This window comes from Hibiscus syriacus, unplaced genomic scaffold, assembly GCF_006381635.1.
Source record: "Hibiscus syriacus cultivar Baekdansim isolate YM2019G1 unplaced genomic scaffold, ASM638163v2 tig00013386_pilon, whole genome shotgun sequence".
Lineage (NCBI taxonomy): Eukaryota > Viridiplantae > Streptophyta > Magnoliopsida > Malvales > Malvaceae > Hibiscus > Hibiscus syriacus.
The window spans coordinates 313,196-385,284 of NW_024062302.1; the positions used below are offsets into that span (position 1 = coordinate 313,196).

The following is a 72,089-nucleotide window of genomic DNA, read 5'->3' on the forward strand; positions in this document are numbered from 1 at the left end:
TTTGCGAGGCATGCAGAAAACACTCTTCTCCTCGGTTGCAATCCTCGATGTACATCATTGCGTATGATGGGAGTTGGTGGTAGCAATAAAAGCTGTTTGGCCATTTTTTCACCTTCATAGACTGCAATCATCAAAGTTTTAGAATATCTATGAAACAGATTGAATGGTACTTTCTTTTATTACTACAATTAATATCCTTCTCATATAAAACAAGGAATTATGTATCCCTAGTCGGCCCTTCTAACCTGCTTGACTTCACACACATTTTCATGCCTAGCATTCAAGATGTGACCAATGGGAGATAGGGTTCCGTTCGTTGCAGACTTTCCACAATACTATTACCATCGATCGACGTCATAATATAATTTCATCTGCCTTAGTTGGGCAAATAATCCAAACAAAACAGTTTTGGAGAAATATAAGTATTAAAAATTTAATTTGAGATATATATTATTTATTATAATATTTTTAGAATTCATAGTGTAAAAAAATGAATTTTATAACATATAATAAATATTTTTTTAAAAACAATATATAATAAATAATTGAAGTTTGTCATACTTATATAATGAGTTTTACGTATATTGTAACAGATGAATTATATCTTATAATAAATCTTTAACACCTGTATTTTATAAATTTTGTTTTTCGCTCATGATATTTCTAAATTTTATTGATTTCGACTTTTATGTTGTATTATTTGAAAGTAAGATGAGTGTATAATTTTATGTTATAGATGAAATTTTAAAATTTTAAGAGGATATGAACTTATAAAAATTTAGAATAAGTAAATAAAAAATCAAGAATTTTTTTTAAAACTTAAAATATATAATAATTAAAAATTTTAAGGAACGAATATCCCCCACCCCCTTCAAAATCCATTCATATTTGAAAGCGTGCCGCGTGATATAATTTCTGTCATAAAAAATAACAAAAATATAGAATATCGTCAACTTCAAGGATTAAATTAAGAAATGTTTCTAAGTTGAGGGACTAAATCTTGCTTTTATCTTATTTAAAAATTCTTGACAATTCCACCAACCGCCAACCAGCAACCGGCAGTGAAGAAAGAGGTCGACACTTCAAATATTAAAAGCTGAAAACGAAAAAAAAAGTACCTATTTTTTATTCACTATATTAAATATTCTAGAAGATCGGAGATATGGCTTGGATAACGCAATTCCTAAAGGCGGTGGCTTTCTTAGCTGTCGGGGTAATATTGTCGCCGGAGACTTTCGGATCAAAGTCGGACGGTTCAAATTCTCTCGGTCTCGCCCCTTTCATTAAGCTGGCTCATCTCCTCAGCTTCTCTACCGCCTTTGGCGCCGCCCTTTGGGTCACTTTCATTGGTGGTATCATCATGTTCAAGTACGCTCTTCCATTATCACCTTAATCGCCAAATTAAAAACATTTTCTTCAAGTAATCACGATTTTCTTTTATTAAATGCTTAGGAATCTGCCGAGGCATCTATTTGGTAATCTTCAAAGCAAGATGTTCCCGGCTTATTTCTCGATGGTCGGGGTTTGTTGTTCCATATTGGTGGCGGCGTTTGGTTATTTGCACCCGTGGAAGTCAGCGACGCCGCCGGAGAAGTACCAGCTTGGGTTTTTAGTCTCTGCGTTTGCTTTCAATCTCTCTAATTTGTTCGTTTTTACTCCCATGACCATTGAGGTAATTTTGTTTTTATCTATTGCTTGTCGATCATAGAAATTTGGATTCCGATAATAAAAATTGTCTAAAGTTTCAATTTCATTTCTAGGGTTCAGCTGGTTGGCAAAAGAAAGGGTACAATAAAATCTGAATTTTCTTGTCTAAAATGTTTAAAGTCTTTTACTTTTATGAGAACTTAGAATTATCTTACTGCTTTTGAGAACGTTTGTATAAGATTTTGTTGAGTGGATGTTTGTGTTGAATGCTTAAAAGTTGATGGCGTTGGTTTTCTCTGCGTTCTATTAGGAACCTCGAATACATAACTCGGTTCATTTTAAGGTCATTTAATTGCTGCATTCACGAACATAGCTTTTTCTTTTCCATCTTGGTTTACTTGTTGACTTGCTGAATTGCAGTTGCATATGCGCAAAGCCTTTGTGATATGAATATGTATGATAATGCAGATGATGAAGCAAAGACACAAAGTGGAGAGAGAAGCCAACGTTGGTGATGAAATTGGATGGTCGAAGAATCAGGAAGCCGCGAAGACTAACCCAAAGCTTGCAGCAATGAACAAGAAATTTGGAATGATCCATGGGTTATCTTCCCTTGCCAATATAATTTCCTTTGGCAGCCTTGCTATGCACTCATGGTACTTAGCCGGTAAGCTCAATCTGTAGTTTACAGGTTATTTAGACATAGAACTGCGTTCTGGCTATAGATTGAAGTGATGACTTGTACTTCATGTGTCCTCTGGGATAGACTGTTCCAGTTATTCCTGCTAGATTGTGTACAATTGAACCATAAGTTAATAAAGTGAATTTTGTCTTATTTGTTCACTTTGAAATAAATTAACAAAGTGGGATGGTGAAATTAGACTTTTGTGACTGAATTTGAGTACATGACTTTAAAATTCCTTATTTGTATAGTTTGCATGGCAGCTGAACATTAAAAATTGCTTGATATATTTTTTTCTTTCAAGTTGATTGTTAGTTTTTCGAGTCAGATATCAAGTATCTCACTTCGACTCGTTAAGAACTCGAGTCAAGTCTTTTCAAATAGATTTTTTATCTATCTTTGACCAAGTCAAACTCGAGTAACTTGCAATCTGTCTCGTCTCATTTACAATGAACCAACCTATTCCGACTATATCCCATCTAATAGGTTTGGTTGGGATGGGACTAGCAGATTATGGGGAATTGGCATGGGTTGGCCCAAAAGAAAGTAGTACGGCTAATAGTGCTAAATCCGTTTCAGAGGAATAAAAAGAGAACCAACTCACCTGCCTGCACCGTGTTGACCCTGATTGTGGGTTTCAACTTTCAAGAAAATCCATTGTCCTCTACTAAATGGGTTTAGAGTCGGGTAATAATGTTAGACCAATCCTAACCCCACTGAGTCTCCCTATCCCTTAAGGCAAGGCAACAGGCCGGTCCCTACCTGTCTCTCTCCCTGGGATATAGCACTAGATTTGAATATAATTTTTCTAAGGAAGAAATTGAATCAAGTGGTTTAGTTAATTACGTGAGTTTTTTCTTATAATGGATATCCTAATTGCTTTATCGTGTACGCTATTTTCAACCGTAGTACTTGTCAAATGCCCATGTGTCCCTTCAACCTACCTTGCCAATCTTCGGTGACATTCATAATTTTGTCGGCTCTTGCCAAAATGGTCCACGTCACCATTTATTTGATTGGGGAAAACCCATATAAATTGGTTGTAGAAAATTCGTAACCCGAAGCAAAGCAACTACCAGATACCGATGGAAGTCTACACGTAAAAGCGGGTGCAACGCGCAGTGCAGTGTTGTGGTGGGAGATTCAGGCGAAGCCTGGGAGTGCTGATCCATCCATATTAAGCAGCCCGACCTTACCTTGTTGGATGGATAGGCTCAAGGAGCACATCCATTTTGGAACTCCTATTTTGTTTGTAGATGGAACCACGTTTTTCCATGCAGCGACATGTTTTTGGTCGTGGGCTTTGTCGATTTCTTAGGATCTGGGTGGGAAAGGTTGAATATGTCTTTGCTAGATATGCATTTCACTTCCATTTTATCTAAAATTATTCATTTCTTCAGATTAAGCCAACGGAATCCATTGATTTGATTGATTACAGCAAATTGCGCATCTTTCGAGAGAGATTGACCGTATGTTTGCTATGAGTCAACCACTGAAATTATAACAGACATTCATCGATGCTTTATTTAAATATGTTCCACTGAAAAATCCACTGTTTAAACATCATTGGCCATGATGTTCTGTAGGTCTAGACCGGTATCTTAATTTCGGCGATATGTCAAGCAATGGCGGCACAAAAGCCATCACCTGACCACCATTTTCGTGACACCAGTCGTGTAAAAATCGTTGGCTTTTGGCAAATATTATAGTGGAAAAATCAAGGTTAAGTTTTCTAAGATGATGCCACCGTACTATTAACTGAAAGTGTATAAAAATATATCTTATTTTCATTTCCTACCATTAATAAACAAATGTTCTATCTCAATAAACCTATTCGACACCCCCTCGTGATTCAAAGAAGAAAGAAAAAGAATGAATGTTTTCCTTTCCTAAATCAATGAATAAAGAATCTGCATGCCATATGCCTCCCACCTGTATAAACTTCCTAGGAGGTAACAATAGATGACCTACCAAATATGGATCAGCGAAGACTGATCAGACAGTATGCACCAACGAGAAACAACTTAGCAGGAAATAAAAGAACCACAAGCAAGTGCATGTGCTGTGATGCAACAAACCTAGTAAACCGTTTCAAGGATTCTCTCCCCGTATGTAAAACACCGGCAAAGTTGAATAGTTTTTGCCATACGTTGATTGTGGCTCTAGACCTGCCAAGAATGATACCGACACCATTTATTTCACGGGGCAATACGAGTGGCCACCAGACCTTGCGCCGCTGCTCCCTCCTCATCTTCCTCGTGCGTTTTAGCTCTTGACGGATCACGCCTCGAACACATTTCAAGTAAGAATTCATGTCATGGTCCCTTTGGATTGTTCCTTCAGAACCATATGCAGAACGGTCACTTAAGATCTCAAGTGGATGTGGAGAGTTAAAGAAGACCCTCTGTGCAGCCCATAGTAGCTTTTCTTCACCATCAGTATCTGACAACTGGCAGCTCAGGCAATATAGACCAATTCCTGAAGGAAGGAGATGATGATGTGGAGAGAATTTCTCAGCCGGTTGTAATATCATAATTTGCCCCATTGGTGCATACAATAGCTTCTGTAGTTCCATGAAAGAAAAAGAGTTAGCTCCATGTTCTATTGTAGTTGCATACAGATTTTTAATAATTCAGAAACATTACATGATTTTCAAGACAAGGAAGGTGGCGAAATTTTCCATTGATAGCCTTTAAAAGATCCGCAACGTGATTAGGATAATTGCAAGAGAAAGCTCGGGGGACAATGTCTCTGTGCATTGTGATTGCCTGAACGTGACTCTGTGGCAACCCGAGTTTGTGAAGAAGACCATCACCACCACACATGATGCTTGGAGATCCAAATGTCACCACAGGAAGTAAGGAAGAAGCCGGTACTTCACCTCTTATAAGCAACATGAGATTTATTAATAGCGACAAGCTGCCACCAAGGGAGTGCCCAGTGAAGCGGAAAGCTGCACGCTTGCCATGTGATTTTAGGAGGGAACGCACTTGAGGCAACATTTGTTCATACATGCCTTTAGCAACCTCATATATACCTCTATGCACAAGAACATCGAATCCCTAAACCAAGAAAAAATTACTGCAATCATCAGTAAGAAGGAAATAAAGTACATTTTACTCATTCCTCAGTTCTTCACTTGCATACCCAAAGCAGAGGTTGAAAATTCCTGTTTCTATTATCATAAAAGATTTGAGGATATTGAAATATGATGCAATTTCTACAAGCATCTTACAGAATTAAGAATCAAAACAAAGATTCCCAAGCAGCATATCAACATATTTGTCAAGAAATTACCTCAAACTGAACAGGCTCAAAAAGCAGATTTGCCTGCCAAGATGCCAGTGACTCAGATCCCTATAGATACACAACATAGTTTGAGTGTAACCAAATCCAAAAGATGAAGGGCAATAAAAATAAGTTGGATCTTGTAGTTAAAAAATAGTTATGTTACCAACCTGAATTACAAAGAACCTTGTAGCACTCTGATCATCATCGCATATAAACCACTCGCAAGGTGATGAATGTGTTGAGTTCAAATCATCAGCAACAGCTTGCTTCACTTCTTCTTTAGCAGCAACCACGGCAGTCACAGAGTCTGTGGTTGCCATTAAAGAAGCCACGTCAGAGTTTATCACATCAGAACTGCCGTCACTTCCGCTTCCATCTTTAGATGAACCCTCGCTGTTTTCAGGATTTGAGGATTTGATAGGCAGTATGGTCATCGTATGGGAATGCAAATAAGCAGCAGCAGAGGCAGCTATCTGATATGCAGCAGAGGAACTGATCCGGGGGCCAAGATTTTTCTTCTCTTGGCCTTCTGCATTATCCTTTTCATTACTTTTTGACTCTTGATCTTCAGAAGACAAACCAATTTTCTCATTATTTTTCTTGGCTTTCATTCCCAGTTCTCTCTTCTCTATCGATGAAGTAACCATTCGTAAACCACGGAATTTTAGAAGATTTTGAGGCTGAATTTTATCCAAATAGGTAAATTGAGAAAACAAAAACATGTTATTTCTTCATAGAGATAGTAGGACTATATGCGTGTGTTTGTGAGCCAGGTTAAAATTTACAGAGAAATAATTATTTCGCCAATAAAGGATATCAAGCAGACGCCCATTAAAGATAAAAAGCCATTATCTTCGAAGAAATAAATTTTGGACAGCTTGATCGACAAAAAAACACAAACCCAAGGTGCAACCATTGATCTAAAACCCTACTACAAACATACTGCTAAATGAACCATCACAAATTCACAATTAAATTGGAACCTAAACAATCAAGGCTCCATTTTGCACACTTTCGATTTCTATCTCAAGAAACCAAATTGGCTGACAATGTACAGAGGAAGGCTTCATCTAGATCGAAAGTTTCAAAACAAAAACAAATTCACAGCACCTGAGCTCGGCCTTAATAGAAAGTTAATAGAACTTTCACAAAGCTATAGATGATTAAATATTTCCAGTTTGGGTACAACTTATTATAGACTCGGGTCTTAGAAACCCAGAAACCGATCTTTAACTCTGCCCATTGGCAGAAACAATGAAATAAAACATCTCCATCATTTATAAATGAACATATAAGATATGAAGGAAAATTAAGAAGAAAAAAAACAACTAACATGGATTGTTACCTTAATATTTTGAATGTCGTAAGCCAAGTTTCCAAGGTACGACAATTGAGCGTACAACTTAGCCTCAGCCAAAGACACCCTTAGTAGCATCTTGGAAAAGGAATCTTTATCAATTTCAATCTCCTTGTTTCCATTTTCATCATCGTCGGCAACAACTCTACAGAATTCACACATTTCTTCATCCCCATTGACGACATCGTTTCCATTGTTTTCTTCTTCGGTCTCCTCCTCTTCTTCTTCCTCGCTTTCTTTCCACAAAGACTTGACGTGCAAAATCTTCAAAACCCAATTCTCATTCCGCCCGTCCACTGTCGCCACACCATCCACGTCCTCCTCCGGTACTTTCCTAGCCTCCCCGTGATTATTCTCCACCAAAACGGCATCGTCAACTGCCATCCCGTTGTACCTCTTGCTATTCCCATCTCCACCACCAGGCCACAAAGATATCAACGGGTACCGAAACGAGAACCTGGAAAAAGCCGTCTTCTGCGAAGGAACCGAAGAGGACGTCGATGCCGATCTATGATCCACCGAAGACAGAACCCCTGCACTCACTTGAGTCGTGTGAGCCCTACATTCCAGTGGCCCAGTCACGGAGATCGCCGGCGCCATTCCATGAATCCCCGGTTTCGAACAAAGCCCATCCATCCTCGTTCCCGGGTTGCAAACTTACAGAGCAATAACACCGAGCTGGAAACTCAGGAAACAAGCAAGGTGACTTAAAAAAAACTTTTGAATTAACTACAATTTTTTTCGCCTCTCTTTCGTTGTTTGTTCTACCAGTTTTATCAATAATAATAGAAAACAGAAGGGGCAAGAAAGGTCGAGGAAAAATCACAAGTTGTATTCGTATCCAACTCCAAATGCCTAATTGCTTGGTTTTCCTTTGAAAATCTCTGTTTTATAATCATTTAAGCAGGAGGTTGAAACGACGGCGTTTGATTGTAGTTTCGTGCCGTGTTTGTTGTCCGACTGGAACTGGGAGGTTCCGAGACCAAGAGTGTCTGTGTGTGGGAATAATATCTGTCACGTCAGAGGGATGAAGTATAAACTTGAAAAACTAACACGATGACGTGTCCGTAAAGTTAGATCTGTACGACTCTACAGAATAACACGTTTCCAGCGTACGACACCTGTCTCTCTATTAGTATTTCATTTTATTTGAGGAAGGCTTTCACTTGTTGATTGAAAAAGGAAAATCTGAGTTTTCATTTTCTTTAAATGCTTAAATATAAAACAAGGATTCAAACTAGTGCGTTTTTATGAATAAATGTTTAAATTACTTAGTAATCTTATTATCTAATGTTACAAACGTTATTATTTTAGATATTTCGACATCAACTGCGTTAGTTGTTTTATTCTAGGGGTTAGATAATTGGGGATTGTCTCAGGAAAGGCGGGTTAATATACGGTTAATATACGGCGTTACCGGATACATTAAAAGATATTTAATAAATTTGGTTTAGCGCTACCGAAAATGTTGACTAATAATAATGTAGTAGGTCTAAGTCATGAAGAAATATTAAAAAATTGTGCAACCGGCAAACTTAACTTGTCAGTTCGTGTCGATCCAAAACGATATAATAGGTAAAACTATAACAAAACCGGTATTGAAATGATAAAACCGGTAAAGCGCTACATGATACATTTAAAGTGTCGGTACTTTAATATAAGGATCGACACTTCGTGAATTTAAAAGAGAAGCAGTTTTAAATCCTATAAAATGTCGATACTTTTAAAAAATGTATCGATCCAAAACGATATACCAGGTAAAAATATGATAAAACCGGTAACAAAATGATAAAATCGGTAAAACGTTACCGGATATATTGAAAGTGTCGATACTTTATATAAGGATCGACACTTTGTGAATTTAAAAGAGAATCAGTTTTAGCGCCTATAATGTGTCGATACTTTAAAAAAATATATCGATCCATAACGATATAACAGGTAAAAATATGATAAAACCGGTATCAAAATGATAAAACCGGTAAAATGATACCGGATATATTGAAAGTGACGATACTTTCGTAAGTACGTGTAATAAATTATCGACACTTTCAAAGAAATAGGTAATTATCCTTTCGAAAGTATCGACACCTGACATAAAAGTATCGACACTTTTGTATTTGTATCGATTAAATATAAATAACATATCCGATGAAAATATAAAGGCCATATCTAAATATCCTCTGAAAATCGATAGAACGGACGAGTTTTTGAAATCGAAGCGTAATTGTTGTTGCATTTCAGAAGGCGTTTCTAAAGCGAAGTCTGTTTGTTGTTGATGCAGTCGAATCGAAAAGTATGTTGTCGAAACCCTAGTTTTTTATTATTACAGTAATCGCGAATAGGGTTTTTATGTATTGTTTGGGGTTTTAGAGTAAAGAAGCATTTGGGACCGATTGCAAGTAGAAAGTGATATTGAAGGTAAAATATAAATGTCGATACTTTTATTAAATATTATAGGTAGAAAATGATATTATAGGTTGTATAAATGTGCCGACACATTTTGGTGTGGCCATTCAAATTCTTTTGAAGAAAACCGTTTTACCACAAGAGTAGTTATCTATATTTGTATATTGAATAAAGTGTATGTAACAAAATAATTTGATTTGCGTAAACTGATATATGAAGGAAAAATGGAGTCAATGGGTTGGAAAATTGTTGGTGGCGCAGATGACTTTGAAATTGAAGCCGAGATTCGAAAGCAACCAAAGGGTGGATATATGTACTTCTAGTAAGTATCAATGTCTTTTTGTTATTATTGTTGAAATGGTAATTGGATTAAAGTATCGATAAAACTTTAAATTGATTACAAATTTTAAATGTTGACAGTATGGCCGAATGCAAAAGGATGAAGGAAGATGGCACACAAAGCGGTTCGATATGTAAAATGAAATTGGCATTGAGTAGTATTTAGTGTTAATGTATTGATTAAGAAACGTTTATATTTAATTTTAGGTGACAAAAGATGTGAGGTCCAAATGGAATTCAATGAGTGATGTTGAAAAGGAACCTTACATCACACAGTCAATGAATGATAGTAAAGAATACAAAGAACGGAGGAAAGCACATGAAAATAAGGTATTCATTAAACTTGTAAATACGTTGATACAAAATATATAAGAACTATAACATTATATATTGTTAAAAAATGTAGGAAGTGTCGACAAGATGCAACATTAAAAGGGTGAATTCATTAATTAAACACCTTAAGGAGAAGGGTCAGTTGAATGTGCTGGGGGAGAAATAGGTTTTGGATCGTTGGTAGGAGTAAGGGATCGACCTATTCGGAGGGAATTGTGTCGATCCTTGATGGCGCAATTTGATGTCAGACAATGTATTGCTAAGTATGGTGATTTTTCATTTCCTCTCGGGATCCCATGTGCTGCAGCCGTATTGGGGGTAGAAAATGAAGGCAAAAGTGTTGTAGAAGTCTGTAAGAGTAAGGACTGGAAAGCACTTGCCTCCAAATATGGTTTGAAGCAGAAGGTGACATATGCTGAAATTGAAGAGGAAATAAAAAGTGGATCTTACGTTGGGGATGAGCTGAAGGCCAGAGTTCTATTATACCTTGTCGGTATCTTTCTTTGTCCAACGGGTTATACGTCAACGAACAAGGAACATATGAAGCTCATTTACGATGAAGGCTTAAAAGGTGAATTCAATTGGGCTGAATATATCCATTCGAGATTGATTGAATCAATAATCACCTTTAAAAAGGGCAGCCAGAGATACCTCAAAGGGTGCATAGCAATCTTAGAGGTAAATGAGTTGAAGAACTTTTTTGTGTTTTTATATAAAAATATAAATTTTATTATAAATGCAGGTTGCACTGTTCGATTTTTGGTCGGGCTGTGAGGTAGTGCCGGCTTATGAAAGAACTGGAGTGGCACGCATCCGTGCATGGGGGAAGGAAGAGGTGGTTAGAGTGATGGTGAAGTTGAAGTTGGATAGAGCGAAGAAGCAAGAAAAGGTAATAAATGTAATTAAATAATATTAATAATATAATCAATGTCTTAATATTGTAATTTAATTTTGAAGGTTATTGGCAAGGATGTAGAGGAGGCAGAGGAGAAGAAAGGAGAGATGGTTTTATTGGGGGATGACGGTGAGTAGGACGACGGTGAGGGAAAACATAGTAACTTCGACATTTTGATGTCTGAATTGGCTGATATCAAAAAAATCCAATTTGATATCATGCAAAGACAATCAAGAGTCGAAGAGAAACTTGATAGAGTCGAAGAGAAACTTGAGAGAGTCGAAGATACACTTGAGAGGCATAAGGGGGTAGTGGAAGGAAAAATAGATGGAGTGGTGAAAGAAGTAGAGGTGTTCAGGGGTGAAGTGGTGAAAGAAGTTGAGGTGTTAAGGGGTGATATTAAGATGGTGACGGGTGAAAAATTTGTGGGAGTGGTGAAGGAGGTTGTGGAATTGAGGAGTGAACTTACGGGGGTGAAGGGGGTGGTTGATAAATACTTGGATGAAGGAGATCAATTGAAGGGTGAAATAAAAGAGATGAGCTATGTAGAAAAAAATACGATGAACTGAAAAAATATGAAGAAGAAAAGAGGGAGGAGGAAGAAGAAGAGATGAAAGAAATGAGGAGGAAAGAAGTCAATGTCATTTATACACCGAAGAGTGTTATAGCAGCAGATTTGGATTCGGAATGTCCTGCACCCCAGAAGAAGAAGCAGAAGGTAAGTTGAATAAAAGAAAACTTAATTTGATTTTTATTATGTTGTTGTGACAAAAATTTGTATGCAAAATTGTAGGTTGAAAAAACGAATATTCCAAGCGGAATTGATGACATCGAAGCTGCAATTTGTGATTATTTATGGAATAGTGAGTTAGAATCGGAGTAAGTGAAATATATTGCTTTGTGAGTTATATTTAAATATTTCATGACAACATATTAATCCTAATGATTCATACAGATATTCTGTAATCTCAATGGGAAATCAATTCGCTAGTGTATACGACGTTGCAACGTTGAAGCATACGGAATGAGTTGGCGGTGTGGTAAGTAGAAAGTAGAAAATGTTAAAACTTATTGAATATGTTCTGATTGTGTAATTAAGGTGTGAAATTTGTTGCAGATCATGATCACAATAAACTACCATAATTCACATTGGTATCTGTTGGTGTTGGATATGGTAGATCGTGTTGCAACAATATATGATAGTATGTTTACAACTGAAGCAGCTAAACAGAGAGTGAAGGATGCTAGAGATTGGTATGTATATGTATGAAAGGACATTATGTAAATTTAATGCATAATTTTTTGGATCATAACTTCTTCTATTTTAATGCAGATTAAAATATTAGATTTTATAATAAGAAACACATTTGGGTTGAATCCTGTGGATCTCTAGGAAAGTATCCTTGAAAAATTTCAAATTTGTGGAGCATAAGAAGAATAAGCAATTGAATGGGTATGAGATGTTATCACAAATAGAAAGCTTAATTTATGCAGTATTATCATAATTGACATGTGTGGTTATGTAAATTATAATGCATAATTTTTTTGGATCATAACTTCTTCTATTTTAATGCAGATTAAAATATTAGATTTTTATAATAAGAAACACATTTGGGTTGAATCCTGTGGATCTCTAGGAAAGTATCCCTTGAAAAATTTCAAATTTGTGGAGCATAAGAAGAATAAGCAATTGAATGGGTATGAGATGTTATCACAAATAGAAAGCTTAATTTATGCAGTATTCATCATAATTGACATGTGTGGTTTTCAAATTTTGTAGCAGACATGATTGCGGCATGTATGTGATGATGTGGATGGAATCGATCGGTTCTACAGGGGCAACTGGTAATTTTGTAAGTGGAAAGAAAAATTTATTTGTGGTAAAATTGTTAAAAGTCGTAGATTGAATGTTGTAGTTTACAATACTTAACGTTCTGACAATTTGAATATAGGTTGTTGGAGAGTGGGATCAATCGCGAATATTAAACGATCTCGTAAGCCACAATCAAAATCAACGAAGACAGGAGATAACAAAAGCTGTCATGATACATAAGAATAACAAAAGGATGCAATGATGTAAATGTAGGGTTAATTTTGTATAAGATTTATAATTTTGTATACGATTTATAATTTTGTATGTGAATATAATTATGAATGAGATGAGAAAAGTTAGCAGTATGTTGTTGTACATGTTTCTTATACACATTAAGGGTCATGTTGATACTTTAAAGTAAAAGGCAAATTTACAATATGGCAAACAGGGTGCAACCATAAAGTGTCGATCCATATATAAAAAGTGTCGATCCCATAAACATCGAAACCCAAAAGTATAATGTAATAGGTAATTTTTCAATCTAATCGGTACAGGTATACCGGTTTTATGAGAGAATAGGTCTAAATAATGTATCGACACTTTTGTAGTTTGTGTCAATATTTTTGATACAGAATGAATGGCAAACAGGGTGCAACCATAAAGTGTCGATCCATATATAAAAAGTGTCGATCCCAAAAACATTGAAACCTAAAAGTATAATGTAATATGTAATTTTTCAATCTAACCGGTACAAGTATACCGGTTTTATGAGAGAATAGGTCTAAATAATGTATCGACACTTTTGTAGTTTGTGTCGATATTTTTGGTCCAGAATGAATGACAAACATGGTGCAACCATAAAGTGTCGATCCATATATAAAAAGTGTCGATCCCATAAACATCGAAACCCAAAAGTATAATGTAATATGTAATTTTTCAATCTAACCGGTACAAGTATACCGGTTTTATGAGAGAATAGATCTAAATAATGTATCGACACTTTTGTAGTTTGTGTCGATATTTTTGGTCCAGAATGAATGGCAAACAGGGTGCAACCATAAAGTGTCGATCCATATATAAAAAGTGTCGATCCCATAAACATCGAAACCCAAAAGTATAATGTAATATGTAATTTTTCAATCTAACCGGTACAAGTATACCGGTTTTATGAGAGAATAGGTCTAAATAATGTGTCGACACTTTTGTAGTTTGTGTCGATATTTTTGGTCCAGAATGAATGGCAAACAGGGCAACCATAAAGTGTCGATCCATATATAAAAGTGTCGATCCCATAAACATCGAAATCCAAAAGTATAATGTAATATGTAATTTTTCAATCTAACCGGTACAAGTATACCGGTTTTATGAGAGAATAGGTCTAAATAATGTGTCGACACTTTTGTAGTTTGTGTCGATATTTTTGGTACAGAATGAATGGCAAACATGGTGCAGCAATAAAGTGTCGATCCATATATAAAAAGTGTCGATCCCATAAACATCGAAACCCATAAGTATAATGTAATAGGTAATTTTTCAATCTAACCGGTACAAGTATACCGGTTTTATGAGATAATAGGTCTAAATAATGTGTCGACGCTTTTTTTAGTTTGTGTCGATATTTTTGGTCCAGAATGAATGGCAAACAGGATGCAACAATAAAGTGTCGATCCATATATAAAAAGTGTCGATCCCATAAACATCGAAACCCATAAGTATAATGTAATAGATAATTTTTCAATCTAACTGGTACAAGTATACCAGTTTTATGAGAGAATTGGTATATAATATGTATCAACACTATTTAATGTTTTGTCGATACTAATTTAAATATCAAGTATTTTTCTACTGTTCACTATATATAGTACTCTAAATCGAAAAACCCTAAACATAAAGGCAAGCAGGCAGAAGATAACTCTTCCTCTCCGAAGAATACTAGCGTTATCATAACAGTGACGATCAGATATTCAGGTAAATTTATCGATATTTTATGGGTTTGATTGATTTCTATATTGGAGTTTTTTTCCTGAATGTGTTTGTGTTCCATTGTAATAGCATCCAACCAAAATGGCTCCAAAACGTCAGCGTCAGAAGCGCGGTCTTTCTCAAAGCTCTTCTCAACCCAGTTCTTCTTAACCACAACCTCCTTCTGAAACAAACGATTCTTCTGAGGAAATCAGGTCCTTCGAATCTCTGAACTTTAGATCCGATATGGAGAAACAAAGATGGCAGACGAGTTTTAAAGTAAGGAAGATTCGTCCCGAACGTGTCATTGACCTGGGTTTCTTGTTTGATGATAAATATGCATTTAGTTTTAAATCCACATTTACATCTTGGGGTTGGCTTGAATTCCTTGGTGTAGAACCAAGATATTATCCCAACCTAGTTAGAGTCTTCTACAATAATGCTTCCTTACAGCATGAGCCTAGTAAGACTAATATAATAGGAATTAATACACATGTCATAGGGAAGGATATATATATATATCTCCGGAAACTATTGCGGAGGGTTTAGGTGTAGTGAATAAAGGGGATTCAGATGAAAATGGTGTAGATTGGTCTACAATTAAACGGGTTGCTAGAAATAGCCCAATTCACCTCGATGTAGAGTCGAGAGTGTTTCACAAAATGCTCACATGGTATATCCGGCCTAGTGGGGGAAAACATTCAACGCTTCGAGATAGCGATTATTGGTGGATAGCAAAGTATAAATCCAAATCCAAAACGGCTCCAAACATTGCAAAACTCATATTTAATACAATTGTATATATGGTCACAAAGGGAGCAACAATTTCAACTACACTACCATATGGATGTGTCATCACCCATCTGTTGAAGAAGAAGGAAGTTGATTTTTCGCATGACGCCCCTGTTTGATTAACCCGCAAGATTGACATGGTATTTATTAAAAAAGTGAGATATGATTTTGTTGAAAAACTTGGTTGGAAGTGTGTCAAGGAGGTCGGATTAGATCAAGAGAGGGAGGAAATGGACCCCGTTGGCCATGAAGAAGAGCAACCAAGTGGAGACGCAATGATGGAAGAAGCTCCAGTTGCAGAGGATGTCACAATTAAGACCGTGATGGAATACATGGTCAATTTTCGGGAGCATATTGATTCCCTTGTGAGTGGAATGCGATCCAATATTTCATCATTCCAACATGAAATCTCCATGTTGCGTGACGAATTACGTCAACAACATCAAACGAGTTAGGTAATTCATTATTTATGTTTCTAAACATTTACACATTCTGAACTGTTTTTTATTTTCTTTTAACAGATGTGGACAACCAAGCGGTCAATGAAGATGAAGCTGACGATGAAGCTGACGATGAAGATGACGACGATGATGATGATCCAAACAAGTATATCGTGTCTGCAACGCCGCCTTCAAGAAAACTTTTAATTTTTGATCTCAATGGTGTCCTTGCCTACATCCCAATACTGCCTGCAGGTTTTAATTCTATTCTTTTGTATCCATTATTTTAACATATAAGCGTAGAACTTTAATCTCATTTTCTTCATGTTGTAGATGTTGTCCTCAGAATATGATTAATTGAGTTTATGCAATTTTGTGTCGACAATTTTGTTGTTTCCCTTTGGTCTTCAAAGATGAGGTTAGGACATGTTTGGAGCAATTGAATTACTGTAGTCAAAATCGTTAATAAACATTTGAATGTTAACATTCAAACTTGATTACAATCTCAGGCATAACGTCGACCGTGTACTTGAGAAACTACCTTTATTTTCTGAGTATTTTCTATTCGTGTGGGTAAGATGAATGCCATTACAGTTTGCTGACTTTTCGTTGTCTATGATTCCTACATATTTATGTTCGACTGTTTGTGAACATGATCAAGAAAAATGCAAAACATACGATAATGTTACCTACTGTAAAGATCTCAATGATGTTTGGAACGCGTGTCCAGATTTTAATGAGCTAAATACACTTTTGGTCGATGATTCAGCGGAAAAAATGATTTATAATCCGGTAAGTTACATTTATGCAATATGTTTTTCCAGTTGAACAGGTGTTCAGACATTGATTATTTTAACAACTTATGTGTTTATATAGAAATACAATTACATATGTCCACATACCTTTGGCGCTGCTTCCCATTCGAACGACAATGCTCTAGGTATGACACAAATTTATTCATGCTTATGCGAATTTAGTTTATTGTTAGTAAAATTGCACCTCATTAGTTTAATAATTGAAATTATTTATGTATGTCCTCAGAAAAAGGCGGAAACATACGAGAGTATTTAGAAAATTTGTTGAAGGCCTCTAATGTTCCGGACTTCGTTAGAAATAACCCCTTTTCATCGGATTAATTTTGTTTGTCGGTACATTATTTGAACATTCTTGTGTATGTATATTTTGGTGTGATTATATTGTATGTATATTTTCATTAATTATTCCATATTTGCTTCTCTGTATACATATACATTTGAGGATTGTTGAAATATCAATACTAGTTATTAATGTATTTTACATCTGCTTGCAAATGTATCGAAACACATTACTATATCATTGTTTTCCATGATATCCACAACAAAGTTTTCACACTTTTTAATATTGTGTCGGTACGTTATGTCCAGAATGGAAGAAAAATGTGTCGATACATTTTCAAAAAGTGTCGATTGAAAAAACATCGGAACCCATAATTATAATGTAATAGATAATTTTGTAATATAATCGGTATAAATATACCGGTTTTATGAGTGAATAGGTCTACAACCTATATCGACACTTTTTAATATTGTGTCGGTACTTTATGTCAAGATTGGAAGAAAAATGTGTCGATACCTTGTCAAAAAGTGTCGACATTTACACATCGAAACCTAGAATTATAATGTAATAGATAATTTTGTAATATAACCGGTATAAATATACCGGTTTTATGAGCAAATAGGTCTACAACCTATATCAACACTTTTTAATATTGTGTCGGTACTTTATGTCCAGATTGGAAGAAAAATGTGTCGATACATTGTCAAAAAGTGTCGACATTTACACATCGGAACCCAGAATTATAATGTAATAGATAATTTTGTAATATAACCGGTATAAATATACTGGTTTTATGAGCGAATAGGTCTACAACCTATATCGATACTTTTTAATATTGTGTCGGTACTTTATGTCCAGATTGGAAGAAAAATGTGTCGATACCTTGTCAAAAAGTGTCGACATTTACACATCGGAACCCAGAATTATAATGTAATAGATAATTTTGTAATATAACCGGTATAAATATATCGGTTTTATGAGCGAATAGGTCTACAACCTATATCGACACTTTTTAATATTGTGTTGGTACTTTATGTCCAAATTGGAAGAAAAATGTGTCGATACCTTGTCAAAAAGTGTCGACATTTACACATCGGAACCCAGAATTATAATGTAATAGATAATTTTGTAATATAATCGGTATAAATATACCAGTTTTATGAGCGAATAGGTCTACAACCTATATCGACACTTTTTAATATTGTGTCGGTACTTTATGTCCAGATTGGAAGAAAAATGTGTCGATACCTTGTCAAAAAGTGTCGACATTTACACATCGGAACCCAAAATTATAATGTAATAGATAATTTTGTAATATAACCGGTATAAATATATCGGTTTTATGAGCGAATAGGTCTACAACCTATATCGACACTTTTTAATATTGTGTCGGTTCTTTATGTCTAGATTGGAAGAAAAATGTGTCGATACCTTGTCAAAAAGTGTCGACATTTACACATCGGAACCCAGAATTATAATGTAATAGATAATTTTGTAATATAACCGGTATAAATATACCGGTTTTATGAGCGAATAGGTCTACAACCTATATCGACACTTTTTAATATTGTGTCGGTACTTTATGTCCAGATTGGAAGAAAAATGTGTCGATACATTGTCAAAAAGTGTCGACATTTACACATCGGAACCCAAAATTATAATGTAATAGATAATTTTGTAATATAACCGGTATAAATATACCGGTTTTATGAGCGAATAGGTCTACAACTTATATCGACACTTTTTAATATTGTGTCGGTACTTTATGTCCAGATTGAAAGAAAAATGTGTCGATACCTTGTCAAAAAGTGTCGACATTTACACATCGGAACCCAGAATTATAATGTAATAGATAATTTTGTAATATAACCGGTATAAATATATCGGTTTTATGAGCGAATAGGTCTACAACCTATATCGACACTTTTTAATATTGTGTCGGTACTTTATGTCCAAATTGGAAGAAAAATGTGTCGATACCTTGTCAAAAAGTGTCGACATTTACACATCGGAACCCAGAATTATAATGTAATATATAATTTTGTAATATAATCGGTATAAATATATCGGTTTTATGAGCGAATAGGTCTACAACCTATATCGACACTTTTTAATATTGTGTCGGTACTTTATGTCCAGATTGGAAGAAAAATGTGTCGATACCTTGTCAAAAAGTGTCGACATTTACACATCGGAACCCAGAATTATAATGTAATAGATAATTTTGTAATATAACCGGTATAAATATATCGGTTTTATGAGCGAATAGGTCTACAACCTATATCGACACTTTTTAATATTGTGTCGGTTCTTTATGTCCAGATTGGAAGAAAAATGTGTCGATACCTTGTCAAAAAGTGTCGACATTTACACATCGGAACCCAGAATTATAATGTAATAGATAATTTTATAATATAACCGGTATAAATATACCGGTTTTATGAGCGAATAGGTCTACAACCTATATCGACACTTTTTAATATTGTGTCGGTACTTTATGTCCAGATTGGAAGAAAAATGTGTCGATACCTTATCAAAAAGTGTCGACATTTACACATCGGAACCCAGAATTATAATGTAATAGATAATTTTGTAATATAACCGGTATAAATATACCGGTTTTATGAGCGAATAGGTCTACAACCTATATCGACACTTTTTAATATTGTGTCGGTTATTTTAAGTAACACGGTTTTTCTTCCTTCATTCAAAATATTTATATGTACATACAATAGGAGTCATGTTGATACTTACGATATATGGAGATCGTTGTCATTCCATTCCGTCTTCGAAAAAATCAGTTGATGTAGGCTGTGTGCTTGTACTCAAACTGAGCTTGACTTGAGGACATGTTAGTTTGTTATGTCCCTCACCGTCGCAGTATCCACATCGCCTAATTTTCTTCTCGACCTTGTTCTTCGGCACTTCTTTTCGCTTGCGTTGTTTTCGTTGAGGGTCACAAACATTGTTTACTACAATGCTCTGGTTGACTGAATCATTCAAACCAAACGAGTTTTCTAATTCTTCTATTAGTTTTTTCATCTCATCTCTTGCGGTTTTGAAAGACTCGTCTGTCTTTGATGCAATGTAGCATAACCTACTTGACGTTGAACGTAGAGCAACGAACCTTGCCATTTGTATCACTTCTGGAGACACATTCAAATCAACATAACTGGGTGCAGAAGCCTTCGCATCATTAGTCCACCTACTTTGAATCAAAGTCCTGGGAAAATATGTGTAGTCCAAGTGCTTCAAAATGTGAAGTTGATGGCAACACAAAAGTCCAACGGTCTCGAATTTTTTGCAGGAGCAAATTAGAGTTTTCGTACGAGAATCAAAACTAATTTCAAATTTCCTATTTTTTTCTGCGTACTTTGACAAAATATAATGTTTACATTCATCTGATAAGGACTTAATCTCTGCCTCAATCTGGTACAATGTCTCCCGTATAAGTTCATCTTGGAACACACGAAAAGATTCGCGGGTAAAAATCGCAGCGGCATGGCTTTCAAGGTCGACCAGTTTTGTGATCTGGAAGGGCTTCGTATGGGAACTTAAGTAATCCGCTTTCAACTCGTTCATACGCATTCTACTAATTTCATCTTCAATTGCACGAACAACATCTAAATATGTCTTCTTGTGTTTCAGTGCAATAGCTAGTGAAGCATTCATAGACTCGCACCTTTGTGTTGAGCGAATATTGGCAAAGAAATGACCGGTTAGATATGCTTGTGCCCATAAGTGTCGTGTATTTCCCTTCTCAATCACCCATGGAAGCTTTTGGACGTTGAATTCTGAAACAACCGAACGCCATTGAATATCAAATTCCTTGGTTGTCCACCAGGAAGCCATGCATTTTGAGAATGCTGCTGTAAACTTTGGGTCACCAATGTTAGCTTGTGCATTGCGAGAAAGATGCCAAGAACATAATCTGTGCTTAGCATAAGGGATAACAGATTTGATAGCCCTCTGCATTGCCCTATCCCCATCGGTGACAACTGAAATAGGTGATTTATTCATCATGGCTTCTAAAAAATTCTGTAGCACCCACTCGAAAGATTGAGACGTCTCGTCAGCGATTATGGCAGTGGCAAACACAATTGTGTTATGGTGATGATTGACACCAACAATAGGCATAATTGGTCGACCATACAAATTATCTGTGTACGTTGTGTCGAACGCAATTACATCACCGAAGCATGTGTAAGCCGATCTTGATGTAGAATCCGACCAAATAAGATTATACAATGCCCCCGATTCGTCTACCGAGTATGTCATAAAAAACTCGGGATCATCATGTTTCTTATAATCAAAGTAGGCAATAAGCGCATTCACATCCCCATCGACGATTTCCTTTGCTTTACCTCTTTGAAGTGCATTGTAGAGGTCTTTATGTGTAAATCCAACATTATGATAGCCCCCTGCCTGTTGCGTTAAATAGTTCATTACTTGTGACGTGCCAACACCGACCTCTTTCAATGTTGTTGCCTCATCGATATCAGCCTTACTTACAGCTCTATTAGAACGCATAAATGGTGTCATAGCAGGTGTGCACAATGCATGATTATGTTTCTGATCAGACTTACTTATAACCCACTGATCGTTTGTATTTGTTGCTGTAACTATGACTCTAGCCTTACATCTTGTTCTTGTGACTGGCGTATGAGCACGTTGACGATCAACAGTATTGATTTTGATACTCGAAACCCTTCTTTGGAACAACAAAATTCTTGTGTCTTCACATTCCCTTCCACGTCAAGCCGTGTTGTTCCCTTACGTGCACTAAACCCGTGCGAATCCCTTGTAAAAGTACCAAGCTTGATCACGTGAACAGAAGAGCTGACCAACCAATCTGTCAGATTCATCAACATTATGTACTTCATGGCATTCCTCGGTTGGCTTAACATTGTCTACATCAGTATTATCCATGGCAAAAAATTTGTTGTGCAAGTTCAGTGGTCCAGGAGTTGATGGAGATGTAAGCAAAGGTTCATTTTGAACATGTTTCAGTCATGCTGCTTTTAATAGGATGTGGTATTGGTAGTGGTAGTTAAAGGGTGGGTACAACATTAAATTCGCAGTACATATTTAGGTATGTACAATAACTACAAGTATATATTATCATTAAATTTAGGTATGTACAATAACTACATATTTAGGTATGTACATCTTTTGAGTGAGTTTTAAGATATTAATTTAGTAATTATAGGCGTCTAATGATTTATTTTTTACGTTACGGTATATATTATTATTAAATTAAAAACAATAAACATATATATTACATATTTATTATTATCTTTGGTTAATATTGTTAAATTTAAATACTAAATAATATTTTATAAAATATCAAAACAATCAAATAATTTTTTGTGTAAATGAAATTATTAAATTAATATTATAGGTGGAAAACATGAAACACTATTAAAAAAAATTGAAACATAAATTACATAACTTTAAAAAAAGTATCGATCCTTTTTTATAAAAAGTATGGACACTTTCAATATAATAGGTAAAAATACGATGTAATAGGTAGCGCTTATATAATGTAATAGGTAGCGTTTATATAATGTAATATGTACTGCTTATATTGTAAAGTATCTATCCTTTTTATAAAAGTGTCCATACTTTTTTCACTGTGGAAAACATTAATTTAAGGTTATCTTTTGAGTGAGTTTTAAGATATTAATTTAGTAATTATAGGCGTCTAATGATTTATTTTTTACGTTACGATATATATTATTATTAAATTAAAAACAATAAACATATATATTACATATTTATTATTATCTTTGGTTAATATTGTTAAATTTAAATTCTAAATATTATTTTATAAAATATCAAAACAATCAAATAATTTTTTGTGTAAATGAAATTATTAAATTAATATTGTAGGTGGAAAACATGAAACACTATTAAAAAAAATTGAAACATAAATTACATAACTTTAAAAAAAGTATCGATCCTTTTTATAAAAAGTATGAACACTTTCAATATAATAGGTAAAAATATGATGTAATAGGTAGCGCTTATATAATGTAATAGGTAGCGTTTATATAATGTAATAGGTAGTGCTTATATTGTAAAGTATCTATCCTTTTTATAAAAGTGTCCATACTTTTTTCACTGTGAAAAACATTAATTTAAGGTTATCTTTTGAGTGAGTTTTAATATATTAATTTAGTAATTATAGGCGTCTAATGATTTATTTTTTACGTTATGATATATATTATTATTAAATTAAAAACAATAAATATATATATTGCATATTTATTATTATCTTTGGTTAATATTGTTAAATTTAAATTCTAAATATTATTTTATAAAATATCAAAATAATCAAATAAATTTTTGTGCAAATGAAATTATTAAATTAATATTGTAGGTGGAAAACATGAAACACTATTAAAAAAAATTCAAACATAAATTACATAACTTTAAAAAAAGTATCGATCTTTTTTTATAAAAAGTATGAACACTTTCAATATAATAGGTAAAAATATGATGTAATAGGTAGCACTTATATAATGTAATAGGTAGCGTTTATATAATGTAATAGGTAGTGCTTATATTGTAAAGTATCTATCCTTTTTATAAAAGTGTCCATACTTATTTCACTATGGAAAACATTAATTTAAGGTTATCTTTTGAGTGAGTTTTAAGATATCAATTTAGTAATTATATGTATCTAATGATTTATTTTTTATGTTACGGTATATATTATCATTAAATTAAAAACAATAAACATATATATTACATATTTATTATTATCTTTGGTTAATATTGTTAAATTTAAATTCTAAATATTATTTTATAAAATATCAAAACAATCAAATAATTTTTTGTGCAAATGAAATTATTAAATTAATATTGTAGGTGAAAAACATAAAACACTATTAAAAAATTGAAACATAAATTACATAACTTTAAAAAAAGTATCGATCTTTTTTATAAAAATGTATAGACACTTTCAACATATTATAATGTAATAGATAAATTTGCAATACTATCGGTATAAATATACCGGTTTACTTATAAAATAGGTCAATATAAACGCTACCTATTACATTATATAAGCGCTACCTAGTATGTTATTGTACTTTATAATATTTCCGGTTAAATAATATAACATAAATTTTAACCGATCACTTATTTAACCGATCACACCGTATATTAACCGTTTTTTAGACGTCGCACCGCAAAACTACCCTAGACAATTGACTCATTGATGTCACCACACAGAGGGCAATTGGCATTGTTAGATAAGGAACGCCGGTATCTCTCCGAATTGGTCAGCAATTTCCCTTGGAATGCGAGCCAAAAGAAGAAGCGAATTTTTTGGGAGACGGGGAATTCCAGATAGATTTCCAATGGGTGGAGCAAGGGTCCCAATTATCCTGAGCAAGAAATTCTAAGTTAGGAAAATATTAATCTTAGGAGATGTAATTCTTTGAAATAAGAGATTGAAAAATAAAAAAATAATTACAGAATCTCTTGACAGCTTATTTCTATAATTCCTAACAAGCTCCCATCGGAAAGACAATGAATTCGGAAGTGAATGAATTGGAAATGGTTCACGAGGATCTCAACAGTGTAATTGTCATACCAGCAAAGCCAAATTCCCCCAGAGAAACCTGCAACTTCGATACGGTTAGAATGACGAAAACCCATAGATGAGATAACAGTGTCAGCCTTAAAGCCACTTATACGAGGTTCGACCAGGCCCACGATATCAGGCTTAAAATCTCTCATGTACTGCTTGAAAGCAGGCAAAAATCTTGGGTGTCCACAACCCTGCATGTTCCAACATATGACGATTTTAAATTAATATTATTCAATAAAACGAAAAATAAAATAAATTAAAAACTCGTAACCCGTAAAGTTTGGGGATGAAGGCATAAGTAGATCTAGGAGGTGATGGTGAAGAAAAAAGTCGGCCGTCCAGAAAAGGAGATTGAAAAGATGGTGAACAGAAATAAGGAGACCCAGCCCAAAAGCAGCAAGTGGGGCAGCCGACAGCTACATGGTGTCACTGCCGCCACCATCCCAGGCTCCCATCCCATCCAATTCAAGCAACTTTTTTTCTCATTCATGTAATAATAATTTGAGTTTAGACTTCGTTTTAGCGGCTGAAAAATCAATAAATTAAATATTGGGAACAAAGCCCTTTGAACAACAATTCATCCGTAGTCGACATTGCAGATGCAGATTTTGACGCATGACAGGCAAAAACAAAATTAAAACTGCTCATTTTATGACAATTTTAAGAAACGAGCTGAGCCTAAGCAAAAGAATGTTCTAAACAAAACCTCTCCAAATTGCTAAAAACTTGAACGTATTAGAGACCCAAGACTTCTCTTTCTCATCACTTTTCAGACACCGCGAAGTTAATTTGACGATGAGGGAGCACAATGGTGAGAAAGTGAACGAACAAAATTTGAGACCCTCCAGATTTCTTAGTTTATATGTATCCTCAAATGTTACAAACGGATGAGTTTATGACTCACCCCCTCCCTCCCCATAAAAATATTGTACCTTATAATCCTAGCCAAGAATTGACTTGATTTTCGCCTTTTGATCATCCATAAGCGATGTCGGGTACAAAACCTCGAAGGTAACGTAAAGGTCTCCTTTCTTGTTACTAAAATGCAATGGCATTCCTTCACCTTTGAACTTTCTCACTTCTTTTGGCTTGGTAATACCCAAAGTATGCAATACAGAAATATTTATCATTTTGGATCATTTTGTTGATTTCAGACGGAATAAGTCGAATCTCCATACTTACCTTAGAGCCAATGTCCACTAAATGGTCATCAAGGTGTTTAATGGTCTTCTCAAAACCAACAAGAGCTTGAACCTGAAGGTAGAAGATGGTTAATTATTTCTTTTGATGAAAAGACAAGTTGAGACAGGTAGAACTTAAAAATGAATCTTACAAGTGTTATGGTGTGCAAATCGTTGCCTTCCCTCCTGAACCGGTCATGGAGGGCTGTATGAATGCGGAAATGAAGAAATGCGAGTCGTATGCGAGCCAAAACAAACAAATTCCAATATAATAACTAAAGGCAGCAAAAGTATTGCAGAATGGACAGGAACCTATTGGTCTTGTCCAATGCCCAACAAGTAGCACAATAACTGATATATAAGGAAGGATTGGAAATTTTTCATCTCTGATTAGAGACTAACCTTCAGATCTCCAGGTTCTCCATCTATTATAGGTTCACCATCTTCATAAAAAACGACCTCCTGTAAATACACAAGGAACACATTATTCCAAATTCAGAAACAGCAATGTCTAGATAAAATAAGACTGTTTTCCCTCAGCCAAGTGCAATAAAACTACAAGTCTACAATCTGATTTACTAAATTACATTCCTGTCTGCTACATTTATAGTCGGCACTAAGAATCTCCAGCCAGATTAATCACTTTCCAAAGGTTTTATGCACAACTATATTTTTTTAATATTAATTGAGAAAAACAGGACAACAGTATTGACACGGACTCCAAAAAGAAAATATTACCAACTAAAAAACTTGCTTGTCCATCTTGCATGCCTTTCTCAATATCAACTGTGACAATGTACCCCTCTTGTTCATATTTCACATTTTGGCACTGCTCACAAACCTGAGAAAAGAGAATCAGATACTAGTAATAAATACCTGATCATAGCAACATAAGACATGATAAAAAGGCCGAGGTGTAGGAATTATAGATATGATTTGTTACCATTCCTATAGAGATATGATTTTGTAAATAGATTTCTACAATCTCTTATTTTAAGGGATCATACCCTAGGATTATTATTTTTCCTTTCTTAGAGTTTCCTACTTTAGAGAGAGATTTTGTATATAAATATGTAATCTGTCATATTGAAAAGAATAAGAAATTCCAGAGAATTACTCTGATTTCTGCATGGTTTCAACTTAGGTTACGGTTTCTTTCCAACCTAGACGATGTCCACAACTTCTTATCCTACTCCGGAGATCACTTCAAATCCAGAAAATTTTTCTGGTTCTGCTGCTCAATCAGAAGGTAATCTGGTCATGAAAGAACCAGAAGGTAAACCTCATGCTACAGTTTTTTTCTCCTTCCAATCGTCCCCTAATTGGATCCTCGATTCTGATGCTACGGATCATATGACTGGTAATAAGGATTTGTTTTGCAATTTTTTTCCAAACTTTGGTAAAACTGTCAAAACGGCTGATAGTTCTTTGTGCAAAATAGAAGGACATGGCACTGTTATTCTCAATGACCAGATTGTACTTAAAAATGTCATCTTCGTACCAAATTTGGCTTGTAATCTCGTTTCCGTTAGTAAACTTTACACCGACTTGCACTGCTCTGCAATTTTTAATGATATTGATTGTACTTTGCAGGCACTGAACTCGAAGAAGATGATTGGTAAGGCCAGCTTACAGAATGGTATCTACATTCTTCCTGCCTCTACTAAAACCAAAATCTCAAAATCTTTCACCGCTTTAAAAAAAGTTGATAATGTTATGTTATGGCACTATCGTTTAGGTCATCCTAGTTTTCACTATCTTGCAAAAGTTTTTCCTGCTCTATTTATTCATAAAAGGCCAAATTCTTTTTCTTGCAAAGTTTGCTCTCTTGCCAAACATACTAAATCAACTTATTCTCCTTCTACATATAAGCCTTCTCACCCTTTTTCTTTGATCCACAGTGATATTTGGGGTCCTTCTCGGGTGAAGAATGTTGATAATTGTAAGTGGTTTATCACTTTCATTGATGATCACAGTAGGATAACTTGGACTTATTTGCTAAAAGATAAATCTGAAACTGCTGGTGTTTTTACCCAATTTTATAACATGGTTCTCACTCAATTTGGGTCTAAATTCAGCTCTTTAAATCTGATAATGGCAGTGAATTTTTTGCTAAGTCTTTGGGTGCGTTTTTCAGGGAAAAGGGCATAGTTCAGATTAGTTCTTGTGTTGACACCCCACAACAAAACGGTATTGCCGAAAGAAAAAATAGACACCTCCTTGAAGTTACTCATGCTCTTCTATTTACCACTAATGTTCCAAAATATTTGTGGGGGGAAGCCTTATTAACTACCACATATTTAATCAATCGAATGCCTAGTAAGGTTTTACAATTTCAAACACCTCAATCTATATTTTTGCAATACTTTCCCCATTTTAAACCTATCTCCTCCATTCTTCCACTTAAAATATTTGGTTGTATTGTTTTTATCCAAAACATTGCTCCTAATAAGTCCAAGTTAGATCCTAAATCATTAAAGTGTGTACTGGTTGGGTATTCTTCACTCGAAGGGTTATAAATGCTATCATCCTCCTTCTAAAAGATTTTTCACTACTTTGGATATTACTTTTTATGAGCAGGATCCCTATTTCATTCAGGCTGAAATTCAGGGGGAGACATGGAGGGATTTTCAGCCATATCAGGTATCACCACCCACTTTTCATTCTCAACCTTCAAAATTGCCATCATCCTTGTCTTTGCCTATAGATTTGTCACCTGTAACTACTCCCATTGATCTACCGGTAGTTCCTATCACTACTTCACCCATACTCACTTTAAATACCCTTCCTGAAAATACATCTACTCTCATTCAAAATCTTCCACAAACAACACCAATCAAACAGCTTCGTTTCTATACAAGGCAAAGAAAACGCATTCCTGAGGCTATTTTGCAATCTGATTCTTGTCGAGAATTGGATTTGAGTCCAGTTGTCGAAATAGAAGAGAAATCAGTAAGTCTACTTCCACTACTCTAGATGACTTCCCTATTGCTATTAGAAAAGGGGTTAGACAACGCACCAAGCATCATATTGAAAAATTTGTTGGTTATAATTCTCTGATACCTTCTTTTCAAGCATTTACAGCAACCTTGGATAAAGAACAGGTTCCCACAAGCATAACTGAAGCTCTAAATGATTATAAATGGAAAATGGCTGTTGAAGAGGAAATTTCTACACTAGAGAAAAATGTTACTTGGACTGTTACAGGCCTTCCACAAGGAAAAAAGGTTGTTGGATGTAAATGGATCTTTGCTGTAAAGTATATCTCTAATGGTAGCATCCAACGATACAAAGCGAGACTACTGGCCAAAGGTTTTACGCAAACATATGGGATAGATTTCACATAAACTTTTGCACCTTTGGCGAAGCTGAATACTGTTCGAGTACTCCTAAGTTTGGCTGTAAATTGCGATTGGCAATTACACCAACTTGATGTAAAAAACGCTTTTCTTAATGGCCAGCTAGAATAAGAAGTCTATATGAAAATGCCACCTGGCTTACAGTCTGTTGAAGGTAGCAATAAGGTTTGCAAGCTCAACAAATCTCTATATGGGTTAAAACAATCACCCAGAGCTTGGTTCGAGAGGTTTACTAAAGTCATCCTAAAAAACGGCTACAAGCAGTCCCTCGCCGATCATACTCTTTTCATCAAGGTAACTTCTACAGATAAGAAAGCTATCCTTATTGTGTACGTAGACGACATAATTCTTACCGAAGATGATGATGAAGAGATTTGCAATTTGAAGAAGTTGTTAAATAAGGAATTCGAAACCAATGACTTGGGAAAGCTAAGGTATTTCCTAGGAATGGAGGTGGCAAGGTCAAAAGAAGGACTTGTGATCAACCAAAGAAAATATGTACTTGATTTACTCAAAGAAACTGGTTTTCTTGGTTGTAAGCCGAATGATACACCAATGGAAGCAAGCTTGAAATTCAACAAAGAAGATGGGTCCTTAGTAGACAAAGAGAAATTTCAAAGATTAGTTAGGAAACTAATTTATTTATCCTTGACAAGGCCAGATATAGCATTTCCTGTAAATGTGATAAGTCAACACATGACCAATCCTACTGAAGAGCATATCGCAGCAGCAAATAGAATTCTCAAGTACTTGAAGAAAACTCCAGGACACGGTTTAATGTTTAAGAAGACACAAGACAGAACTGTTAAGATCTTTACAGATTCTAGTTGGGCCGGAGACCTTACTGAAAGGAGATCCACTTGTGGCTACTGCACCTTTGTTTGGGGAAACCTTACAACTTGGAGAAGTAAGAAACAATATGTCGTTTCAAGTAGTGCTGAAGCTGAATTCAGAGCACTAGCATTGGGAATATGCGAAGGAATTTGGCTACTTAAACTACTGAAAGAACTTGTCACTAATCAAGAGGATCACTTTGAAGTTTTGTGTGATAATCAATCTGCTATTCAAATTGCCAAGAACCCAGTTCAACATGATCGGACAAAGCCTGTTGAGATTGATATGCATTTTATTGCTGATCAAGTTAACAAAAAGACAGCCACACTTTCATACATTCCTTCAGAAGAACAAGTTGCAGACATTCTTACTAAGGCTTTGCCAAAGCCTGTTTTCAATAAATTTCTATTCAAGCTGAGATTATACAATGTATATTCTCCATCTTGAGGGGGAGTGTAGGAATTATAGAGATGATTTGTTACCATTCATATAGAGATACGATTTGGTAAATAGATTTCAACAATCCCTTATTTTAAGGGATCATATCCTAGGATTATTATTTTTCCTTTCTTAGAGTTTCCTACTTTAGAGAGATATTTTGTATATAAATATGTAATCTGTCATATTGAACAGAATAAGAAATTATAGAGAATTACTCTGATTTCTACACGAGGAAACAAATAGAATATGCTAATATTATGAAACAGAACAACAAAGACGCAATACCTGTTCTGTCATCTGTTGGAACTTCCCTGGACCAATTTGCTTATGATAGACCTCATTTCTGCAGTTACAGCGTCGCTTACCTGGAGCTGGCTTTAAGATGGTTTTCTCCCTCCAAACCTGGCCAGTTTGAGATCAATGCAACTTTCTATAAAATAAGGATATTGAGAAGAAAGATCAGAGAGGAAGAAGGGGGAACAAAAGCGCAAACTCCTAGCTGCTAACTTAACTCTATTTTCCCCACAAATGCTCAAGTTAGGGACAAGAAGGAAAAAGGTACACCCTGTTTACATCATAATTATTTCAGGATAAACTAAGAAATAGAACAGCCGGAACAAAATACTAATTTGTCAAGTATAAATAACTAGCTCCTAGCTAAGACAGTTCAGAACATTACATGGCTTGATATGCATCACACTGTACTCTATGATGCCTTATAGCTGATGTACCTATGTACAAGTTTGGTTATTTTTACATAGATATGATGTTTAGAATACTAATATCTTGAGAAAGCAAAATTATTCTCTATTCATATACATGATTCTGATAAAAAAAAACCTGCTTCTCAAGTCTAGTAGGTAATACAAGTACATAACATGCACACGTTCACAACTGTTTGCATAGAGTAACAACTCAGATAAGACATTACATAAGGTGCAAGCCATGTGCAAAAATCTTGGGTTTCACAAAAGCCAAGATGACCAAACACATACCAATTACCGATTAGGATTTAGGATTCTCACTTTAAGAGAACCTCCCATGTACAAATCTTCAAGTGTTGCATCCAATTCAACAATTATATCATCTCCCTTCACAATTCTCTCTTCCTCTTCAGCCTGGCCTCCACCAAAAAATCTGAAGAAAACACCATCTTGTCAGCAAATAATAAGTAGACGAATTCAGCATAACATAAATAAAAGTAAAAAAAAATCTAAAAATTGATGGATAACCACTTTTGAACCCTAAACTCAATGAGAGTGGAATTTGGTAGACGGTTTTAATGTTGAAACCATTATAAAAGTCCATTAACAATTTATTGTTGATTTCATACATCATCATCTTAACATGTAAACATAATCACCAATAAAGTAAAGGTTATAACATCAATTATAGGAAACCTGAATTTGGAAAACATTACCATGTCTCAGATAAACATAAGCAGCATTAATTGGCTTCTAAATTACGGTATAATGACGGCATACCATTTATAATGTCATTTCAACAACTACTAAATCGCTTTCAAGATAATTAAAGGCTTAAATATACAAAAGGTGCCCAACGTATGCCCGTTTTTCTAGTTCAGTGCCTAACGTCTTTTCGTTCCAGTTTGGTGTCTAACGTTTCATTCCGTAACTCAAAATGAGTTACACCGTGACGGACCGTTAAGTCTGACCGTTAACCCATTAAAAATGTCATTTGTCATATTTTTTAATATTAAAAAATAATTTCTGAAAATAAGAAATTAATTAATCTATTTTAATTAATATCTTATTCCTTAAAGGCAACACTCATCTCTGCGGCTCAAACATCCATTTTTTCTTTCTCTTTCGCTCCACTCTTTTTTCCCGAAAAAATGGATAATAGCAACGTTCTTCATGATCGGTGAAGATTTTCCGTTGAAGAAGATGGTTGTTGTTCTAACTATGGAAAACCCATTTTTGATTCAACCCACAAGAGAAAAGCTTGAACCACGACGGAGATTCACTCCGTGTAAGGCGAAAGATTTCCAACTTCACGACGAATTCAGTTATCAGGACGAGAAAGGAGTTTGGGTCAAGTCAGAGGTTGTGGTGGGATGAGTGTACCCTAAATGACATTAAATCATTAAAAATAAAACTTAAAAACAAAAATACTCTAAAGCAAACAAAACTACAATTCAAGAAGAAAATCATAACCTTTTGCTGCAAACAAGACTACAATTCAAAAAGCAAATTTACAAAAACTGTTAGGTTTTTTGCCCAAACATTTCTCCATACACGCAAGTTTGTTTAAAATTCAAAAAGCCCCAGTGATGGGTTGATTTGGAAAGGCAGTGGAGATGGTGTCTTTACAGTAAGTTCTTGTGTCAAGAGATGTGCATCAGGTTCAGAAGCTGCTCATTTATGGAATAATATCGTTTGGAGAGGATTGGTTCCCCCTAGAGCTGAAACTTTAGTGTGGCAAGTTGTGCTCAATAAATTAGCTGTTAAATCCGAATTGGTTAAAAGAGATGTTCAAGGTATTGAGGATGTTTCATGCCCTCTTTGCAGAATGGTTGAAGAAGCTTCCTCACATTTATTCTTTAATTGTTCGATGTCGTGGTCTATATGGAACAAATTTCTAAAATTCTGGAGGTTCAATTCTGTTTTTTCTGCAGATGCAAAAATCTTTCTGCTAGCGTGGGACATGTTGAAATCTAATTCTGCGATTTGGAATTTCATTCCTGGGGCTGTTATTTGGACCATTTGGAAAAACATAAATTCTATTGTTTTTGAAGGGGGAAGCTTGATCTGACAGAGTTGTTCTTCTTAACAAGAGTTAGGCTTGCTTCTTGGTTCCTAGCTAAGCATAAGGATATTTCTATCCCTAAGGACTCGTTGATTTCTGATCCTTCTTTAGGGGATTCTTATTCGACCTATAATTTCGTAAAGTCTTCTATTATCCCTTGGTCACCTCCCCCATGGGTTTCATTAAATTGAATGTGGATGCATCCATTGGCAGTGATTGGAAGAAATCAGGTCGTGGAGGTCTTTTGAGGGATCATTCTGGTGTAATCCTAGGTTCTTTTCAGGAGCCTGCTGGTTCGGGACCTCCGACTTTGAAGGAACTTAAAGCTATTCAAAGGGGCATTTCTTTCTTTGCCTCTTTTCAAGGGAGGTTCAAAGATAGGCTGATTGTTGAGAGTGATATCAGGGTTGCAAGGACAGCTAAAATGGATGCTGATGCTTTAGCTAAGGCTGGTTTAGGATGATTTTTATGTTGTTGGTATTTTAATATTGGTTTTTGGTTCCTGTTAAGTTGGGGTTTGCTTATTGTTGTAAGGGTTATTTGGATTTATTTTCCATGGTTGTAATTATTATTTTCTATAATGAAATATAAGGCACTCTTTTCCTCCTTCCGCTGATTAAGGAGCTTCTATACAAGCTCCATTAATCATGAAGGAGGTTTTTAATGAGGTCTTCAAATCTTATAAAAAAAACGTTAATTAATACAAATATAAAAAAATCTCCAAATTTTGATTCGAGATCGAGTAACTTTACCTTCCATAGCTTCTGATTTTCTTTTTCTCTGGGTACCCTTTGTTTTTCTTCAAAGCTTTGTCCTTCAATTAGAAATCAAAATAGAAATACCAATTTTTGCAAAGCAAAATATGGGTTTTTCATTGCAAATACTTACCATTAAAATCAAAATCACACATAAACTTTTTTTTTCAGACTTTCCTTTGAACTTGACCTTGACCAACACTTTCACTTCTACAACGATTCTCCTTCCTTAACTCTAATGGGTTTGATTGAAAAAAAAAGAATCGATTTTTTGGTTCGCTTTCGGTAGTAACAGATTTTGTATTCATCAATTGGAACAATAAATAGAAATTATTAGGGTTCATTGCAAATTTTCAGATTATCCAAAAGGAATGGGAAGAGAGTGAAGGGGAAGAGAGCAAAATGATTTAGGATTAATGGATAAAAACTTAATAAGGTTTAATTTTTTATTTTAATTAATTTTTATTTTAAAAAATCATTTTTAATGAGTTAACTGCTAAATTTAACGGTCTTCAAAAAACATTAGGCATTGAATTAAAAAAACGAACATACGTTGATTACCTTTTGTATATTTAAGCCATAATTAAACGCAATAGATATTAGCATTGAATTATCTTACGAGCTGAAAATGCCCTGAATATTGATTGACCCCCCATTCCTCCTCCTCTGCCTCCACTGGCAGCATGCTGTTTCAGGCCCTCCTCCCCATACCTATCATATATTCCCCTCTTTTCACTGTCCGACAACATCTCATAAGCAAAAAATTACCAAAACAATTCATTCTATGACTCAACTAATTTTTCAAAAATACAAATAATAATGATAAAGCGCCGGGTTTTTTGTTACCAACTTACCATTGCTAATCTCAGCAAATCGCTTATCGGCCTCTTCATTGCCTGGGTTTTTATCAGGGTGATACTTTAATGCCAGCTTTCTGTACGCTCTTTTGATCTGCTCATCCGACATTCCTTTCGGCACTTGCAGTATATCGTAATAGCTCTTTCTGCAGCAAAATCACCACCAAATTCCAGGAATACATAAACGAGTGTTTTTAAAGAGAAAAAAAAAAGAATGATAGGGGAGAGAATGGCGCATACCCTGCAATGGCGACAATCGATTAAGACAGAGCGAACAACAGAAAAAGCATCTTCGTACTTGAAAGCGCCATGGATTTGAGATCGAAAGAAACTGGATCTCTTCAGAACTTTAGAAATGCTTGCAAAACTGTTTCCAGATCTTTGGTTTCAACCAAATAAAAGAATAAAAAGGTTAACTATGTAAGTAATTTATATTTGTGTTTTATTTACTTTCAGTCATTGATTTTAAAATATATAAGATATGATTTTTTTTATTTTTTTTATGTAATTAAGATGTAGTCACTTTTATTTTTATTTAATTAAATTGTGGTCGCCTAAAATTAACTGTTGTTAATAACAGTTAAATATTTTTGATATAATCAAATATTTTATTCATGTTATTACATATTCTCTCAATATAGTCATACTTTTAATAAATTAAAATAAATTTAATCCTTAAATCGAACAATATCATATGTCATGTCAGTAAGGTTGTTCAAAAATATTTGACTCAAATGAGCTGACTTGTTGACCAAGTTGAAAAATATCGAATATTTATAATAAAAATACTCGATTTTTTAGGTCAGGTACCCAATCGGGTTTCTGGGTTAAATATGGGTCACAAAATGTTGGTTAATCGGATACCCTCTAACTCGGTACCTAATTCATTATATATTTTTTTAATTTTTCATTTCCATTTTATATTAAATTTTTATTCATAATCCTCAAATTATTTCACTCTAACATTATAAAATCCTAATTTCTTAAATTTTGACACTATAAGGTTCTAAATTCTTAATTTCTTAAATTATTTCACATTAACCATTTGAAATTTAATTATGTTTCTTTATTTTAAATTTTAATAAATTTTATTTTAATATGTAATTTGATTTTTTAAACTTTAGGATTATATATATTATATACTTTTAAATTTTAGAATTTTAGAATTTTTTATATACTTTGCTTTTAAAAACAATATAATTTAAAGAAAAAATAAAAAAAAAATTATAAATCAGGTACCCGTGACTCGAATTATATATAATATAATTATATATATTAACTTAAAATATTTTTATATTAACTTATTAAATTTATTTTACTATTAACTATATTTAAATTTTTTTATTTTCATTTAAAATTATATAATTTATTTTAAATTATTAAAAATATGACTAAATTAAGAAAATATGTAAATAATATAAATCAAATGTATGAATATATCAAAATATTTAAATATTGTTAACATCAATTAACTCGGAGTGATAAAATTTTGTTTAAATAAAAACGTAAGTGATCATATCTTATATATTTTGAAATCAATAATCAAAACTCAAAGATAAGTGATCAACCATGTAATTAACCGAATAAAAAAAACATCCAAGAGAGATTAGGGGAAGGGACTTGAGGAATCAAACGACTGAACTTTGGGGAAGTGTTCTTGAGAAAACTAGCCAGTGGGAGTAGGCTTCTTGTTGTTTGGTCCAATAGAGTTTTTACAGGTGGGGGGATTCCCCGTCTTCCCGCTTCGTACATCTGCTACCATGGAAGATGTAAAATTGATTTACAAACAGATTGAAAATTATAATTAATATTTATACTGCCGAGTGTAGTTTACGGAACGACGTCGTGGCACTTTGATTTTCTAAAAAAGCATCAAATACTTGGTTATGGGCTTTTAGAAAACCTCTGTCTAATTATTTTTTTGGCCCAGTAGGGCAAACGGTAAATTAATTGGTAAAATAAGGTAAGTAAAAGTTTATTTTGAGATATAGGATATGTTTTATAATGTTCATGAAATCAGTCAAGTCGATGTAATAAGTTATAATAAAAAATCTTTTTTATTCAAATTCGTCATGTCGAGGTGATTAGTTTCAATAAAATATTGTTATTAAAATTTATCACATCTAAGTAAAAAAATTCGAATAAAAATATTTTTTTATTAGAACTCGTTACCTCAACACGATGAGTTTCATACACCGTAAAAAATATTGTAGATCTACAATTAAAAGTATATGCATCAATTGTAGACAATCATTTTTATCCGGATTTTGTTCTTTTTTATTTTATTTTATTTTATTATATATATATATATATATATATATATATATATATTAATTTACTATAATTTTTGAAAATATTTTTAAAAAATATAATATATGATATTTAGAAAACGATTTTGAAAACATATAATATAATGTTTAAAAATTGGTTTTTAAAATCTATATATTATATAGTTTTGAAAGTGATTTTGAAAAATATATATAATATATAATTTTTAAGACATTTTGAAAACTTCTAAAATATGTAGTTTTTAAAAGACATTTTGAAAATATATATAATATATAGTTTTTGAAAATATATATAATATGTAGTTTTTTAAAACATTTCAAATATATATATATATTATATAGTTTAAAAAACATTTTGAAAACATATATATTATATAGTTTTTAAAAACATTTTGAATATAATATATATATATATATATATATATAATATATATATATATAGTTTTTTAAAACATTTTAGAAATTATATTTGTTCTAATTTTTTTTTCTTCTTTTGTTTTTTCATGATCAGGTCCAAATCCAGGTTCAAAGCCAAAGATCCAAGCTCAACCGGGTAGCCTGACCCAACAGACCCGGTAAGAGCCCAACAGAGAAGCCCAAGCTGCCTGACCCAACAAGCTAGGGTTTCATCCATAGGCAGAGGCGTCGTATTAACCAGAGCCGTTAGATCCTGCTCTTTGATCCAACGGCCAAAATGCACCATATCAACATTTCAACGGCGCGTGAATACCACGCGTCAGCAAAGTTACCAACCAGCCAAGATCTTCGGCACCTGAAATTGGAAAATCGCAAAACTACAAAACAAACATATCCCATAAAACATCCAAATCGGAGCAAGTAACATCAAAACGAGAGCAAATAGCCCCCGTAATTCTCGACGAACATGAGTAACAACCCAAACGAGACGGGTAGCTGGGAGATAACCCCGAAGTGCTCGATAAAAACCGAGATATCCGAAACTACAATGTCAGATCCAAGGCTATAAAAGCCTCAGGCCGAGCCACAAGAAAAACAAAGGCAAAGAGTTATACAACAAGCAATTAAATCAAAAAAACATACAAAAAAAACATTTTCCTTCAAAGTCGTCGGGAGTACATCGAGGAGAAAGAAGGGTCACCGTGAAAGCGAAAAGTCGTCGGAGAAGGTAAGAAAACCGAGGGGTTTCGACTTAGATCTACGGTGATTGGGTTTCTTTTAGAAGAATCGGGGTTCGATTTTGGTTTAAAGGTGACGAGGGGAACATTTGGGGAGTTTTTGATTTTTTCCGACCATCACGAGCGGCGACGGACGGCGGGGTCAAGGCCGGGGAAGGTGACCGGCCTTCAGCAGGTTGGTTTTGAGTTGAGAGCATTTTTTTTTATGGGTTAGAGTTTTTTTTTAGGCTAAAATGTTTGTTTTTAGGTTTTGGTATATATATACGAGGGATATGTGTGTAATTAGGGGATAGTTAAATTATTTCCACGATCCCTGCTATTTTGTAGCGTAATTCAATTCGGTCACCATTTGTAATTTTGCTTTCGAATTTTAAATTTAATCAATTTAGTCACTGTTTATATTTTTTTTATATTTTGCAAATTGACCCCTAACTTTTTATTTTTCTCTTGCAGATCATTTATAGTACCAATTTAATCCATCAATTTCAATCTATTTCAATTTGGTCTCTTAAAATTGTAAGTATTCATTTTTTCCTTTGATTTATTTATTATTTTATTATTTTTATTTATTTTATTTTTTTCTTTGACTTATTTTCCTTTAGTTATTATTTATTTTTATTTTTATTTATCATTTTTTCCTTTGATTTATTTAATATATTTTATTTTATTTTTTTCTTTGATTCTTTATTTTCTTTTTTCCTTTGATTTATTATTATTATTTATGATTTTCTTTTTATGTTTTTTCTTTTATTTATTTAATGTTTATTTATTATATTTTATCTAATATTTTTGACTTTTTAGAAGAATTTAAACCAATCAAATGTAAGTAATTTGAGTCGGATTTTTAAATTTTAATTTTAATTTTTCACAATTAAGACAACCGAAAATTTAATTAGTACCGAAAGGGCAGTACAAGGGTGCTAATTATTCCTTGACTGTAACCGACTCCCGAACCCGACACATTTCTGGTAAAACGCAGATAGATAAGATGGTGTCCAATCCACTTAAATATTTTAAAATGATTAGTAACGACTCTAACGTGATTCTATTTAAGTCGAAACTCAATTTCGGGTCATCCGAAAGACGACCGCGACAGTCATATTTTACACTTTTTTTCGGGTTGCCCTATTAGGGGAAAAAAAACCCTGCCGAGTAACGATTGGTGGCTAGATTCAAATTACGTTGGATTGTCAGTTGCTCCCCAATTTAGTAACCCACCTGCCAATTTGGACTTCAAAGTCAAGCCAGATTAGCCTAGATTTCGCAGTTTCTATTTTATTTCTGCCCATAACTTGAGCTTATTTAAATAAATATTGTGAAAAATAAAAAATTTGAAGAAACAAAGATGTGTGAATTTCTTGAGAGAAATAGAATAAAATTTATAGTATTTGAAAATGTTATATTCATACGAGAAAGATTTTGTTCATCAACTTTGGAATAAGTTGATATCGGTAATGGATCTAAAAATTTAAAAATGAATATCTAAAATTTAATATATATTTTAATGTAAATTTTATTATTTTTTTAATATCTTAGATTAATTATTACAATTTTTTTTAAAATAACGAGGATGCAATTAATCCTAAAGGGTTGAAGCATCTGCCCTTGCTGATATCAGGCAATAATATACCATAATGAAACACCATAATATCACAGCAAATAGGTTTGAAAATTCGAAGCACGCACTATATTTTCAGCCCTTCATATCTCCTCGTATATATAGCAATAGATTTGAAAATAACCTCCTCGTATATGTAGCAATAGATTTGAAAATATTTTTTGAGAAAGAGTACATATATGATAATAACCTAATTTATTTTATAAATAAATATAAATAAAACTTTAAAATAAATATCATTAATAAAATAAATAATTAATATTAAAGAATTTAGATCTTATGATGGACATGTATCCACCCTAATAACACGCATATACGCCCTAGATAACATTTCAGTATTTCACCTACAGTGTCTCCTCCCGACAACCAACCTGGCCCATCATGTACAACATCAAAATTAATATTTTGAGCCAAAGTTCTGATGTTATTTACCCTTTAATTAGTGAGAAAATGTGGGGAAATATGAAATTAATTTAAAAAATAATGATAAAATTATGTAGTAGAGTAGAGTTGAACATATATTTAATTTTTTTAATTTATGATAAGAGCAAGTAAATTGATTAAGTTGAGTTCAAGTTAAATCATTTGAAATTTAAGTCAATACCAAAATGTCAGAAAAAAAATTGACCTGGCCCGTACTTTTTCTTAATGACATATAATTATTATAGGAGAAAATCGCCTCAGTGACAAAAAAAAAGTTATAATATACGATTTTAACCAATTTTTTTTGGATTTGTCAAAATGACCAACAAAATCGCAACGCGATCTCCAGAATCGCAAATCAGTTTCCAAAATCGCAACGCGATTCTTGAAAATCGCAATGCGATAGTACAAATTCGCATTGCGATTTTCCAAAATCGCAACGCGAATATGAAAATCGCAACGCGAACACATAAATCGCAACGCGTATCCGTAAATCGCAACGTGTATCCGTAAATCGCAACGCGTATGGGTAAATCGCAATGTGTATCCGTATATCGCAACGCGTATCCGTAAATCGCAACGATAATCCGTAAATCGCAACGAGAATCTGTAAATCGCAACGATAATCCGTAAATCGCAACGAGAATCTGTAAATCACAACACTGAAATTTTGGGTATATAACACTGAAATCATAAACTAAATCCCTAAATCGCAACTCATTACATCTCCATCTATCACTCTCTCCGGCGACATCCGTTCCTATATCCAACGACATCCTTCCCAATCCAGCAACAGGTTTTAGTTTCGCAGCTCGTCTGTTTAGTAAATTAATTTACAACCATGAAATCATCTAATGTTGATCATGTTTGGATAGATTTGTGTTTTGGAGGGTCATGGGATAATGTTCATTGTGTTTTACAATATATACCTTTACCCATGAATCTTCAACTAAAATTGTCTTTACAAAAGTTAACTTATGAAACTCTAATGCTACGTGTTTCAAATAAATTGAATTTAGAGCCCCTAAGTGGATTTAGGCTATCTTATCAGAGAAATGGTAAAGTTTATTTGTTAACCGACAATGAAGATGTTGAACGATTCATTGCTTACATTAGTGTTTCACAAGATGATGTTACATTGTATGTTGTTGAACCTAGAAGTAGTATTGTTGGGTCAGTAGCGGGTAGTAATCAACTAAGTTTTTCTCAAAACCCACAACCTTTCTCTAATCCAAATCCCAATCAACTTTCAGCACCAAATTCCGGTTTTCGTATTGACCAGTTAGACGATGATGAGCCAACAGAAAAAATTGTGAGTACTAGTCAGTATTCGAAATTTGGTCTTGGTCAATATCTGGACTTTGATATTGGTCAATACACGGATTTTGATGATGTTTCAGAAGAAGAAACAGACCATGCGTGTAATGATATTGATATTGGTCAATACCCGAATTTTGATGATGAAACAGCCGTTGCCGAAGAATGTATTGTTGATGATAATGAGGAGGAAGTTACGACTGTGAATGAACATGTTGAACATCCATTCTGTAATTCATATAATCCTGAAGAAGAAAAAGAAGAAGAAAAAGTCCCCGAAGAAAAGAAAATGCCACGGGCGTATAACTGGAATATGCCAGAATTACTTCAGATACCGGAAGAAGAGTTGATAAAGAAAGCAGTTGATTGTTACACAAAAGTTATTCGTATCAAGAAAGATGATTGTTTTGATACAAAGGAAGACTTGAAGATAGCTTTATATACGAAATGTGTGGAAGATGGCTATCAACTAAAAGTTAACAAATCAAGCAAAGATCGTTTCGAAACAAGGTGTATGATTGACAAAAACTGTACGTGGCGTATGATTGCAAAGAGAATAAAAGATTGCAAAATGTTTCAAGTTAGGACTTTTATTGATAAACATACATGTTCAAGAACCCAAGTTTTTCCTCACCATAGACAGGCAAACAAAAAGGTGTTGGGTGGTTTTCTGGCTGAGTTAATGTTTTTGAATGGCAGGGTATATCGGGGACATGAAATTATGACTGACATGAATGCTCGGTTCAAGATTAGTATATCATATTCTCAAGCTTGGAGAGCCAAATGTTATGCCTTGGAATTGTTGAGGGGGTCGCCAGAAGCATCGTTTGCCCAACTGCCGGCTTATTGTCACAATTTAAAGCTGAAAAATCCTGGGTCGGTAACTCATATCAAAACAGATAGAGATGGACGCTTTGAGTTGCTGTTTATCGCCATTGGTGCTACGGTTAGTAAATCAATATAATTTTGTTGACTCATTTTTGTTAGTTACATGCATTTCACATTTAAATTATTATATTTCTTGTGTATATTATTTTGTAGATTCGTTCGTTTATTACTTGCATGCGCCCAGTTATTATAGTTGACGGAGCACATTTGAAAGGTCGATACCTTGGAGTAAACTTATTAGCAGTAGCCATGGATGCTAACAATGGGATATTGCCAATAGCTTACGGGGTTGGCAAATCTGAAACCTCTGATTCATGGACATGGTTTATGGGGCATCTTAGGGATTGCATAGGTCCTATTAGCAATCTGACAATCATATCCGATAGGGCAAACTCAATTGACAACGCTGTTAGAAGGTGTTTCCCAGATGCTTTTCATGGACTTTGTGGTGTTCATTTGTATAGAAATCTAAAATCAAGGTCTGCTGGTATAAAAAAGCACAAATGGACATACTGGAAGGCTGTAAAAGCTTATCGGGAAGTGGATTTCAATAAGCATATAAATTGTTTAAGACGTGTTTTGCCTCAGTGTGCTCAAACACTAGAAGATGTCGGGTTTGAAAGATGGTCAAGAGTACATCAACTTGGAGCAAGATATGGTTTCATGACGTCTAATAGTGCAGAATCAATCAACGCTCTAAGTCGTCATTCCCGGAAATTACCCATTACTATGTTAATGGAGTTTTTTCAAGCCTCTATTCAACAGTGGTACTACAAGAAAAGAAACCATGCAGGTATTATTTCTTTGAATTCGTAACTTATCATATTTATATATTTTACTAAGTATTGTTTATTTAAATTTACAGGAACATTGGAACATCGTGTTACACCATGGACTGAAAAAAAGATAACGAAACGTGTTGTGAAGTCAACGTCATGGAGAGTTGAACCATGTTCAAACACTTTGTTTCAAGTACTGGATAATAACTTAAATGGGCTAGTCGATCTAAATGCAAAGACGTGTAGTTGTATGAAATGGCAAACATCTGGTTATCCGTGTGGCCATGTTATAAAAGTTGCTCTTCATTTAAACCAAGATGATTCAAGCGCATACGCTATGGATTGCTACACTACAGAAGTTTATCGACAGACTTATGCCGAGATTGTCTACCCTATTCTACATCCTTCTGAGTGGGACATACCAGATGACTTACAAACAGTTTTGCCACCAGCCATGGACAGAAGGCTACCTGGCCGACCAAAAAGTCACGATCGTATACCGTCTAAGGGTGAAGAGAAGAAGAGATCGACATGTAGTCGGTGCAAGGAAAGTGGTCATACAAGGTTGACATGTGGATCACCAGTGCCATCAAAATCATCTTTTCCTCTACCAAAATATAGATCCTCATCAAAATCCAAAGCTCATATGGTGTCAAGCAAAAGGCAATCATCTTTAAAATCCCAATCACAATTGGCTTCACCTTTTGGGACTGTTAACTTAGGTGATTTTTAAATGCAAACGTTGTATTATGTGGATTTTATGTGTGAACTTTTAACATTTTCAGTTGAATTAATGACTCAGGCCAACCATTTTGACTTAACCAACTCTTGTTATTCAGTTGTTATCACTATTAGGCATGCATTTGACTATCGCAACACGGAAATTACAATCGCAACGAGAGAATCGCAATGCGAAATGAAAATCCCAACATGAAAATCGCAATGCGGAAATGAAAATCGCAACGAGAGAATCGCAATGCGAAATGAAAATCGCAATGCGAAATGAAAATCGCAACGAGAGAATCGCAATGCGAAATGAAAATCGCAATGCGAAATGAAAATCGCAACGAGAGAATCGCAATGCGAAATGAAAATCGCAACGAGAGAATCGCAATGCGAAATTATAAACGCATTGCGATTCTCTCGTTGCGATTTTCATTTCCGCATTGCGATTTTCATTTCGCATTGCGATTCTCTCGTTGCGATTTTCATTTCGCATTGCGATAGTCATTTTTGCCTTCAACATAATGCAGATTGAAATCAACAAAATCAACCATTACATTTCAATCAATTAAACAAGCACAAATAAGAATTATGTTCGCATCAATTACACAAATCAACTTTTACAAATCATCTTTTACAAATCAATTAAACAATCAAAAAATAAGCAATAATTCTTATTTCCGATCATCTACTATTGAATCAACTTTTACAAATCAATTAAACAATCAAAAAACAATCAATTAAACTATTGAATCAACTTTTGCAGCCATACATCATTTTCACGCAGTTCACTTCTGAGATTAACCTGCAGAAACCAAACATTTGCTTAAACAACACTTTCTACACATCTAAAACCTACAAACATCAAATTATTGAATTCTAGGTACTTAACCAAACATTTTCAAACCAAAAGTATATAAACTTACCAATTGTTTATGGACATTTTTATAACGCGGATGCAGGTAGGCAGCGTCTCGTATATATCGATTTAGCCATATAATGCCGAAACCACAAGCCTACTGCAACTCTATCTCTATCGGTGGGAGGTAGATACTTGATGCTTCCCGTCGTCAAACGCTCCAACGCCAAGCATACGAGAGGACCACAATCTCCTCTGGCTCCGCTCGTTTGTTGTGGCGCGGTCTCGTCTCTAATAACTGTAATATTGAGCTTCTTTGGCTTCTTGTTTCCAGAACGAGTCCAATAATTGATCGCATCCAAGAATTTAGCCAAATGAGAGCTCCATCCCTTAATAACATCTCTTAAATCAGCCAATGATATGTAATTTATCATGCTGTCATACACTATTGTCTTAAGGGATGGGAGCTGAAGCTCGACGAGAATCCAATGTTTACGTTCCAAAACAGGGATAAACACCTGCAATCATAAGTAATAATTCATTCATTTGCGCACTTATTTCATAAAACCTTTAAACTCAATCTAAAATAAATACTAACCTTATCGACCTCCCACCATGCAGGATAAAGTTTAGCTTGTCCATTGCCCAAATCAAATGATTCATCTCGTGCATTCTTCAAGTGAACGGCGTGAAAAGACGTCGGCATAATTGTATATCGTATATTTTTATTTTTCTTAAGTTTTCTTATTATTAGAAGACGTGTCACCCACGCATCGATATGTTGTTTTACAAAAAAAGACATATATTAGTGACTTACATAAATTTAAAAAAAATTAATCAAATTGAAATATAAGAAAAATATAAGACATACCCCCCATCGAAATAGCCATTGTCTTCGACCCCTAATAATACGCCCCACCAAGACCGATCAAGCAACAAATAGATATCATCGGTGAGCTTGCATATGTCAGTGAAACACCCCTGGCTCCGCTCATGTAGATAAAAATCAACAGCGGTCTTAGCCCAAAGGGTGTTATCCAGAATTGTGTCCGGTAGTTGGTCCCTCTCCTCTTCAGATACCGGTATGGTACTGGCCGGTAACTCATACGAGAGCCAACTTGAATCCATCATGTCCGGCACGTCAGAGGGTTTCTCAATAAGCCTACATATGACGCCATGTGAATCGGGCTCTTGAATGGTGGGAGGGACCTCTTCAATGATGACAGTGGCCTCTTGAACGGTGGGAGGGGACTCTCGAGGAATGATAGGGGGGGCCTCTTCAACGATAGGAGTGGACTCTTGAGGGATGACAGGCGAGTCGGGCTTCTTCTTGCGGTGTCTTCGCACTATTGGGGTGTACGGAGACTTAATAGCACGTGCACGCTGTCTGATGCGTGAACTCCGTCGTGCCAGCATAACCCGACGTAAAGCATCCACTCTATCGGGCCGCTAAATAATTAAATACAAAAATCAGTAAATAAACAGACATGATATTTAAACAGTGAAAACAAAGACAAATATGTTTCAAACTTGCATTGTATTCACCCAAGTCATTATTCTATCATAGTTCACAAAATGCATCAGATAACAAAGAAAAATATGTTTCAAACTAATACCCTGAAGTTAGTATTTGTCTTTGTTTTGTCTATTGGTTGAAGTAATGCAATCCATTCAAGTTTCAATTTGCAGAAGAAGAAATAGTTTACTTTCGCAACACGAAACTTAAAATCGCAACGCGAAACCAAAATCGCAACGCGAAATGAAAATCGCAACGACAGAATCGCAATGCGAAATGAAAATCGCAACGAAAGAATCGCAACGCGAAATGAAAATCGCAATGCGATTTTGGTTTCGCGTTGCGATCTTGTCGTTGCGATTTTGGTTTCGCGTTGCGATTCTGTCGTTGCGATTTTCATTTCGCGTTGCGATTTTGGTTTCGCGTTGCGATTTTAAGTTTCGTGTTGCGAAAGTAAACTATTTCTTCTTCTGCAAATTGAAACTTGAATGGATTGCATTACTTCAACCAAAAGACAAAACAAAGACAAATACTATTTCACAGTGTTAAAGAATATACAGTTTAGCAGAATTGGCAGCAACCGAACAAATTTACTTTCAACCAAAAGACAAAACAAAGACAAATACTATTTCACAGTGTTAAAGAATACACAGTTTAGCAGAATTGGCAGCAACCGAACAAATTTACTTTCAACCAAAAGACAAAACAAAGACAAATACTATTTCACAGTGTTAAAGAATACACAGTTTAGCAGAATTGGCAGCAACCGAACAAATTTACTTTCAACCAAAAGACAAAACAAAGACAAATACTATTTCACAGTGTTAAAGAATACGCAGTTTAGCAGAATTGGCAGCAACCGAATAAATTTACTAAGCAATCTAAGTGAAATGGCTAATCTAAGTGAAATTACGAGTAAATTTATCATTAAGTTAAATATGGAAAATCTTAAACTTACCTCGTTGCGTAGAGTATGAACCTCATTCTGCAACGATACTATCATCTCACGTAGAGCGGCAACCTCACCACGTAAAGTTGACACCTCCACACGCCATGCACCATCGTTATCGCGTAGAGTACCGATCTCCTCACGCAAGGCATTGACCTCATCACGTAACTCCCTTGACTCATCCCGTGGAGGTGGAGAACAGGGAGATAGGAGTCGTGGCATCTTTGCCGGTCGCCTATCATGAGGTGATGGTGGAGAAGAGGCTCGATGATGTGACGGGATAGGTGATGGCTCTCGTTCTAGAGGTGTATAGTCGGGTCGATCGGGTGATGGCTCTAGGTGAGGTGATGGCTCTCGAATTGGAGGAAGTGGATGCTGCTCATCATCCGTGCCATCAAAAAAACTCTGACTAGCTTGCCACCAATCAGTGGCAAGCTCTTCCTCCGTGGGTGTCAGTCTTTGTAATGGAATGTTGGCCTCCTAAAATATAAAAAACTCAAACAAAGTTAAACGTCTACTATTAATAACTTGTTTATATATTATATGAAAGTATTTGTGTTAACTTACATTATTTATTGTCGCATATGGTATTAAGTCTTCCCAATCCAACAGAGTTTTCCTCTTCCAGGAAATAGCCCTGGGAATATCATTTGACGTTTTTATTGCATATGTACGCATGCTGGGGAAAGCCTCGAATATCCAAATCTACAAACAATATAATAACAAAATTAGTAATTGTTAAATAATTAATTATAATTTTAGAAACATTATATAGAAATTCTTACCTTAAAGGCCCAAACAAAGCCTGACAAAGTGTATTTGGACCCATCGCCCCGCAAACTTTTGCGGTCATCAAAGGCAGACGACAACTTAGTCCAGGTAGCTTTCCATATATACGAACCCCACGGAAACAGATTCCATGCATTCAGGTCCTCTACCAATATTATTAGCTCCCGATGAATAGGTTGTCTGGCCTCTCTGCCTAAAAAGCCGGCATACACAAGTAGTAGAAGGCATACTCGGACAACATCGACGTCATCCATCCGAGTGAAACCAGCTTTCTTATTAAACAATTTCTTCAGGTCGTCGACATGTAGGTTCGGCTTCTCTATTGACTCATCCGGAAAAACCCGGGATAACCATGATGGGCGGGCGATATGACGAGTGTACCGGCCTACATCATCGTGTCCGAATCGTAGACCAGTGATTAAGCAGAACTCCTTCCGCCCAAAACAAGTATACGCTGGTGGAAAATGAAACCATATCTCTTCCTCACCACGTTGTATACTGTCGGGTAGATTTGATGTCATGGTCTGAAGCCATAAATGGGTCAAATTAGCATCTCCACCCGGATGCTGTACTCTCAGCCATGGCCCGAAGCAGGTTTCCTCAAACAATTGTCTTTGAGCAGGTGAAAGCTTCGAAGCAATTGTAGTGGCCAGGCTGACTTTATTCTCAAGGTCAATTGAGCCGAAAAAAATTTCTACAAAAACAATAAACATACCAAGTTAGATATACCAAAAACTACACTGTGAAGATATACCAAAAACAATAAACATAAAAAGTAGTAGTTTATTCTTGAAACTAAAATTTGCAACACTGTTTTGTCTTTTGGTTGAAATGAAAATCGCAACGAGAGAATCGCAACGCGAAATGAAAATCGCAACGAGAGAATCGCAACGCGAAATGAAAATCGCAACGAGAGAATCGCAACGCGAAATTAAAATCGCAATGCGATTTTGGTTTCGCGTTGCGATTCTCTCGTTGCGATTTTCATTTCGCGTTGCGATTCTCTCGTTGCGATTTTCATTTCTCTCGTTGCGACAGTCATTCTCTCGTTGCGATTTTCATTTATCTCGTTGCGACTCTTCTGCAAATTGAAACTTGAATGGATTGCATTACTTCAACCAAAAGACAGAACAAAGACAAAGACAAATACTAACTTGAAAATCGCAACGAGAGAATAGCAACGCGAAATGAAAATCGCAACGACAGAATCGTAACGCGAAATGAAATCTAAGTGAAATGGTTAATCTATTATTGAAATGACCAGTAAACTTATCATCAGTTTCAATATGAAAAACCTACAATAATGCAAACATTTCAAAATAAAAATAATTAAAAAAACTAACCCTCGGAGGTTGATTTTCCATTTCTGAATATTGTGAGGGATTTCTGACCGTGAATGGTTGTGAGGGATTTCGCCGGAGATGGGGACGGAAATCTTCGGAGATGGGGACGGATTTCTTCGCCGTAGAGAGTGAGAGATGGAGATGGGACTGAGTTGTGATTTTAGGTTTTAGGTTATGAGTTGCGATTACGGGATTTTGTCTTAATATTCGTTTTTGTAATTTGAAAATAAAATACGCGTAGCGATTATAATGACGCTTTAAATATCGCGTTGCGATTTACGGATACGCGTTGCGATTTTATGTATTATCGTTGCGATTTACGGATACGCGTTGCGATATACGGATACGCATTGCGATTTACTCATACGCGTTGCGATTTACGGATACACGTTGCGATTTACGGAAACGCGTTGCGATTTATGTGTTCGCGTTGCGATTTTCATATTCGCGTTGCGATTTTGGAAAATCGCAATGCGAATTTGTACTATCGCATTGCGATTTTCAAGAATCGCGTTGCGATTTTGGAAACTGATTTGCGATTCTGGGGATCGCGTTGCGATTTTTATTTCGCGTTGCGATTTTGTTGGTCATTTTGGCAAATCCAAAAAAAGTTGGTTAAAATCGTATATTATAAGGCATTTTTGGTCACTGAGGCGATTTTCTCTTATTATAGTGGTTTGGAGACTGGAGTCACATCAATAAAAAAATAATTCAATAAGTATCATTTCTAAATTTGATTTTGATTTGATGTTAAAATATTTTTTATTAATATAAGGTAGGTAATGGTAAGACACTGTTTGTTTACTTCAAAAATGATTAAGTGTTGAATGATTTAGAGGTTTTGTATAAATTAACTCTGAATGTGACATGTTATTTGATAATGACACTAAATTATTCAGAATGTACTTTGATGCTAAATCATTCAGCATTGTTTTGTTGAATCAGTCAGCACTGAATCATTCAAGTGCAAAACAAATGCGTTGAATGCTGAACCGTTCAGAGCCAAACAAACAACCCCTAAGTATCCATTGAAGATAATTCTTAACTTTTTTTTTGATATTGAACGCTTATACTTTTAATGTTTATGGTGTTCGAACTCGAGTCCTCAAAAAATAATAATAATTCATTTACCACAAAGACCACTTAATTCGTTCAAAGTTAAAATATTTCAAATAAAATTTATATTCACTTTTAATTTTTTAAAATAAAAAAATAATTCTAGTTAAATAAAGTCAAATTAAAACTCATTAAATCAAAAGTAAAGTAAATTATATAAATGGCCTTCTGACAATATAATATTATTTTGTTGAGTTTTTGTATTACTTTAAGTTACAAGTGGGTACTTTGAGTATAAGATGTTATTTTTTTGAGTTTATCGACTATTAAAAGTTATAAAATAATCACCTTACATTATGTTCCAAACTCGTTTTTCTAAAACAAAATTGACAGTCATCTGAGTTGGACGTTAATATACTGACTAAAATATGATAATCGTTTAAGATTTTGAGATCAGATTTTATCATATCTCAATCAACATGTTAACGTCTAACTCATATTGTCGTCAATTTTTAATGAGAATGACGAGTTTGGATTATAATAAATAGTCGATGACCATTTTATAACTTTTTAATAGTCAAGAGACTTAATAAATTAACACCCTATAATCGGAATCATTTTATAATTTTTAATTGTTGAGAAATTTATCAAAATAGTATCATATAATCAGAGTATCATTTATACAATTTATCCTAAAATCAAAATAAATTATTCTTCCTATATTAGAAAAACATTTAACCCAAAAAGTGTATGTGTGTATATATATATATATATAGTGCAGAAAAAGTTCGTAACCTAATAAAGTGTTTTAGCTGTTACCACGTCAATCATGTTCTGTGAGTTCCTTCAACGATGACATTGAAAAAATTGGAGTACTTGGGTTGTGGCCATGATGAGTAATAGTACTGTTTCTTTTACATTTTATAATAGCAAATTGCCTTCGCTGGATAAAATTAGACCAATAATCCAATCGGATTATTTATCTGGCCAAATAAATCAATTCCAACTTCATTTTGAATTTTATGAAAAATGTTTTAATATTCATTGAATTCGTCACTTTGAAATGGTGATTTTCTCTGAAAATTATTTTTAAATGGATTTAGGTTTGTGAACCCCTGGAGTCCAATATTTAAATATGTTTCTCGAAACTCGTTAGGTTGAATTACGAGTTCTTTTAAAATATATTATTTTTTAAAAAATAAATAGAATTTTTTATTAATTTTTTTTTTAGAATTTTGAATTCGTCGTGTAGACATGACGAGTACCACTTAAATTAAAATTTACCAGTCGTTATATGAACGTTGGGCAACAATAATTTTTTTTTATTAGAACTCGTCATGTGGGGGTGATGAATTCCAATGGTCATATATGGAATTTTTAGTATAAATAGAATTGAGTTGTTGTTTATATGTTTTTACAAACCGTCTTCAAGAGTTGTATGACTTAGACTCCGATTCTGATGATTCTGATTCAAACTTCTCTTCAGATCAGGAATAGGTAAAGCAAACAATATAGTTGATAGTTGAGGAACATAAACAGAGGAAGAAAGTTGAGGAAGATGATGAAAATTGAGAAGAATAATATTTGAAAAAGACGATGAAAACCGAGAAGAAAAAGAAGAAATATGGAGATTTACCAATCCGATGTAGCAAACGACTTTTAGAGATGGATGAAAAAAATAAAAATAATGTAGAGAATAAGAAGTCGAAAGATAAATATGAAGACTTAGCAATACGACATAGTAAACGAATTGTAGAGACAACTAAAAAATTTATAATAATATATGAAAAAACATTGATTTTTATGGTCTAAATATAGATATGAATTTGTATTTTCAAATTATGTAACTATTGTACTAAGTTATTTATGAAAAGTTTGCAAGTATGTGAGAATAAAAGTGAAAGTTGAAAATAAGAATGTTAAAAATAATAATTTCAAATTACATAAAATCTTAACTATTCGTATCCTTTTCCTTTCAATGATATATCACCTTTATATATGATTGTGTTTGTGGTCCTCACTTCTAAACTTACTATCAATATGTCATCTAATATTGTTTATCTATTCTCCCAAATGAAATTTTGTCCAAGATTTTATGATGCGCTGTCGGAAATAATATTGAAGATTTCTTAAATCTTCGCTTAACTTGTTGAGATTTTTGTTTGGCAGCAAAGTCGAGGTCAATATTTTCTAAATCTAACTTGTATTTGTACCCATTAAAACCTTTAGATCGTTTTGGATTCTTATTTTTACGAAAAGTTTTCTTTTGAAAAATCCTTATGGATTGTATAGAGAATGTATATTAGAGTGTTTTTTCAAAATATTATGTCAATGTTAATATTAGGTGTGAGATTTTGAAAGAAGCGTCTACGATGAGTAAAATGAAGACAACCATACAATTGTTGCATTTAGAGGGAAGGTTTCGAGAAGGATATAAAATGTTAAAAAAAAACTACATCCAATGCAGGTTATGAAGAACCAAATGCAATTTGAACATTGTCGAAAAATCACAATGACAACGATATCCAAAATTCCCTTAATTACAACCATCGTTAAGGATGAGAGATAAATATGTAAATATAGTGAAAATGTTAATGATTGTTTTTATTGTTTTTGAAAAAATAAAAGCAATATTATAATTTATTTTGTAAATCGTAGGAGTTAAATGTTTGTAATGTAATATAATGTGTAATGTAATATAAGTATTCAAAAATGAAAATGATTATAAATAATTATTGTTATGTAACTCGTCATTTCGTCATTACGAGTTTATAATCATTTTGCCTATATATAGTCATGGTTATATGAGTGATACAGAACATTTCAGATCACATCTTCACCCTATATATTATAGTTCAAGTTCTTATATTTAAGTTTACCATGGCGACAATTTCAGCAATAATTTATTATAAGGGAAAATCTTTCACCATCTCCTTCGACGGAGTCATTCGACTTTTCGACTTTAAAAAAACCTCAAACACGATTGGAGCTAATCAAAATGCAACACTATCTTCACTACATTTCAAGTTTTCCACCTCTGTGGTTCCCCAACATTACCAATTCGACGAGTAAATGTTGACCTAATTATTGAGTATCACAAGCAAGTCGTAACTCCTTTCACTTCAAGTACTAAATCATGAGACACATTTGATAATATAAAAGTTGAACTTCAAGAACTAAAACTATTTATATACATAATGAAACAAGATAAAGAATGAAAGATAAAAGAACTGAACTTAACATTTGTCGAGTCAACTGAATATGTAGATTAAGATGTGGTGATGACGAGCTAATGCTGCTAATGTAATGTTATATAAGAATTAATGCTTGTAATGTTAGAGTTAATGCTTGTGTAAATGAATTAGTTTAGCATTATTAACTACTAAATAAAACATAATATAAACACAATAAATAATAGTATCTTTTTTTCATAATTTAAAACTATTCATAAATAACTTCACTTACTACAATAATTGCTTAATTATTAAAGAAATATTCATATATAATTGAAAACTATTCATAAATCAACATTTTTTCAATAACAATAATTTTTTCAAACATCTCTACAATTCGTTTACTACGTCGAATTTGTAAATCTTCGTATTTTTTCCGTCTTCTTCTTCTTTTTATTTTTCCTACAATTATTTTTATTTTTTCACCCTCTCTATAAGTCGTTTGCTACGTCGAATTTGTAAGTCTTCATATTTATCTTTCGTCTTCTTCTTCTTCTCCATGTTCATCGACTTTTTCAACTCTTATAACAACTCGGTCAAAATTCGATAAAAGCTTGATATGGGTTGGCTGGAATCGAAATCAAACTCATCTCGAGATCTTAACGAGCTTAGTCAAACAACGTCCAACTCGACTTGATAAGTTCGTGAGCAATTGATTAATTTTTTATACCTTTTAATAGTTATCTAGAAAAATTATTTAATTCAAAAAATTACCAATTTACTAATCACTACAGCAAAATAGAGTTTTAGCGGCGTTTTTTTAGTTTTATAACGGCGTTTTTAAGCGCCGCTAAAAACACTCGCGGTGATAGTAAAAGCGCCGCAAGAAACGTCGCTCATACCAGCGCCGCTAATATTGGCAGCGTTTGTGAAAAAAAAAATGCCGCAAAAAGTCAAGATCTATAGCGGCGTTTTTGGAACAAACGCAGCAAAAGATCGAGATCTATAGCGGCGTTTTTGGAACAAACACCGCAAAAGGTCGAGATCTATAGCAGCATTTTTGGATACAAACGCCGAAAATGTCAAGTTCTCTAGCGACGTTTCTACCAAAAACGCCGTAAAAGGTCAAGATCTATAGCGGGTTTTTGGAAAAAAAACGCCGCAAAAGATTAGATATATAACGGCGTTTTTGGACACAAACGCCGCTAATTACCATTCTTTAGCTAAAATTAATTGATATTTTGCATATTACATTCTTCTTACACATCACCTAAATTTAATATCATGTAACTTTATATAAATAACAACCACCATAAATTTTAACAACAAAATAAACTAAAATTTATAAACATTAAAATATATTCATTACTTCGAAAATATTGAGTTCAAGTCGACATATGGAAAGAAAAATAAATTAGTATGCATATAATATAAGCTACAAATGCCATTTGGCTGGATTCCTAACCTAAAAGTCATTCCAAATTTTCTTGGAGATTCAACTTCTGCAACTCCTCCCATTTTTCTCTGTCTGCAACCATTTTCAAGGTTATTGGACATTTCTTATTGAAAAGCATAAGCAAAGGATGATCTCTTACAACATCCCTCTATCTACTGGCCAAGTCTTCCAATATTTTTGAAATTTCAGCGAATTCGGGTCTACAAGATGGATCCTGTTGCCAGCATCTCCACAAATTTTGGGTGAGTATGCGTAGGAATAAAAGTCATTAAACCCTAAAATTCACACAAGGAAATATCTCTTTTGCTTCAAGTCTACTATACTGGTATGAACTAGAAATCTCGTAAAGCCAATAAGCAAATTGAACTTTCCAAATACTTTATGCATGTGAATCAAGCGATATATATATATATATAAGGATAGTGGATATACATGGATATGCATGCTACTAAAACAAACGAGTTCTGCTAAGCTCTACCTTTTAAAAGAATACATTCTGGACTACGCCCACAGCTGTTTCTAAGGGTGTTAAATTCTCGTATGGAAGCTGGCATCAATTACAAAAATTAGATTGATTTTTCCTAACCTAAACCATAAACTACTAGAAGAAAAGATAAACCAGAATGAATCAAAAGAAAGGAGCCAGAGAACTTCAACGACAAGTTTTTCAAAATCTAAATACGACATCTACACAAGAATGTCGTCTTCATTCGAAGCTCAAATTCAATGTCTGTAACTTGAATCCTACACCCTGTATGAGCTCCACCAAATTGGATGCCACTCTGGTAGCTTGGACTGTCGTCTGTTTAGTTAACTGAGAAAGAACGGAATAAAGATGGGAAAACTTTATGAATGAATAGAATATAGAAAACTCGATGAATGAACCATGGATCAAAGTTAGGAGTCCTAGAGCAAAGGGTCTTGTAATAAAGACAGGAAAAGCAGACTGATTGTTTTGTTTAATTTTTGTTCGTTCAACTATGAATTCGAGTTTTATGACCCGATAGATCAAATGTGCTCTTGGGAAGTGATCTGAAAGATTAAATACAAGACATATCAATCAACAACAAAAAGAACACTCACCTCAACAGTACCAATACCCTCAAGGACTTGAACCTTCAAGTTGGAAACGCCTTCGGCTTCCTGCAACAAACAAACAAATCATCCCATCAGATTCAATTATAGTATATACTCTAAACAAAATCAAAGAACCTGCCATCAATAATATCGACAGAAACATAGTAGTACAATTAAACAACAATATGATTATAGATTTTTCTTTTTTACTTTTCGGTGAGAGATAATACAAGGCAACAATGTGAAATATTTTCCTCTACAAGAAGCCATTTTCCAAGGGATCGAGTGAAACACTGGACTATGATTGGGACACCGGATGAAGTAAGAAGTTAGATTCCTCCCCTTCATTCAATCTGAAGATAAATCTACCAAGTTGCCTATCAAAATGATCATTTTTGTCTGCAAAACATAAATGTTGCTATAATTTGCTTGAAAGTCAAAAGGTTGATAATATACCTCTAATGCCTTACTCACCTTTGGAATTTCAGCTCCATTCAACATTCCATCTGCCTTCAAACAATCAAGATTGATTGTCAGTGACCTATGAATGAATAGTTCTAAGGGAAAAAATTTGTAGACAAATATACAATTTCAAGCAAAACGTTGAAAACATTTTGATGTTTCGATATAACAAATTAAGTTAAATGAATTTTAAGATTTTACAAAAGATTTTCTAAGTATATTCGATGTAATTATTCGAATAACAAAAGATTACTCCAAGTCTTTCAAAGTTCATTTTAATCCTTACTAAAGTGTAAAATTGTGTTTTATACTTAAACTATTTTTAAAACAATTTTACAAAGTATTTCAAACCGTTTCAAAGCCAAGAAAAATCATATTACCCAGGGGGTATAGAATTCTCCCCAGGGGGTACAGATTCCCCCCCCCAGGGGGTACCGATTCTCCCCTGTCTAACGGTCAAAAACAGATTGCACTCAGGGAACCGATTCCCCATGAGGGGGTACCGATTCCCCCCACGCTCCAAGCTGTTTTATTAATTATTTTTCATATCCAAACGGCTCCAAAACATCCCCAACGGCTATATACAACTTCAAACACATTCAAAGCTATAAATACAACCTAAGGACACTTGAAGATGCAAGAGAACAATTATCCAAGCAATCAAACACAAGAGAAGAGTTTTTCAATCTTATTTCATCTTTCTCTTGTAAATATTTTGTTCTTATCAGCTTAATTCTTATAAACATCTACCTTAGAGAGGTTTTCTTGTTTACATTTCTTATCCTTTTGTAAAGGGGAAAGGTTCTAGTTAATCCCATGTAAAAGCTAGGGAAAGGTTCTAGTTTAGCCCGGAAAAACTAGGTTGTTTGTAAGGTTACTCTTTATCCTCAAAAGAAAGAACAAATTAGTAAATTTGTTGGAAAATCCTTGGTGAGGAGCTAAGGTAGTGGACGTAGACTTTGTTTGAGAAAGTCGAACCACTATAAATCGTTGTGCAATTATCTATCTTTCAATCTCCTTACTCCCTAAACACAAAACTGTTCCGACCCCTCTTTGCAAACCGTTCCGGTTGTCGATTCGAGCTTCCGAAAATCCTAACAATTGGCATCAGAGCCTAACTCATTAAGAATGTTTAACCACCTTGAGATGATCCTTGAAGAAGTTCTACCAATTCCCGACACAATCGAGAAGATGGCTTCCACCTCCGGCTCGTTCCACATGAAAGACTCCCTACCAACCGATAAACCTCCATACTTAAATGGAGTCAACTATCATCATTGGAGGAAATTAATGAAGGTATTCATCCAATCCATTGATCTTGATGCATGGGAGATAATCGAGAACGGTTACTCTTCTCCAAAGAAGAATGAGAAGAAGATGAGTGACAAAGAACGAAAGAAAGCTCAACTTAATGCCAAGGCTATGCACATGCTATTTTGTGCATTTGGTCATGAAATCTATAAAGGGGTTTTTTCATGTTCAAGTGCCAAGGAGCTTTGGAATAAGCTCGAGGAAATATATGAAAACAAGAAAGAAGAACCAACAAAGGTGGTGTCTCTAATGGCTTGTGAAGAGCACGAGGTATCTTTTAAATAAAATAAATTTAATTCATATACGTTTGATGAGTTACAAGATGCTTTTAATATGTTATATTCGGAGTTTGAGGCCATGAACTCCAAATATAAGAAAATGATTTCAAAATTTAAAATCGAAAATGATTTTCTTTTGAAAAAGGATTTAGAGCTTTCAAAAATAAAAATTGAAAGTTTTGAAAAAGAAAATTTTGATTTAAAAGTTAAACTTTAATGCTTAACAAAAGAAAAAGAAATCATTTTAAATAATTCATTTAGTTCAATAATGACAATATGCTCACATTGTCATTATCATGGTCATAAGGAACATACTTGTCCTTTGAAGAAAGTAAAACGTTTTAAAATTAGACAAGTGTGAATTCTTAAAGGAACAAGGGGCATTGAAACTAACGTCCAAGGATCCAAAGCAATTTGGATACCAAAATCGAAATGAATGTCTCTTGTAGGTGTGTGGAAGCAATTGTGATGAAAATGATGATATTCAAGATGCTCTAGCCACACATGAAAAGGAATGGGTAACCTCTAAGTTTAATGTTTTTAATTTAATTTATTTGGTTGCTCATTTGATTTTAAGCATGTATAAGTTTTGTTTTTAAATATTTATACATTATTGTTTTAATCTCATGTATGTTAAAAAGGTTTTATGATGAACATTTTAAAGTTTTAATGATTTTTTTTAGAATTTTTAGTTCAACATAAGGAATTTAATGCAAATGATATCTCTCTAACAATTGATATCAACTTTTCAAATATTTTGATTTTATAAATTTTAAAATTTTTGACCTAAATTTAAATGTTTATGCATGTGGTTTAAATGAAAATGATATCTCTCTAACAATTGATATCAAAATTTTCAAATGCATAACATTTTTGGAAAACTTTATGCATATGCACTTAATTTCAATAATTGATATTGCATAAAGTATTTTAGACTTGGAAGTATTGAATTTCATGTGCTACTAATATGTTTGTTATTCTTTTTTGAAATTCAATTTTGTTTAAGTGTCAATATCCTAAAAGCATAATTTTATTTGGAATGCATTTATTGAGGGGGAGCTTTGATTTTTTCAAATGATTTTTAAAATGTCAAATTTACTACTTACTCTCCAAAGTTATTTTGAACTTCAAAGATTAGAGTCTTTTTGATTTAACAAAAAGGGGGAGAAGTGTTAAGGTGTTAAAGGGGAGAAGTGTTAAAGTAAGGGGGAGTAATTTCAAACTTGATTTCAAAATCTTAAAATTACTCAAATGTTTTGTTATATCAAAAAGGGGGAGATTGTTGAAAACATTTTGATGTTTCGATATAACAAATTAAGTTAAATGAATTTTAAGATTTTACAAAAGATTTTCTAAGTATATTCGATGTAATTATTCGAATATCAAAATATTACTCCAAGTCTTTCAAAGTTCATTTTAATCCTTACTAAAGTGTAAAATTGTGTTTTATACTTAAACTATTTTTAAAACAATTTTACAAAGTATTTCAAACCGTTTCAAAGCCAAGAAAAATCAGATTGCCCAGGGGGTACAGATTCCCCGCCATGTGGTACCGATTCCCCCCAGGGGGAACAGATTCCCCCCAGGGGGTACTGATTCCCCCCTAGGGGTACCGATTCCCCCTTGTCTAACGGTCAAAAACAGATTGCACTTAGGGAACCGATTCCCCATGAGGGGGTACTGATTCCCCCCACGCTCCAAGCTATTTTATTAATTGTTTCTCATCTCCAAACGGCTCCAAAAACATCCCCAATGACTATATACGACTTCAAACACATTCCAAGCTGTAAATACAACCTAAGGACACTTGAAGATGCAAGAGAACAACTATCCCAGCAATCAAACACAAGAGAAGAGTTTTTCAATCTTATTTCATCTTTCTCTTGTAAATATTTTGTTCTTGTGAGCTTAATTCTTGTAAACATCTACCTTGGAGAGGTTTTCTTGTTTACATTTCTTATCCTTTTGTAAAGGGAAAATGTTATAGCTAATCCCATGTAAAAGCTAGGGAAAGGTTCTAGTTTAGCCCGAAAAAATTAGGGAGTTTGTAAGGTTACTCTTTATCCTCAAAAGAAAGAACAAATTACTGAATTTGTTGGAAAATCCTTTGTGAGGAGCTAAGGTAGTGGACGTAGACTTTGTTTGAGAAAGTCGAACCACTATAAATCGCTGTGCAATTCCCTATCTTTCAATCTCCTTACTCCCTAAACACAAAACCGTTCCGACCCCTCTTTGCAAACCGTTCCGGTTGTCGATTCGAGCTTCCCAAAATACTAACACAAAAACTAGTCAATGGAACCGATTTCTGCCTAATTTCAAGAATTCAAATTCTATGCAATAAGTAATTGAAAGATGCACCCCTAGTGGAGATTCTTTAAGCACTACTATGAAACATGATACATTTTTCCAGAATTCAGTAACAAATAGATAAACATCTAAGCAAAACTCAAAAAAAAGTTCAAAATCCAGTATTATCTAAAGCAACCATTTGACAAAGATAATGACAATTCCCCCTTAGTTAATGACAAACAAATTGAATTTTTTCATAATTTAAGTAGCAAAGTGAAAAACAAAAACCCATACCTGGAAGTACATTCTGAGAGTGTCAGAGGGAGAGACAAGAACAGAAACAGAGTCTTGTTACTCAGCAACAATTGTTTCTCCTTCTTCAGCAGACTTGAGTTTCCAAGTCCCATGAAGAGTTTTGGTTGTTTTGGAGGACAAGGATAAGTTGTTGGATGACTAGATAAGAATAAACTTTAATATAAACAAGATCGAATATATAATTTCATGTTAGGGATCAAAATATAATATTTTAGGGGACAAACTTATAATAATTCAGAAGAGATGAAAATAAGTTATTAATAAAAATTATATAAAAATAGATAAAATATATGAAAATTTAAAATTTTCATGAGAGACCGTTCTTATCATTCTTAGCAGGTCAATAATACATTATTTCTCAAAAAATGAGAAAAATATACTCCATTTATAATATAATGATCCAAATATTAAATATTATTTAAATGATCAAATACTTAATTTTAATAATCAATTAATTGTTGATAAAATATTTTACTAATAAATGAATAATAAAATGAATCCTTCAGTCATATTTAGTCTTAAAAAATTTATTGGAACTGGACGAAATGATAATTATTTTATTTTCTTTATTTTTTATTTTTGAAAAAAATTAAAGTTTTTCCCCCTAACTAATCACATTAATTACGCTAATTCATACAACTGCTTCTGTTCTATTAGAGGACAACTTTTTGAATAAATCCAGCTTGGCCCTTTAAAATTTTAATCCTTTATTACATAAGTTTACTCATTCACCTTCCATGGACCAAGAGCAGATAATATATCAGAGAGCTGCATGAAACTACTTAGGCAAATAATGTTAATCATTAATATAATCATGGTCTGGAATGTCATCAAAAGTGTCATCCCTCATAAATTCATAGGTGCTTGCTCAATGAAATAGTTATAGTTTAAAACAAAATTGAATAGGTTATGCAACTCCTATTTGTAGTACTGAATGAATTGTAATCAACTCCTAGTTTCAAGGTCTGTTTATGTCATACTTGTAAACAATAATAAATGAAATAAACGTAAGATCCACAACCTTTATCCAGAAGAAAAAAAAGAAACATAAGATCATCTTAAAACTGAGCTCAAATTCAGAATATGCAAAATAAAGTTCGATTTTAGACAAATAAAATTACGGTATGCTATTTGTTACACATACTTTTCGAGTCTCCTAGACACCTCTATGTACAGATAGCAAGTTAAAAAGTCATAAAACGAAAATGACAGAAGCGTACCGAAAATCGGTTGATGGATTAACACCTTGCCACCCCATCTCTTCCCACTGTTTATAGATCAATCCTGTTAGAACAACATTGGGAAATGCAATATTCCACAATTTCATGAGAGCTTTCTATCACACCAAAGGATCATGAGATCAATAGTCTTCTAATTTATATGGCATTTCAGCTCTGTATAATCATGTTTGCTCATAGTTAGAAAAGATGGAAAACAATATGGATGTTAAAAGAATGAAGAAAGTGTCTGATGGTCGGGATGAATCTCGTCAAAGGGTACGTGTAGTCGTGCTTGAAGCCTTCGAAGTCCTTGTTACTGATCAGAATTAGTAATATATATATATATATTACTAATTTTATTATTACTGGGGCTGAGAATGGAATGAATATGTTTATATGTATATGTAATATATATGTACATACACATGATAGATCAATACAAATCACCCTAACAAATTATCCTGGCACATCACTAGACTGAATACCCAAGAAACGATGGAAAAAACCAGTTCAATTCTTCTCAAGAAAGTCCGATTTTCTATCGTAATTTGTCTTGTAACGGAGTTCCTAAATCTTTATCGGTCCTAACTTCACATTGTCAATTACCTGAATAGGATTCAAATTGTAGCCAAGAAACTTCTCAGTGCGCTTGACGAAGCGATTGAAGAGCTCTCCTATCCATGATCGTGGTCCAACCATAGCATTAGCTACAATCAGTCGAGGCTGATCAGATAGAGATATTAAACAATGAGTTGTAAACTGAATGCTGAAAGCTAAAACCATGCTAATTATGAATGTTGAAAGAATTTATCAAGAAAATCTAGTCACTAAAACATTGAGCTAACTGTGATATGAGGTAAGTGGAATTGTGTGGCCATTCCAACTCTAGACGGTCTTTATTTCGTCTCCAGTGAACTTCATCCTCATCAACCTACATTTCAATTTTAAGCAAACCATTCAATACCAATTAGTTACACATCAGGTTCAAAATTTGGATGCTAAACTTTGTAACTAAGCTCTTAACTATTCATTATATAATGTAAATGCATTCACTCCGAACAAGAGACATAATCATTCAACGCAAAAATGGAAGAGTTTTCCATGATTAAGATTAATGACAAAAACAGATTAAGCTAACATATATGTGTAAGTAATACACTTGTAATTAATCTGTGAAGAGAAGAGCAAGAAGGAAAGCATTGGCGACGCTTCTTTAATCTCATGAGAGAACCATGAACAAAAGGATTAGATTTTTCACATTCCTTTTAATCAAAGGAAAAATGGGCACCAAATGATTGCAGTAAACTCATATGCCTCCATCCAATTCAACCATTGTCATCATTAGAGATAGGCCGAATGAATATAATAATGATAAACACAAAGTTTCCTAGGAAAAAAATGAAAAAGATGAATCATTTTTCATCTCAAGTGCACAATCAAAGGCCACTTTTTGCTGTAAGAAACTTTTTTTGCACTCTAAAATAACAAAGCTTTGCAATTTGTAAAGAAAAAAATCATAAAAGGTAACGCCCTTTTGTCTATGGTTCGACAACTACATGAAATTCAAGACAAAAGGGTAAAAAGTAACCTTTTTTGTTACCTCGAAAGCGATTCTCTACCTGTTATTTCATGTATAGTAGCGAAGTAGATAGGTTTGAGGTCCGGTAATGTGAAACAGCGAAGCAACGAAGCAGATGGGCAAAGCAGCGAAACAACATATTTGGAGAAAGGAATTTGCGAGATCGACGAAGCAACCAAAGAAGAACTAGGATATGTTGAAATTAATTTGTGGGTTTGGGGTAAACGACATAAAGGAAGTAAAGGAAAACCAGAAAGAAAATAAGATGAAAAAGGGCTAGGGTTTTAGGAGATAAAAATACAAACTTTCCGGCGTTTTCAATTTCAAACGCCACTAATATATTGTCAAGTGCGGCGTTTTAACAAAACGACACTAAATGTTAACCCTATTGCGGCGTTTTTAGTTACAAACGCCACTAAAGTACTACTATGTTGCGACGTTTGCTGAAAAATGCCACTATGGATGAACCTATTGCAGCGTTTGTACCGAAACGCCGCTAAAATGCTACTTTATTAAAAACGCCGCTAAAGTACTACTCACATTACAATGTTTGTTGGAAAAACGCCACTATAGATGAACCTATTATGGCGTTTGTATAAAAACACCGCTAAAGTGACACCTTATCGCGGCGTTTTTATAGAAACGCCGCTAAAATTACCATTTTGTGGCGTTTAGTATGTAAACGCCGCTATATGTGTAAAATTAGTGGTGTTTACTCCTAAAACGCCACTAAAAGCGCCGCTGTAGAACAGTTTTGTTGTAGTGAATAGATAATAAAAAAGATGATAAATTACTAATCTATTAATTTTCTAATAAATAATTAAAAATACTAAATTATTAATTGATAATTATTATTTTAATACACCAAAAAATAAAACCTTAATTATTTTTTTAATTTATTTATTGATTGTTATTTTAGTGTTTAGACTTTGAATTTGTTTCATACTCTTTTGAATTTTTTAGTTAAATTTATTAATTTATGTTTATCTTAAGTTTTATATAGTATTAATATATTTTACTTATAGTTAACAAATAATATAAAAATTTTGATGAACTTAACGAGCAAATAGGCGAGAAATAAGCTTAACGTGCAACTAGTCGAACAATAAATTTTCTTAACGAGCATGAGTTGAGCAACAAATTTTCTTAACGGGCACGAGTCGAACCAAATTTTAACGAGCTTAACAAGGAACGAGTCGAGTCGAGCAACAAATTTTTTTAACGAGCATGAGTCGAACACTGCCCAACTCGTAATCAAATCGATCGATAAACAACCCTAGACATGTCAATATGATGAGTTTCGAGAAATATATTAAAATATTAGACCACACGTGGCCCATAAAATTGTGACCATTTAAAATTAACTTCCATGAGAACTCGTTATGTCAAAATGACGAGTTCCATGAACATTATAGAATTTGTCGTATATTCCAAAATAAAGTTGAACTTGACTAAAATCCTTGATAAATAAAACTGTCGATGATTAAATTATATTTACATAATTTTTTTAATTACTAATTTTTTTAAAAAAGTATTATAAAAAAGGGATAAAAATATCCTTAAAAAACATAAAGAGACTACAAAAAAAAAATAGTAAACTGAATGTATAAGTTGAACATTTTCCTTAAAATCATCTAAGTGTACAAACTAGTCGTCTACGTATATAAAAGGATAGAATAAGGAAAGGATTAAAATCCAACAAAATTCAATTAAAAAATTTAACCAAATAACTCAAACAGTTAACAAATACAAACAAACATCAATACTAATATAAATATGATAATTCGTTGGCAAACTAACATTAAATTAATTCAAGCACGACTTATCTTTAATGATTATGAGGGACTATTAATATCTAATTTGAGAATTTAAAACATCGATATTAAATTATAGAGAAGAAAAGGAACTAAAAGAAAAAAAATGTCAAACATATACAACCAGCTTAAGGCTAATGTCTCTTTCGACTGTGAAAAAAATAGGGCAGGAGAAAAAAATAAAGACGAGACCACTAGTTCTTTTCTTATAATACTAGAATAGTTTACTATTTACTATTATTATAAATCAATTGATTTTTCACACCCACACGCAATATATATTAAAATAATAGTAATTGTGTATGGATAATGCATATGCACAGGTAACAGCGTCCACTATACAGTGACAAACGATCCGTTAATACTCCCCCTAACCAGTCCACTAGTCAAACGGGTACTATCTTCCCGTTGCTCTCTTCTGATTTCAGCGGGGGTAAAACTTGTCGACATTTTGGCACTGATCTTCACCGGTTGCTCAAGTGCCGGACATGGGGAGGGCGTCTTGTTGTGAAAAAGTTGGGCTGAAAAGGGGGAGATGGGATGCGGAAGAGGATAACATTTTGACCAAGTATATTCAAGCTCATGGTGAAGGCTCCTGGAGATCATTGCCCAAGAATGCAGGTATATAACCAAAAGTTTCCCTTTTTTTTTTTCTTGGCAATGTTGAACCATGTTTTCAGACTCCTTTGAGCAGCGTATTGATTGTGTGTGGTTCGAGTCTTGAAGGATTACTAAGGTGTGGGAAGAGTTGCAGACTAAGGTGGCTTAATTATTTGCGAGCTGATTTGAAAAGGGGGAACTTTACTGTCGAAGAGGAAGAAACCATCGTCAAATTGCATGAATCGTTGGGAAATAGGTTAGCGGTCGTTTGTTTTCAGTTCAACTTTTATCGTTCAATTATTGCACGTTTCTTTTATCATTGGTGATGCAACAGGTGGTCTTTAATCGCCAGCCACTTGAATGGAAGAACAGACAACGAGATAAAGAACTACTGGAACTCTCATTTAAGTAGAAAAATCTACAGGTTTAGAAGGTTTCTTACTCAAAACTTGCCCCTGATTATGAACGTCAAGCCAAGGGCAATGGGAAAAAACGAAAGCCAAAGTACAAAGACAAACGACGGCAGTTCTTCGAATATACCTATTGATGAAGCCGTGTCATTTTCACCCACGCCACCTTTGGAAAAAGAAACTTTTATCACTGCGTATGGAGAAATGTTGGGATCCATAATTCATCATCCATTTGAAAGCATGGAAAGCTGTGGGTTGCTGCGTTTTGATGATATTAAAGATGATGAATCGCTACAAACCAATGGGGATAACAGGGTCATTGTCGGTGCTGATCAGAGAGATCAGAGTCCAATTGAAATAGCAGGCAATACTGAGGAAGTAGAGAGTGGGGACTATTATGCAGATTTTGGGGACTTGATCGATTCCCGTTTCTCCACAAATTCATGCTTCATCGATGATTATGAGCTTGGTAATCTGGCTGGATTGGGACTGGGAGCGTGTGGTTCAATGGAATGAGTTCTGTGATGAAGGTTCCATGTTTGCTTGGCATTTATTCTCCTAATGCTCTGCTGTTGTTTGTTCACTTAGATGTTAACAGACATCCTAGAAACAAACCTGTGTCCGTGGTTTTTGTTCTTTCTCTGTTTCCAGTCTCTTCTTGTTTTGTTAAAAATAATGGTGGGAAACACTGGTTGGAGTTGAAGGATCATTCTCATGGAATTTCAACAGTTGTGACTAATTTTGAGTAATCCATCAACCTGCTGATATATTTTTTAATAATTTGTAGGGATTATAAAGTAATATATTTTTAAATTTATTTGTTAACCGTTTATAATTGTGATTAAATAATTTGACAAGCCGCTGATACTTTGACGTTGCAATGAATTAAATTTCACCTAATGGCTAATGCAACGTCAGTGAAATCAAATCCTAATGGCTAGTGGCTATAGGCTAATTATTGCATCACATGATTTACTATTTTGTGTTTTTTTAATAATATCCAAGTTCACCAAATTTTTTGTTCCTTTCTACTTTTGAATTATATGATCGGAGTGATGGGGACATATCTTTATGATAATGTTTTAATATCAAAATCCATACAGTAAATACCAATATCTCCAACGATCAAAACGTGGGTGTCTTTATGAGTATTATTTTTAAGCCTCAACCAAATACCACTAAATGTTAATTGGAGCAGAAAAAAAATATGCAAATCTGGTACTTGAAGTAAAGCTTTAGCAAGTGTTGCTCTTCGATGTTCAGTTTTTGGATCAAGGCCCCCTTTTGTTCGTAGGTAACTTCAGGAGAGGCACGTGCCTTAAGTAACAACGCAGTCTGCACCATTCTTGTTCTACATGTAATGAGTGATTCCTTTACTGTTTTCCAGTACAGTTTTGTAAAAGACTACATGTAATAAATGATTCCTTTTACTGTTTTCAAGTACAGTTTTGTAAAAGACAGGGGGAAAGCTGGATTATTGGTGCTGTCCTCTCGAGTCGAATCCCTGGGCATGTAAGACGATAGGAAGCGTACATCCTTTATGGCTTATTACAACAATATTTTAAAAGAAGCTTTTTCCTCAAATCGGTGGTAATATGTTGCATTTGATTACCGACCCTTGTTCACCGACATCATTTCTTATATTTCTATTGATTTTATTCAATGATAAAACTGTTAATCGAACGTTTCTATAATCATTAGTGTTCATATGTCATTATCTATTAATGTGCAACTTAGAAGCATCAATGAAACAATCTTTCCATCAATATATGATGATGTCAAACTAATTGTCAGTTACGATGATGACGACGATCTTATTGAAAATTATCTAATACAAAAAGTTTACGTCTTATTGACGGCAATCACATTAGATAACTTATGAGAATACTCTTAACTGTGTTTTCCAACTATGATTAGATATTTTTTAATTACGTTTCTAGTAAAATTATTTTATATAAGTATTGATGATCGTATGATAATGAAATTATGTAAGGTATACGTACATGTGTGATATATATATATATATATAATAATTAAAAACACAATGACTTTATTATTCCCACTCTATGCATGTAATTAATTTATTGCAGTCTTTATATGTTACATATTATATTATTTTCAAAAAAATTATTTTTGTAAATAATTTATCTTGTTTTTTTAATATTGTTTTGAATAATTTTAATCTAAAATAATTTTTATTTTAAAACAAATAAATTAACTTTAGAGTTTTTTTAAAAATTAATTAGACCCTCCAACTCAACAACAAAAACAATCAAGTCTCTCTATCATGTATGCTAGATGTATAACAACCCGAGACGATACAACGATATAATAGTTAAAACAAAATGAATAAAGCACATTAATTTGTACCATGGTGTCATGCTACCTTCAATGCATGCAATACCAAATAATTAGTATGTAGCGACAAAATCAAATACAACAAAGAAACATATTCGTAAATTCTTTCCATGGTGATTCAACAATTTGCGGTAAAACACGAACAACACCTCGGTAGGATCTCGTCGCAAAATTCGTGTACATGAAACAAAAATAAAACAAAACGATTAATAATACAGTAAAAATTATTCTATTTAATAATTAGAATGAGTATAGAATCAATTATTGCAACCGAGTTGAGGCCTGCAACTATGCAGTTTCCTTAAGATAGATTTTCAACAACTATTCTATTTAAAAATTATCTTTGGTCGTCTGTCTCTCAAGATACAACAACGAGATGATCAGAGCACAGTAGCACAACTGTCGAGATCACGAACTATTCTTTGCATTAGTCTATCATCAAAAAAAATGGAGAGAACTTTTTTGAATAGTTTTTGAGTTGTTTTCAGTTGTGTTTAACCTAGTAGGTTAACATGATATTTATTGGGAGTTCACATTGTGAACAATTTGAAACTTTTGACCTAATGAAGCATTAATGAGAATCAAACAATTAAGAAATTTCCAAAATTATTGTTTTGATTAAAGGAACCTTTTTAATAATTTATCCTTTTAATTACAAAGCAAATTTTGAAAAGATGTTCTTTATTTGAGGAAAATATTTCACATTTGGGTTAAAGTATCCGCAAGCCCACAAAGAACTAGATTGGTCCGGAAATTCACGTTACCCACATCGTGCACTTCTGCACATTTACGAATCAACAATTGATTCCACATTTTCCTCAACAACGTTTGAATCAATTTCTCATCCAAAGCATTAAAATTGTCAATTTTTTTCCAGCAATGTAATAATCAATTGTGCATTATAACATCAATACAATGGATTATTATGTTAACACTATGAACCACCACATCAACATCGTGAATCGTCACATTAGCATCATAGCTAACACTTTGTTTTATTGGTAAAAATATCAAATTATGTTGTTCTCTCAATTTAAGAGTTTATATTGATTGAAAAATTAAAAAACTCATTATTATTATTTTTGAAAAAGTTTAATTACCTCATATATCATTAATACATAAAGAAAATTAAGGCTAGTGATAGAAAATGAAACCCTTAAAATATTTATGACCATATTATAAATTTACAAGATTAATTTACTGAAAATGAAATTTGGTAATAGTTGAGTGATCATGAGTGTAGTTTAACCAAAACCAACACGATTTAGGAGAGTGGTTTTAAACGCAGCCATTCCTATGCTCGTTGGTGAAGAACGCTAGAAGAAAGGTCAGGGGGGGATGCTTAAGTGCAGGTTCCGAGTTTCAGTCTTTCATCTACTCACCGGTAAGTGCTAAAAGAACTGCAGCCTTTTCCCCCTCTTCACTACTTTTAACTCGTCAGAAGCCCAAAACGATGAAACTGAAACACTGAATAATTTCCCCCCAGGTTATAGTGCACTTGTTTCACCGAGGAAAATAGCGCTTCCTATTGCTTGGCAAGTTTCTCTGCTTATTTTGTTACGATTTAGTTTGTTGTTTAATGCATTTTTAGGGTTCGTTAACAATTTAGCCATCTCAATGCTAATCATTCTTTGTGTTACGGTATAAATTGATCGAACTATGTGAAACGGAGTTTCAACATTTCCCACTTAAGTTTCAAGTTTGTTTGTTTCCGAGGGGACTCTGTAAACCTGATTATTGACAATTTATTTGTGGTTTGTTTCTTATGTATAATACCATGATGGGCATTGATCCAGTGGGGATGAAGTTTAACAAAAAAAAACAGTTCTGGGTAATTCTGTTAAGGGTTTATCTTTTAGTAGTATTAAGTCATTTTTATTTTGCTAGGCATTTGAAAGCTATAAATTTGGATAAAGATTGGGTGTCACATAATTGCAGAAGGGAATTATGTAATGAAGCTTGTTTTCTATACGTTACTAGACTACTATCTTACAATTAGCGGATTATGTACCCAACATTGGGATTTGTATATTCTATTGGTACTTCTTCAGAAAAAAAGTATATTGGTACATATTATATATGAGGTTATCTTATGTAAGAGTGGTTGCAACATCCAAACAAAAGGGTTTGGGAGCTTAGAGCGGTCATTGCATACTTCAACGGATGATGATGATTTTGTAGAACTAGGCTTACAGGTGGAAAGGGTTGGAGGTGTTATTCAGAAACTGAAGACAGGAAAGCCTGAATATTTTCCGGTAAGCATTCTTGGCATTTCTTTTCCTCTCTCTATTGCCAAGCGTGTCAGAGCTGGGCTGCATATGTGTGATCATTCCGGCTTGTTTTTTGTGTATTTTCCTTTTGTGACATATTGCTGCTAGAGTATGTTTAATGAATAAAATTTCACTGCTATTACCACTTTCCATGTTGTCAATTATGCTCTGACTTGATCACCATCTAAATTCTCCATTTCATGTAGAATATCAATGATGCCAAAAAGAAGTTAAATGGGTCACCTTTTAAGACAGACAATCGCAAAAGAAGTTAAATGGGTCACCTTTTAAGACAGACAATCGCCTTAATGTCAAGGATGTATCATGTAAAGTTGGGAAGTCTTCTGTTTCTTCTCTAGACGTTCAGAACGATAATGACGAAGGGTGTAATTGTAGAACTTCACATTCTGTTACAATTAAGAATGTGCCTTCTATAATCAACTGTCTTGAGTTGAAGGAGGCAATTTCTGTTTTTGGTAAAGTCTCAAAGGCTTCCAAGAGATCAGTTCCAAATAGATTTGATTGTTGTGACATTGAATTGAAGGTATTTTTCTTTCTTGATAATAGGACTTCCTCCTTTTCCATCTGCCCCCTCCCCCCAACCCACACAATACGGTCACCTATTCTTTTGGGTTGAACATAATTAAGTGTTGATATATGCTATGCTTTTCCAGAAAGCGAAGGCAAGGGAGAAAGCATTATCAATGGGCTATATAACAGTAAAGGAAGTCTCTCTCCATATTTGGCCACTGCAGTCTTCAGAAACTGTTATAATTAGAATTACCAACATCAGCTTAGATACTACAGAATCAGCAATACACTTTACATGCAAATCATGTGGTCTTTTGGAGGGTCTTGTGAGGATGAAAGAGAATGTTGTGGATGCCTCATTTAGTGTGAACTGCAAGACAGACACAAAGACCATAC

The 72,089-nt window shown here is 33.9% G+C and overlaps 3 protein-coding genes, 1 long non-coding RNA gene and 1 pseudogene across 5 annotated transcripts in view; 3 read left to right on the forward strand and 2 right to left on the reverse strand.

The window, feature by feature from the left end:
• Positions 1–1,045: 1,045 nt before the first annotated feature.
• LOC120206209 (transmembrane protein 205-like) lies at positions 1,046–2,532 on the forward strand. The gene is made up of 3 exons (XM_039205924.1): positions 1,046–1,368; positions 1,453–1,672; positions 2,116–2,532. The coding sequence occupies exons 1-3, from the start codon at positions 1,163–1,165 to the stop codon at positions 2,329–2,331; spliced, it is 642 nt and encodes a 213-aa protein (XP_039061855.1). The 5' UTR covers positions 1,046–1,162; the 3' UTR covers positions 2,332–2,532.
• A 1,581-nt stretch (positions 2,533–4,113) lies between these two features.
• Positions 4,114–7,658, reverse strand: LOC120206210 (phospholipase A1 PLIP2, chloroplastic-like). 2 transcript variants are annotated; one of them, XM_039205926.1, is made up of 6 exons: positions 6,966–7,656; positions 5,788–6,300; positions 5,627–5,686; positions 4,975–5,391; positions 4,514–4,892; positions 4,114–4,261 (listed from the first exon to the last, which is right to left on the reverse strand). In XM_039205926.1, the coding sequence occupies exons 1-6, from the start codon at positions 7,611–7,613 to the stop codon at positions 4,224–4,226; spliced, it is 2,055 nt and encodes a 684-aa protein (XP_039061857.1). In that variant the 5' UTR covers positions 7,614–7,656; the 3' UTR covers positions 4,114–4,223. The 2 variants fall into 2 exon arrangements, with proteins under 2 accessions (XP_039061857.1, XP_039061856.1); XM_039205925.1 differs by having other exon boundaries at positions 4,188–4,892; positions 6,966–7,658.
• A 17,020-nt stretch (positions 7,659–24,678) lies between these two features.
• LOC120206178 lies at positions 24,679–35,159 on the reverse strand (annotated as a pseudogene).
• Positions 35,160–65,927: 30,768 nt separating this feature from the next.
• Positions 65,928–67,203, forward strand: LOC120206212 (myb-related protein 308-like). Its single transcript, XM_039205928.1, has 3 exons — positions 65,928–66,145; positions 66,251–66,380; positions 66,459–67,203. Exons 1-3 carry the CDS (start codon positions 66,013–66,015, stop codon positions 67,048–67,050), a joined length of 855 nt encoding a protein of 284 aa, XP_039061859.1. The 5' UTR covers positions 65,928–66,012; the 3' UTR covers positions 67,051–67,203.
• Positions 67,204–71,052: 3,849 nt separating this feature from the next.
• LOC120206213 overlaps positions 71,053–72,089 on the forward strand; it is a 2,727-nt gene continuing 1,690 nt past the window's right edge. Inside the window, exons 1-3 of the long non-coding RNA XR_005524088.1 lie at positions 71,053–71,147; positions 71,369–71,706; positions 71,837–72,089. The exon at positions 71,837–72,089 is cut by the window's right edge and continues 7 nt beyond it. This is a non-coding gene — a long non-coding RNA (uncharacterized LOC120206213). The remainder of the gene's footprint in view (positions 71,148–71,368; positions 71,707–71,836) is intronic.

Bases quoted from the DNA above. Each gene is read 5' to 3' on its own strand.
- LOC120206209 (XM_039205924.1), top strand. From the start codon at position 1,163: ATGGCTTGGATAACGCAATTCCTAAAGGCGGTGGCTTTCTTAGCTGTC. The intron at 1,369-1,452 runs GTACGCTCTTCC...TTAAATGCTTAG, and splicing joins GGTGGTATCATCATGTTCAA to GAATCTGCCGAGGCATCTAT. The intron at 1,673-2,115 runs GTAATTTTGTTT...ATGATAATGCAG, and splicing joins TTACTCCCATGACCATTGAG to ATGATGAAGCAAAGACACAA.
- LOC120206210 (XM_039205925.1), bottom strand. From the start codon at position 7,613: ATGGATGGGCTTTGTTCGAAACCGGGGATTCATGGAATGGCGCCGGCG. The intron at 6,301-6,965 runs GTAACAATCCAT...GATAAAATTCAG, and splicing joins ACGACATTCAAAATATTAAG to CCTCAAAATCTTCTAAAATT. The intron at 5,392-5,626 runs GTAATTTCTTGA...TTCTTGGTTTAG, and splicing joins TTGAGCCTGTTCAGTTTGAG to GGATTCGATGTTCTTGTGCA.
- LOC120206212 (XM_039205928.1), top strand. From the start codon at position 66,013: ATGGGGAGGGCGTCTTGTTGTGAAAAAGTTGGGCTGAAAAGGGGGAGA. The intron at 66,146-66,250 runs GTATATAACCAA...CGAGTCTTGAAG, and splicing joins ATCATTGCCCAAGAATGCAG to GATTACTAAGGTGTGGGAAG. The intron at 66,381-66,458 runs GTTAGCGGTCGT...GTGATGCAACAG, and splicing joins CATGAATCGTTGGGAAATAG to GTGGTCTTTAATCGCCAGCC.